General features: G+C 45.2%; 3 long non-coding RNA genes across 3 annotated transcripts; all 3 read right to left on the bottom strand.

Moving 5' to 3' along the window:
• Positions 1–32,423: 32,423 nt before the first annotated feature.
• Positions 32,424–49,569, bottom strand: LOC142476318 (uncharacterized). The gene is made up of 12 exons (XR_012791531.1): positions 49,195–49,569; positions 47,647–47,750; positions 46,421–46,540; positions 45,305–45,400; positions 43,395–43,498; positions 42,169–42,288; positions 41,053–41,148; positions 39,315–39,418; positions 37,963–38,073; positions 35,444–35,563; positions 34,328–34,423; positions 32,424–32,521 (listed from the first exon to the last, which is right to left on the bottom strand). It is a non-coding gene; the product is annotated as an uncharacterized LOC142476318 (long non-coding RNA).
• A 662-nt stretch (positions 49,570–50,231) lies between these two features.
• On the bottom strand, positions 50,232–54,301 carry LOC142476317 (uncharacterized). Its single transcript, XR_012791530.1, has 3 exons — positions 54,173–54,301; positions 52,820–52,930; positions 50,232–50,430 (listed from the first exon to the last, which is right to left on the bottom strand). It is a non-coding gene; the product is annotated as an uncharacterized LOC142476317 (long non-coding RNA).
• Positions 54,302–56,365: 2,064 nt separating this feature from the next.
• Positions 56,366–58,312, bottom strand: LOC142476316 (uncharacterized). The gene is made up of 3 exons (XR_012791529.1): positions 58,221–58,312; positions 57,718–58,123; positions 56,366–56,546 (listed from the first exon to the last, which is right to left on the bottom strand). It is a non-coding gene; the product is annotated as an uncharacterized LOC142476316 (long non-coding RNA).
• Positions 58,313–72,089: the final 13,777 nt, after the last annotated feature.

The raw sequence follows: 72,089 nt of genomic DNA, 5'->3' as shown, positions 1-72,089 counted from the left end.
TCTCTCTCCCTCTCCCTTCTCTCTCCCTATCCCTTCTCTCTCCCTTTCCTTGTCTCTCCCTCTCCCTTGTCTCTCCATTCTCTATCCCTTCTCCTTCTCTCTCCCTTTTCCTTCTATCTCCCTTTCCTTCTCTCTCCCTTTTCCTTCTCTCTCCCTTTTCCTTCTCTCTCCCTTTTCCTTCTCTCTCCCTTTTCTTTCTCTCTCCCTTCTCTCTCCCTTTTCTCACTCCCTTCTCTATCCCTCTGCCTTCTCTCTCCCTTCTCTCTCCCTATCCATTCTTTCTCCCTCTTCCTTCTCTCTCCCTCTTCCTTCTCTCTCCCTCTTCCTTCTCTCTCCCTTTCCAATCTCTCTCCCTTTTCCTTGTCTCTCCATTCTCTCCCTTTTCCTTTCCCCTCCCCTTTCCTTTGCTCTCCCTCTCCCTTCTCTCTCTCTCCACTCCCTTCTCTCTCTCTCTCCCCCTCCCTTCTCTCTCCCTCTCCCTTATAACTCCCTCGTCATTCCCTCTCCCTTCTCTCTCTCCCTTTCCCTTCTCTCTCACCCTCTTCCTTCTCTCTCCCTCTCCCTCTACCTTCTCTATCCCTCTCCCTTCTCTCTCCCTTTTCCTTGTCACTCCCTCATCACTCTCTCTCTCCCTTCTCTCTCTCTCCCTTCTCCATCTTCCTTCTTTCTCCATCTCCCTTCTCTCTACATCTACCTTCTCTCTCTCCGTATCCCTTCTCTCTGTCCCTATCCCTTCTCTCTCTCCCTATCCCTTCTCTCTCTCCCTCTTCCTTCTCTCTCCCTCTTCCTTCTCTCTCCCTTTCCATTCTCTCTCCCTTTTCCTTTCCCCTCCCTTTTCCTTCTCTCTCCCTCTCCCTTCTCTCTCCCTCCTCTCTCCCTTGTCACCCCCTTCTCTCTCCCTCTCCCTTCTCTCTCCCTATCCCTTCTCTCTCCCTTTCCTTGTCTCTCCCTCTCCCTTGTCTCTCCATTCTCTCTCCCTTTTCCTTCTCTCTCCCTTTCCTTCTCTCTCCCTTTTCCTTCTCTCTCCCTCTTCCTTCTCTCTCCCTTTTCTTTCTCTCTCCCTTTTCTCACTCCCTTCTCTATCCCTCTGCCTTCTCTCTCTCTTCTCTCTCCCTATCCCATCTCTCTCCTGTTTCCATGCTCTCTCCCTTTTCCTTATCTCTCCATTCTCTCCCTTTTCCTTTCCCCTCCCCTTTCCTTCGCTCTCCCTCTCCCTTCTCTCTCTCTCCACTCCCTTCTCTCTCTCTCTCCCCCTCCCTTCTCTCTCCCTCTCCCTTATAACTCCCTCATAATTCCCTCTACCTCTCTCTCTCCCTCTCCCTTCTCTCTCTCTCCCTTTCCCTTCTCTCTCACCCTCTTCCTTCTCTCTGTCTCTCCCTCTCCCTTCTCTCTCTCTCTCTCCTCTCTCCCTCTCCCTTCTCTCTCCCTCTCCCTTCTCTCTCCCTTTTCCTTGTCACTCCCTCATCACTCTCTCTCTCTCTCTCTCCCTTCTCTCTCTCTCTCCCTTTTGTCTCTCTCTCCCTTTTCTCTCTCCCTCTTCCTTCGCTCTCCCTCCTCTCTCCCTTGTCACTCCCATCTCTCTCCCTCTCCCTTCTCTCTCCCTATCCCTTCTCTCTCCCTTTCCTTGTCTCTCCCTCTCCCTTGTCTCTCCATTCTCTCTCCCTCTTCCTTCTCTCTCCCTCTTCCTTCTCTCTCCCTTTTCCTTCTATCTCCCTTTCCTTCTCTCTCCCTTTTCCTTCTCTCTCCCTTTACCTTCTCTCTCATTTTGCCTTCTCTCTCCCTTTTCTCTCCCCTTTCTCTCCCTTTTCTCTCCCTTTTGCTTTTCTCTCCCTTTTGCTTTTCTCTCCCTTTTCCTTTTCTCTTCCTTTTCCTTTTCTCTCCCTTTTCCTTTTCTCTCCCTTTTCCTTTTCTCTCCCTTTTCCTTTTCTCTCCCTTTTCCTTTTCTTTCCCTTTTCCTTTTCTCTCCCTCACCCTTCTCTCTCCCTCTCCCTTCTCTCTCCATCTCCCTTCTCTCTACATCTACCTTCTCTCTCTCCGTATCCCTTCTTCCTCTCCCTATCCCTTCTCTCTCTCCCTATCCCTTCTCTCTCTCCCTATCCCTTCTCTCTCTCCCTCTTCCTTCTCTCTCCCTATCCCTTCTCTCTCCCTTTCCTTGTCTCTCCCTCTCCCTTCTCTCTCCCTTTTCTTTCTCTCTCCATTCTCTCTCCCTTTTCTCACTCCCTTCTCTATCCCTCTGCCTTCTCTCTCCCTTCTCTCTCCCTATCCCATCTCTCTCCCTCTTCCTTCTCTCTCCCTCTTCCTTCTCTCTCACTTTCCATGCTCTCTCCCTTTTCCTTGTCTCTCCATTCTCTCCCTTTTCCTTTCCCCTCTCCTTTCCTTCGCTCTCCCTCTCCCTTCTCTCTCCCTCCTCTCTCCCTTGTCACTTCCATCTCTCTCCCTCTCCCTTCTCTCTCACTATCCCTTCTCTCTCCCTTTCCTTGTCTCTCCCTCTCCCTTGTCTCTCCATTCTCTCTCCCTCTTCCTTCTCTCTCCCTTTTCCTTCTATCTCCATTTCCTTCTCTCTCCCTTTTCATTTTCTCTCCCTTTTCCTTTTCTCTCCCTCTCCCTTCTCTCTCCCTCTCCCTTCTCTGTCCCTCCTCTCACACTTGTCTCTCCCTGCTTTCTCTCTCTCCCTTCTCTCTCCCTCTCTTCTCTCTCCCTCTCCCTTCTCTCTCCCTCTCCCTTCTCTCTCCCTCTCCCTTCTCTCAATTTTTTTCTCTCTTACTCCCACTCTATCTCTTTCACTTCAACCCGTCTCTTGCTCTCACACACATTTCTTTCTTCCACTTCTCTCTCTCTCTTTTTCTTTCTCAAACCCTCTCTTTCTCTCCCTGCTCTCTATTACTCTCCCTGACTAGCATCCCTGCTCCTTCTAAATCACCTGTATTTTACTCTCACAAATGTCCTTTCTTTCTCTCTCTCTTTCAAGGACTACCACTCTCCCCTCTCTCTCACAAACCCCTCTCTCACTCAGTCTAAGCATTGTTTATTTAGTTCATCAGTGAAAGAGGGTCCTCAACTGCATTGCTCTAAAGGGGATTGCATTATATTTTTTCACTTATCTTGGGTAAAATTTATTTGCAGTATGAAAATAGGTAAGTTCGTCTATCAAGATGATGTTCACAAAGGACATACTAACAAGGAGGTAAGTAGTTGAGGTAAGTGAGTACACCTACACAATGCATTGCTTTTATCTCTCAGGATATAAAGCTTTGAGTTGATTTCTCTCCCTTTACACGAGTGTGCCCTTTTAGAGTCAGGCAGTGAACTCTTCGCTACTGTCCCATCTGCAGCGCTAGCTCGACTGTAAATTGGGGGAAGAAAGCATACCCCTTTACGGACGATAGACAGTAGTGCTTCTTCACTCCTAGCATACGGCAGAGGAGAAGCTCCGCTCTGTACAAAACGGATCTAGTCCTCAATGTCCAAGTACTTAGTAGTGAGGTAAAAGCTAGCTCTTTACCTCTAAGGGTGCCTCTCGCTAACATGCAACGAATGCAAGAGTTTTCAAATTTTTGAATGACTAACTGCATATAAATGCAACATGTCAATTGGATAGGGAATAGAATATATACAACAAAATAGAAAGGGCAGGCTCACAGACTGATTCCATGCCCTCCCTCACCCGCTCTTGACCCATGTTCACTATCACCCACCACCTCATCCACCTTCACCCTCACACTCATCCACCTTCACCCACCCACCATTGCCCCCTCACCAACACCTTCACTCACCCACACCTTCACTCATCCCCCTACCTCACCTACATTCACCAACCTTTAACCCCACTTAAACACACCCTCCCTCTTCCACCTTAATCCTCACCCTCCCTCACCCACGTTCACTCTACCTTACTGGCCTCAACCTTACCTACAAAGCCTCCTATACCCATATTAACCATCCCTCACCCACCTTCAACATCACCTTCCCACACCCTCCTTCACCCAACCTCCCTCACCCACCTTCTACCCTCATCATCCATATTAAAATTCACCTTCACCACCCTTACCTGCACACCAATACCCAGCCTCACCCTTGCCCACTCACCCATACCTGAACTGACCCACACTTTTTTCACCCACCTTCATCCTCACCCTCCCAGACACATTTACTCACCCTCCCTAATCCACCTTCAACACCACCTACCCACTCTCTTCATCATCCACCTTCCCTCAAAAACCTTCAACCTCCTTACCCACACCCACCATACATCCCTAAACCTCCCTCACCCACCTACCCACAACCTCCCTCACGTGCTTACCCACTTACACTTTTTCTTACCACACTTTCAACCCCAAACCACACCCTCCCTAAATTGTTCAGAACTTAACTCTCATTGGCCAAGTACCTAAATGAGTCACATAACTAAAAATGTTCTATTCTTTTTTAACCAAACACAAATACAAAAATAATCGTAAGGGTCAACCCTAACCCTAACTTTCAACGCTAACCCTAACTCTTCTCTGATTGGTTAGTACCCAAATGAGTCACATACCTAAATTTTCGTATTCCCCTATAACCCTGGGCCAAACAAAAATAGAAAAATAATCCTAACTGTCAACCCTAACTTTCAACCCTAACTTTCAACCCTAACTCTTCTCTGATTGGTTAGTACCCAAATGAGTCACATACCTAAATTTTCGTATTCCCCTATAACCCTGGGCCAAACAAAAATAGAAAAATAATCCTAAGTGTCAACCCTAACTTTCAACCCTAACTTTCAACCCTAACTTTCAACCCTAACTCTTCTCTGATTGGTTAGTACCCAAATGAGTCACATACCTAAATGTTCGTATTCCCCTATAACCCTGGGCCAAACAAAAATAGAAAAATAATCCTAAGTGTCAACCCTAACTTTCAACCCTAACTTTCAACCCTAACTTTCAACCCTAACTCTTCTCTGATTGGTTAGTACCCAAATGAGTCACATACCTAAATTTTCGTATTCCCCTATAACCCTGGGCCAAACAAAAATAGAAAAATAATCCTAACTTTCAACCCTAACTTTCAACCCTAACTTTCAACCCTAACTCTTCTCTGATTGGTTAGTACCCAAATGAGTCACATACCTAAATTTTCGTATTCCCCTATAACCCTGGGCCAAACAAAAATAGAAAAATAATCCTAACTTTCAACCCTAACTTTCAACCCTAACTTTCAACCCTAACTTTCAACCCTAACTTTCAACCCTAACTCTTCTCTGATTGGTTAGTTCCCAAATGAGTCACATACCTAAATTTTCGTATTCCCCTATAACCCTAACCCTAACCCTAACCCTAACGTTTATCTCTATGGCAATGAACAGACCCGCTTATTGCCCCCCGGTCCGACCCCCCAGAGATGGACTCCAACTGGACAAGCACAGTCTCACCAAGTATGTGGAGGGCACTGATCGGATTGACATGTTTCTAAGGAACTTTGAAACGCAGTGCCGGCGGTACGGGGTGCTTCCCCAGCATAGGGTTGCACGCCTGGACCCGCTACTCTCCGGCTTGGCTAAACAGACTTTGATGGCGCTTACAGAGGAGTTTGCTGATGACTATGACCACCTGAAAGAACTTTTGCTGTTTCAGCATGGTTTTACCCCTGAAGCTTACCGGGGTAAGTTCCGGCTGGAGGAGAGGCACCCTCAGGAGACCTATGTCACTTATGTGACCCGCATGGCTTTGTATGGGTTACACTGGGTGGAGGGCTCTGAGGCCAAGACTTACCAACGCCTGCTGGACCTCATCTTTCAGGAGCAGCTCATGCAGCAGTGCCCGCCGGCGGTGAGGGCTTTTGTGTATGATAAAAAGCCCAAGACCTACACCGAGGCGGCGAGGATGGCAGATGACTATGTGGTCAGCCGGTCCCAGATGACCGCCAAGGTACCAGCCAAAGCGGTAACCCCACCGGCGCCGGCCAAGAAAGCTGTGAGTACCCCCCAGTGGACCCAAAAGTCGCCTGCGGGCAGCGGGTCACAGAAGGCGGGAGAGCTCCGGCATGAGCGCCGGTGCTACAATTGCAACAGCACTGGTCACATCAGACCAGATTGCCCGGAACCCCTGCGTTCCAACGGACCCTATCGAGGGCAACGCACCCCAGCTGCAAAGCCGGTAGCCCGTGTGCGGGTGGCTTCCACCAAAGAACCAGGACCGGTCATGGAAACAACTCCCAGCGAGACGTCCCATGTCACCCCTACCCCGGTTTCTTCAGTGCCTACAGCCAGGAGCGGAGGACATCACAGCGCAGACCTGCAGCAGACGGACGGCAGGAGCAAGCATCTCACCCCGGTCACAGTCGGTGACCGGCAAGCAGTTGGCTTACTTGATTCAGGAGCTTCAGTGACCCTGGTCCGACCTGATATGGTCCGGCCAGAGGAATTGATCCCAGGCCCTGGGATACAGATCACTGTGGCTGACGGAGAGCCACGTTTCCTGCAGGTGGCCCGCATTTTTTTGGATTGGGGGGTGGGCAAGGGTGTGCGGGAGGTGGGGGTTTTACCAGGTTTGGATGCAGAAATTCTTTTGGGCAATGACCTGGGACCGATGACCTGCACCTACGACCGTGTGCCCCAGCCCGCTGCAGTGGCGGCGGTTACCCGGAGCCAGACCGCGGCAATGTCGGCGGTGGCCACCCCAGTCCCCCAGCCTTTGGGACCAACGTTAGCGGAGGGCACAGAGGAGCCCAGGGAGGTAAGCCAGGATCAGTTGCAACCACAGGCTGACTTACTGTTCCCCCTTACCGTGTCCCCTTCCCCTGACAATGACATGACTGGGGGGGGGGCAGATTTAGGAGCCCAGTTTAGGGAGGCAGTGAAGGCAGACCCTACCCTGGCCGGCGTGAGACTTCGGGCGTCCGAATCTCAGGCAGGGGAGGGCACTGAGCGCTGCCTATGGCATAAGGGACTCCTATACAGAGAAGAAGGGAACCCGAGAATAGAGAAGGGATTGACCGGTAAGCGACAGCTAGTAGTACCCCAGGGGTACCGACAGCAATTGTTACGGGTAGCTCACTCTATTCCGTTAGCGGGACATCAGGGGGTCACCAGAACGCGAGCCCGGTTATTGCAGCGTTATTTCTGGCCGGGGGCATCCAGGGATGCGGCTGATTTCTGCCGCTCCTGTGATGCCTGCCAGCGAGTAGGTAAGGCGGGCGACCGTGTGAAGGCACCCCTGAGACCCCTACCGATAATAGGGGAACCCTTCCAGAAGGTAGCGATGGACCTGATAGGACCCCTCATGATTCCTAGCAGGTCAGGGAAGTGCTACATCCTCACGGTGGTGGATTTTGCCACCCGGTACCCTGAGGCGGTAGCGCTGGGCACCATAAGTGCCAAGACAGTGGCAGCAGCTTTGCTGAACATTTTTGCTAGGGTAGGTTTCCCTAGTGAGATCCTAACTGATCAGGGGTCGCAGTTCATGAGTGAACTGTTACATTGTCTCTGGGATGCCTGCGGTGTACAGCACCAGCGCACTACCCCTTACCATCCCCAAACAAACGGATTATGTGAGAGGTTTAATGGTACCCTGAAGCAGATGCTTCGGACCTTTATAGAGGTGGAGGGGAAAGACTGGGAGATTCACCTGCAGCACTTGCTGTTTGCATACCGAGAGGTACCGCAAGAATCTACAGGCTTCTCCCCCTTCGAGCTACTATATGGCCGCAGGGTACGTGGACCTCTGGACCTCTTCCGTGAGGGATGGGAGGGGGAGACTACTGCTACTGATGCTTCAGTGATCCAGTATGTAGTAGATCTCAGAGACCGGTTAGAGATGCTTATGGGGGTGGCCCAGGACCACCTCAGGGCTGCTCAGACCAAGCAGAAGCAATGGTATGACCAGCAGGCCGTAGCAGAGAATTCATCCCAGGACAGCAGGTGCTTGTTCTCAAACCCACTCGGGAGAACAAGCTGATGGCTGCCTGGTCGGGACCGTACCCGGTTATCCGAAAGGTGAATGAGTGCAACTATGTTGTACAGGTAGCGCCTGAGAGGCACAAGACATATCACATTAATATGTTAAAGGAATACAGAGCACTGAGTATGGGAGCAGTAATGGCCATTTGTAGCCCACTGCTGGAGGATCCGGCGAGCAATGCTCTGCCTGATCTCCTAGGGGAGGCAAAGCAAGGAAACACTGTTGAGCAGGTAGAGATCGGGGCACAGTTGAGTGCTAGGCAGAAGGGAGAAGCCAGGGACATGCTAGCTCAGTATAGCGCCCTCTTCACTGACATGCCAGGGACCACACATCTCACCAAACACCCAGTACACACAGGGGACCTGCAGCCTCTGCATAAGCACGCTTATAGAGTGTCAGCAGAGGTCAAGACAAGTATGGAGAGAGAGATTGAGGAGATGCTGACCCTAGGGGTAATTACTCCGTCCCAGAGCCCTTGGGCAAGTCCAGTAGTCCTAGTGCCTAAGAAGGACAAAACCACCCGGTTTTGTGTGGACTACCGGTTGCTCAACGCTGGGACGGTGTCAGATGCTTACCCCATGCCCCGCATGGATGAGTTACTAGATGAACTCGCGGGGGCAAAGTATCTGACCACCATGGATCTGAGCAAAGGCTACTGGCAGATTCCCCTGACCCTGGAGGCTAGGGAGAAGTCAGCATTCTTCACTCCAAGTGGCCTCTATGAGTTTTTGGTGATGCCATTTGGGATGAAGAATGCCCCGGCTACCTTCCAACGCCTGGTCAATAGGTTACTGGAAGGGATGCAGAGCTATGCCAGGGCTTACTTAGATGACATTGCTGTCTTTAGTAATTCCTGGGAATCCCACATAGGACATGTAGCTGCGGTGCTGGATAGAATCAGGGAGGCTGGGCTTACCTTAAAACCCACTAAGTGTATGGTAGGTATGGCAGAAGTCCTGTACTTAGGGCACAGGGTGGGTGGAGGGCATTTCAAGCAAGAGCCAGCCAAGGTAGAAGCCATAGTTCAGTGGCCTGTTCCAAAAACCAAGAAACAGGTCATGGCCTTTTTGGGCACCGCAGGGTACTACAGGAAATTTGTCCCACAGTACAGCGCCGTGGCCAAACCCCTGACTGATCTGACTAAGAAGCAACTGCCTGTGCTTATTACCTGGTCTCCTGCTGTGAAACTGCTTTCCAGGCACTGAAAGCTGCGCTTGCTGAGGCCCCCATCCTGGCTGCCCCAGATTATACCAAGCATTTTCTTATTCAGACTGATGCCTCAGACTTTGGTGTGGGGGCTGTGTTGAGCCAGGTGGGGGACGACGGCAAAGAGCACCCTGTGGTGTATCTCAGTCGCAAACTGCTCCCCAGGGAGGTGGCATATGCCACCATTGAAAAGGAGTGCTTGGCCATTGTGTGGGCACTCAAAAAGCTCCAGCCCTATGTCTATGGGAGCGCTTTCACGGTCATTACCGACCACAATCCCCTGAGCTGGCTACAGAGGGTATCAGGGGAAAATGCCAAACTGCTGAGATGGAGCTTGGCTTTGCAAGAATTTGAATTCACCATTCAGCACAAAAAGGGTAGTGAAAACAGCAATGCTGATGGACTTTCACGCCAGGACTATCCCTCTGAGACTGAATTCATTAATGGTGCCAGCAGTGCCCCACTCCCCGTCAGGGCCAGTGGGCCACAGGACACGCATTAAGAAGGGGAGGTGTAGAGGGAGAGAGGGGGTGGCCCGGTATTAAAGGGGTTGCACCCCATTTGGCCACCCCTGACCGCACCAGGGAGACAAGGGGTTAACTGGGCTGAGGTCCAGAAATGTGATGTAACCCTTGTTATGACATGTAAATGTATTTTCCCCTGTTCCATTGTAATGTCTGGTTACTCAGTGTTTGCATCACACACACACTAGAATCCATCCGGGAGCACAAGGGTTAATAATTCTTTAATGATTATAGCTCTTTGTGTAAGTTTCCCGCCTTTTCGGGCACCATTTTGCAGGTCCCCATTGGCCGCCATTAGGGCTCAATGCATTTCAATAGGAATTTGTGCTGTTTTCGTCCTGTTTCCTGTAGTGACCAGCAGGTGGCGTCCGAGAGGGAGAGCGGCGGTTTCCCATTGAAAGTCAATGGGCTCATTGACTTCAATGGAGATGCCTCGAGGTAACCTAGTTGGCTGCCGTCCAGACCGCAAACCGCAAAGCGGATACAATGTCCTTCAAAAGAGCTAAAATCACTGGGTCAAGTTCAACGTCAATTAGCGGGGAAATAAACTGTTTTAGGGCACCTAGGGATAAAATTATTTTTGCCCCTAGTTCCTAAGCGTCCCCCCACTCGACCACCACCGGGTCCCCGAATCCTGGACCCCCGATAAGGGTCGAACCAGATAGAGCGGGTCGCGCCATAGGCTTTGCCGGCGGCGGCAGAAACGGCTCAGAAAAATGACTAAGTGAGAAATGCTGAATTTTAGGAATCCATATCTCCGGTTCCGGAGGGTTCAGCGGATCAGGGTTTGGGGTATCTGTAGCCACTGCTCCGGCATCGCTGCAGAACCATCCTTGACCCGCTTGGACCAACCCGACGGAGTATGGACCCCCTTGAAGTTCGGGACTTTTCCCATAAACTTCAATGGCAGAAAACCCCCATTGACTTCAATGGCGGCGATTTACCATTGAAAGTCTATGGCGGAGCTGCCCGTTGTTTTCAATGGGGATTTAGTGAAAAGCTGAGATTTCTTTTTCAATGGAGATTTTTGTATTAAAATGATTTAATGTGCATTGGTGTAACTTCGGTTTCTTAGGTCGTAGCAAGTCGCTTTTTGGACCATATGGTGTCCCAGTTCTGGCAATGCGAACTGGGAAGTTTGGACCTGCTAAACCTAACGGAACCGGATATTTTAATACGTTTATGTTTTATGCTTAATAGTGTATCTTAAGGTATGGACAAAGACCCAGAAGAGATTCTTTTGGGCCATAAGGTAGCAGATGGCCCTGGGGACGCCGCTATGTCTAGGATTTAAGTGCTGTTCAAAGAGTTTTATCACCCTCACTGTTTATCCGAAGCCCAAACCAGGGCAGGTCTTAAGTGTTCCAGTTAACACCTTTCAACAAAGGTTTTCCTGCCAGAACTCCAAATGGTAGACTGTCTGGCATTCCTGACGTAAATGTGGGGCTTCAGAAATGAGACCCCCAGAGTTCTACTGCGCATGTGCCAACTAGCAGGGGGGCATGGGTCAGAATGCTTTCCCACGTTAGTGAGTGGCTGGAGGTAATTGTAAACCAATCCCCTGTGCTTAAGGTTAAGAATAGAAGGAGAATGGTTTATAAACTGCTGTCCACCCATATATCCTTTGTCTTCGTTTGCTGATATGGTTACCTGATATCACCTGAATGATTTCCTCACTGCTGAAAGAAATGCTACATCATACTTCTCATTCCCCAACCCTTAAGTAAGTGTACTTCTTGTTCGTTACTGTATTATCTGTTGTGTTCACCTATATTCTAAGGAATAAATACAATTTATTATATCTTAAGCCTCGTTCAGTTCAAACCCAATTATTTTTGTGTAATATTAATAAGCCTGTGGAAGCTATCGTCACAAGGAGGTATTATAGTGTGTATTGTGGGGAGAATTAGTGTGTGTGTTGTTTGGGAGTGATATTCGGGAGGATTGTGTGTGCAGAAGGAAGAATGAGTGAGGGGGGAGTAAGGGAGCAGGATTGAATGAGAGGGGGTCATTGAGTGATAGCGGGGAGGGGAGGGAAGAGTGAGGAGAGTGGGTGTAGGAGGGAGCAGTGCAAGAGACCGTCGGGGGCAGAATACATGGTGAGAAGGGAGGCTGCCTAGAAGCATAAAAATCTACTTCACCACTGTTCTGTACTCTCTTCAATACTCTGTGTTACAGATCTCTCTGGCAAGAAATGGGGTCCAATGGCAAAGACTGCTCTAAATAAGATAGTATAAATGAACACAGAGAGAAATTCCAAAGAGTAACCCAAGAAAATACAAGTGAAATCTAATCGTAAGGTAATTAGTCCCATTAAGTGAAATACATAAAGGAATAGTCCATAAAAAAGCACAAAGGAAAAAAATAGGAGTACTTTATTGTGATGTTACATTTCAGAGAATATAAAATTATAGGAAAACAATTCCACTTTGTTCAGAAAACCAGAAAGTCTTGGTCCCAGGTGGACTGAATTTTTATTGCAAATAAGTTCCTTAATACACAAGTAAAGAATATAGTTACTTATTCTATTCTCTACTGTAAGACGTGCCACATTGCCCAATATTTGGGTACAGTGCCCAGATTGTGACCATGCACTACAGAGGTGAGATTCCCCCAACTCCAATTTGCTACACACTCCAAGAGAGATTATTGTGATCAGAGGTGGAATGAGAGGGGTGAGAAGGGTCGCTGCCCAGGGAGTAGCCTGACAGGGGGTACAGAAATCTCTTTTGGTGCATATATTGCGGAGCTGCATTGATTGACTTGTCAATCAGCTCTGCTGCCTATCCCATTGACATCATGATCCGGCACTGTGATCAGCTGCAGCGCTGACCCAGGTGTGTTAGTGCAGCACTTTACAGGGAGGGAACAGAGGTTGTGGATGACAGATGCTGGGGATAGGCCATGAGTACGGGCCAGAGTAAGGTGGAGACTTTCTGTACTCTGCATACAGGACACTGCATGCATGACAGTGTCTGTGTGTGTGTGTGTGTGTGTGTATTCCAAGTGTCAGTGTGCATAAGTAAGTGTGCTCTGTAAGTATGCCTGTGTGGCAGGTATAGGGGGGTGGTTCAGCTGGAGGAACTTATCCAGGCACAAAAGCACATAGATGCCCCAGATTATACCACCCCAAATGCTGATAATATCCTGCTGCACTTTACAGAAGATGATGCAGATGTCAGTGGGTGGTGGGTTCATTAAATCCATCCATCATATCATAGCCACACTGTGCATATGATGTACTGAATCAATCACAGGAAGACATCTCCATGGTAGGGGTAGAAGTTAACAGAATATGTCCAGCACTGTGGTGTGTAGCCCATAAATAATAATTGTGCACATTACAGAACATACTTGCAACTGCAAGATCATTTTGCTGCTTGTAGTGTTTGCTCTTGTCCTGTGCAGTGTTGTCGTAGATCCGTCTCTTCAGTGTTCACTGCAATAAAAGTAAGACATTGCATTAATATTACAGAAGTTTGGGAGCTGAAATCCCACTATGCTGCAGACATTTTCCCTTTGCATAAGATTCTTGTGATTATATCTCAATGATGATCAATAACAACTACATCATAACACAGCCGCTCAATACAAAATATGTATTTGCTATCAATGGCCAAACGTCACACAATGTACAGATATACTGCTGCGGCCGAGTTTATTCGAGCATTTGCCCGTTCTTGGCCGCAGCAGTAACCTGGCGCGCGCCGGAGGGTGCCGGGCGCACGCCGAAGCAGCGGAGGAGCGCCCTCCGATCGGGGCTTTCTCCCTTCCGCTGCCGGGTCCGTCGGGTCCCCCGGAACCCCCTGCCGCTGTCCCCCACATCGCGGGACACCAGTGCTCCCTCGGGGAGCCCTGGACGCGCGTGCAGGGGGCGCAGGCACCCGATGACGCGTGACCGTGCATCGGTGATGCGCGGCACGCTGAGGGAGTGCGGCTAGCACGCCGGGGCATCCCCCGGCTTGCGGTGCTAGCCGTGCTTCAATAAAACGTGTCGGTAGTGTAGCAAGGATTATTTCTTCCTCTGGTGCATTATGATGGGATGTGTTGTAAGATTCTGCATTATTAGCATCACTGAATCTTTTGGAAACTGAGTAATATTCTATGTTTTAATGCAATATTATGGATGATCAGCCGGTAAAATAAAGCTTACTGTATCTGTAGCCATGCTCTACCCATGATGTGCTGAATCAATGACTGCAGAGTGATTCAGAGTGGTAAACATGACTGGAACTCATCTCTGAATAGAGGACAGAACAGCAGTGCAGAGTAGGAGGTGAATGTATCTCAAATGGAAGACTTAGTAGCTGTGTGGGGAGTAGACAGTACAGACTGATCAAATAAATAGTTAAAGGAGTATCTTCAACATTACTTGGCTTTGTTATCAACATTGAAGTTTCTCTTGTTTTTTCTGTTCTTTAAATCACTACTACTGATGCCATGTGTAACCTGTACTGAGAGATATACTCTACTGGCCTAGATGAAACCATATGATGCAAACAGGATTCATCCCACTCCAGATTCATATGATTGCACCACTTCAACCTTTAATAAAACACATAGAACTACAGCAGTGCGCTACTGCACATGTTCTTGTTATGAATGGTAGTAGATGTGGTCCTTGGGTCAATACTTCATACAGCAGCCACACTCTACTCATGATGTATTGAATCAACAAAAACCTGCATGGTACAGATCACAGGAAGGGTAGAGTAGAGGGGAATATGTCCAATGCGAAACCCTTAGCAGCTGGATTGTGTGGAGTCAACAAAACGACAAATACTAAATGAGAAATATACACATTGCTTATCTGTCTCTGTGTAGTCATTTTCCTCCTCTTCAACTGTCTTTCAAAATTTCTCTTCTGACAGAAAAGAAACACATGGCTTCAATATTCACTGTTCTTCCCTCCTGAAATAAAAGTTAAGCATTGCATGGTTATGATCATACATACAATGAACCTTGCGCCAAACCATGTGATCCAAAGTAAATCCACCTCCCTCCCATAGCTGTGTTCCTTCTAGAGCTTCTACCACACAAGTCATTAATGTTCGTGACACTGTACTGCAGTCACAGTCTGCACACAAAGTACTGAATCAATTACATCACACTGAAAAGGCAGTCTACATGATGCAATAGTTAACCATAATAACTCTGTCATGCAAATGACAGGAAAACCTATATGTATATCATTAGGGGAGAGGGGAAAAATAATTAAAAAATAAGTGCGACAAATAAAAACAGATTATAGGAAAGTAAATCCTTGCCCTGGGAACTTTACAATCTAATAGAAATGTTAGAAGACTTAAAGAGAGGCAGCAGTTGGGGGAAGAAGTGCAGTAGATGACAATGCTTGTCCTTAATGGTGGGTACAATTAGTAGAAAGCACATCTTGGGAACAATAGTTGTTAGCAGTGACTGTGGGTGTGGGACAGTAGCCACGAGTCAAAGTTTTTTAAATGCTTGATTTAAGTCGTGAATTTTAAGATTGGTCTTACATGTGGGTGGAAGAGGTTATGTTGGCATATACTGAGTGTGAGGAAGTTTCACATGTACGGTGCAGTGATGGAAAATGGTTTCAGGCAAGTGAGAGAACAGTAGAGGTGAAAGAAGTTTACAGGAGACAGTTATGGTTATAGTGCAAGAGACAAGCAAGGGCATAACGAGAGATCAAAGATGATATGCAAGAAGGAGCAGATTAATGGAGAGCCTTAACAAAAAGGTAAGGAGGAGAACTTTGTAGGTGATACAAAAACTTGATGGGATGCCAGGACAGGGATTTAAGGAGATGAGCAGAGACTGTTGTGGGAGAAAGTGAGATAATTCAAGCAGCAGAGTTTTGCATAGGAGAAAGTTGTGAAGCATGGAGGCCTGTTAGTAGTATGTTAAAATAACCTATAGGATAACAGTATACATTGGAGTTTTAGCAGTAGGTTGAGAGGGGAAAGGGAAGATCTTGGCAATATTACAGAGAAAGAGGCAACACATTTTACCCATAGCCGTGCATGTGAATGGAGATGGAATTGAAGAGCCAAATGTTACTCCTATGCAACATGTTTGATGACAAGATAGATGGTAGTACTGTTTACTGTGATGGAGAAAGGGGATAATATGAGCCCAGTGTTAGACATTAAGTTTAAGGCAGTGGAGTGCCATCCATGAGCATATAGCCAGGAGACAACCCAAGAGTAGGGACTGGATTGCAGGAGTGAGAACAGGGGTGGATAGATTTGTGTGTGTATCATCCGCATAGAGATTATATCTAAGGCCAAAAGCATTGATGAAGTCACCAAATGATAGTATGTAGAGAGAAAGAGAGATCTCAGAACAGAGCCCTGATGTATACCCACAGACAGATCAATAGAAGACGAAGACATGTTAGCAACAGAGATGGAGAATGTGTGACAGGAAAGTTATGATGAAAACCAGGATAGAACTTTGTTACTGATACCAAGAGAGAGTTTAGAATATGAAGGAGGAGAGTGATTGAGAGCATCAAACGCAGCCGATAGATCAAGTAGGATTAGTAGGGAAAAACCTTGGGAATTAGCTTTAAGCACAGTCTGTAGAACGTGCTGTACGAAAGGCAGGTTGTAAAGGATCCAGGAGGGCATGTGATTTAAGAATGTTGACACTAGCAATTAGAAGGCAAACAGCATGAGGGATACAGAGCGGTAGTTAGTAAGGCACATAGGGTGTAGTTTGTTTCTGACAAAAGGGTGACCGCTACAGGCTTAAAGTAAGAGGGCAAAAATCCAGAGAATAGGGAGAAATTGAAGATGTGGGTGAGAGTGGGGACTAAGAGATGCAGTAAGGTGTGAGGGGATACGATCTAGAGGGCATGTGGTAGAGGGAGAATAGAAGATGATTAGCTTCCAGCTCTGTAAGAGAAGAAAAGGAGTCAAGTGCAGAAGGAGATTTGGGAAGAAGGAGAGAAGGGGGAAGGGACAGAAGGAATCTCCTTTTGGGTGGCATCCACCTTGCCTCTGAAGTAGTCAAATGCTTGAGGAGAAGTGAAGGAAGGATGGCAAGTGGGAGGAGAAGGTCAGTGGAGGGAGTCAAATACAGAGAAAAAAAACAGCGTAAATTAAATTTGAGTGTTGATGAGTGTGGAAAAAAGTAGTGTATTTAGCCCTAGAGAGCAGCTTTATACAGGACAGGAGACATTTTTACTGTAGAAAAATCAAACAAAGTGTGAGATTTCCTCCGTAGGTATTAAGAACAGCGAGTGGAAGTGTGATGAGTGTGTTTGGGAATTTAGCCAAAGGTGTGGGTTAGAGGGATGAGTGTGTCAGAGCCTATAGGGGGCATATAGATAGGAGGATAGCATTGTAAGAGTTAATAAGATTGTTAGTTTAAGCAGAAAGAAAGAGAGAGAAGAGAGAAGAGAGGTTAGAGTAGATGTCAGAGGAGAGTTTAATTAAGCAGAGGCAAATCAGTGGGACAGGTAAGATGCGGTGAGGGGAATGACTGATTGTGACTGATGAGAGCAGAAGAGGTTATGTACAACTAGAGCCTTGTTAGTAAGAGTGGACATTCCAGAGGGCACAGGAGAAGGGAAGAGAAAAGTAAGGAAAGGAATGTGGATTACATTAGATAGGTTAACACTCTTAGTAGGGAGGCCTGATGTGTATATGAGCCGGTCCAAGATTATAAGAGATATCCCCCAACATCAGCGAGCATAGAAGGAGACACAGAGATAGGTGTAGAGAGAGACAGAGATAGGGATATGTAGAGAGAGAAGGGCGTCAAGAGAATGAGACAGATAGGCGTAGAGAGAGGAGACATAGAGAGAGGGGGCTTTGAGAGGGGGGCGTAGAGAATGAGGGAAGGTGGAAGAGAATAGGATGTGCAGGAGTGCATTTCATTGAGCAGTGCAGAAATAGCTGCAATAGAGGTCTGTACAAATGGTGCTTTGTGTAGACACATGCAAAGGTAGGGGAAGGAAAGTGTATAGAACATGTGGATAAAAGCAGGAGTGTGGAAGTTAGAGAAATTAGAAAAGTTTTACAGAGGAGTGAGGAAACAGTAAACAGAAAGAACAAGAGAGAGGTTACATTGGGATGACGTGCTGTGGTAGAGAGAAATGCTAGGAGAGAGCCTCCAGATATTAGAGGACATGAATTGAGAGAGCAAATGTATAAATCAAAACCGGAGGGGGAGGTATAGCACGAAAGCTTGCACAGCAGTTGATGAAGATTATAGTCTTAAAGTTGCGTGTACCTGTCAGGGCACTCAAGAAGGTCAATGCTCACAAGTGCAGAGTTCATGAAGAAATGCTGAATCCAGTTCCCCTCCAATTTAATTTTTTTTTTTTTTTGTAAACTTATTCTTTATTTGTTTTTTTTTTTGTTTTCTTAAGAAAAGTGGGAGTGGGGTACAAAACACAAAAAGGGGAACATGTTACTTGCGAGTCACATACAGTTGTATCATATGGATAACACATTCAATGGGGAGACAATAATGACATCACTGTTATTACAGTGTTTAAAGTAATGAATACAGAAAATTAACTCAAAAGACTTAAAAGGGGAAAAAGAAAAAGAAGGAATTGTCATTGCTTTTATAATATTCATTTCTTTTGTTGTCATACCAGCTTAACCTCCATGCATTTGTAGAGCATCCGACACTGGATACTGGATACTGGATACCCTCCAGGCCCACCACTGCAATCCACACCATTACGACTCCCATCACACCAAGGTTGTCTCAGTAGCGAAGCTCTTGATTCTTTTTTTTTTGTTTATATATTTTTTTTTTTTTTATATAATTTCCCTAGCTAGTGTGTTTTTGCCTCACCCATTTCTTGATTTTCAGGACTGGAGAGTAGCCCTTGAAAGATATCTATTTCCTATATAGGTTCTCCACGGTTCCCAGACATCTATGTATTTCTGTACTGTGTCGTTTTGTATCCCCGTCAGTTTTTCCATAAGACAGATCCTCCATAATCTTGCTTTTACAGCGTGTATGGCCGGCTGCTGTTCCTGTTTCCAGGCTTTGGCTATTTCGCATCTGGCAGCTGTGTATATGTGTGTCAGGAGTTTGTCATCAGTTTTTTCTATGTTTTCAATTGGCCTGCATAGCAGTACCTTCCAGGGGTCCAGGGGGAAGTCATACCCAAGAATTGTCTGCGCCATATCATGTGTGGCCCTCCATAGCTTTGTTACCTTTGGGCACGTCCACCACATATGTATAAACGATCCCTGCTGGCCACACCCCCTTGTACACACTGGGGACATGTTTCTGAAAAATTTGGACAATCGTAGTGGGGTGTAGTACCATTGGTGGAGCATTTTATATGCATTTTCTTTTATTGATACACATGTGGAGCTCTTTGCTATTCCTTCAAATATGTTATCCCACTGCTCTTGATCTAGTTCTCCCAGCTCTTCTTCCCACCTCGTCCTCCATTTGGTCTGTATCCCCAATTCCTGTTTGCCTTCTGCAAGTATGCTGTATACTTTAGAGATTAGGCCCTTTTTGTCCTCCCCCATGAGGCACAAATCCTCAAATGTTGTGAAGTCGCTATACGGACCTGACCTCTGTATGTGATCTCTCAATTGGAGATACCTAAAAAAGGCCGAGTCAGGGAGGCCATAGTCTCTCTTTACTACCTCAAACGTCTTTATAGCGTTGTTTGCCCATAGATCTTTTACCCTTATGATATCTGCCTTGCTCCAGTCTTTAAACGCTGTTGGTTCCGTGCCCGGGGTAAAGCTAATATTTTCAAATAGTGGTGCCATCTGAGATTTGTAGGTGGTTAGCCCGTGTTTAAGTTTCAATGAATCCCACATGGTTAGCGAGTGCGTGATCGATTCCAGGGGCACCCTCAGAGCTGGTCTTTCTTTTTTTGTTAACCACAGTATCATTTCTATGGATGACCCAGATATCACATCGGACTCAATTTCCACCCACTTTTTCCTCTGTTTGTGTGCATGCCAGTGAACCAGTTGGCCTACATGCGCCGCTTGGTAATATTGCCACAAGTGTGGCAAAGCTAGCCCTCCTGACTGTTTGGATCTATATAATGTGGGCAGCTGTATTCTCGCTTTTTTGTTATTCCATATAAATTTTGTGATAGCTTTCTGCAGCTCATGCATGTCCCTGGCTCTGACCTGTACTGGAAGTGTGTGGAAAAGGTACAATATTCTTGGCAGTAAGTTCATTTTTATGGCATTTATTCTACCCAACCATGATATATGATATCTGGACCATTCTTCTAATTCTTTTTTCAGCGTTTTTATTAGTGATGGGTAGTTGGTCTCGTATATAGTGTCGGGTGAGTTAGTCAACCATATTCCCAAGTACTTTATGGCCTGTGTCTTCCAAGCGAAATCAAAGTTTATTTTTATTAGCTTTAGTTGTTCCTGAGGGAGGTTTATATTTAGGGCTTCGGATTTTTCGTTGTTTATTTTAAATCCCGATAGTTTCTGGAACTCTGACAAGTTACTAAATAAGTTTGGGAGTGAGGTGAAGGGTTTTGAAATGGTTAACAATATGTCATCGGCAAACAATGCCAGTTTGTATTCTTTTTGTTTGACCTTAATCCCCCCGATATCTGGGTTTTCCCTGATTTGGGCTGCTAGCGGTTCTATCGCCAATGCGAACAATAGGGGCGACAGCGGGCATCCTTGTCTTGTGCCATTCCTTATGTGGATTGTCTCAGACTGCATATTAATATAGGATACTTTAGCTGTGGGTGTGCCGTATAGTGATGTAACAGCATTCATAAATTTGCCTTTTACCCCAAATGCTCGAAGTGTCTCAAACATATATCCCCAGTCAACACGATCAAAAGCCTTCTCCGCGTCTAAAGATAGTAGCATCGAAGGCGTTTTATTGTGTTTGGCTATCTGGATTAAGTCAATTGTTCTTCGTGTGTTATCCACTGCCTGACGACCTCGTATGAATCCTGCCTGGTCTGCGTCTATCAGTTGCGGAAGATACGTATTCAATCTTGTGGCTAATATTTTGGAAAATATTTTGAGATCGTTATTGATCAAGGATATCGGTCTGTAGCTTTTGCATTGGGTGGGGTCTTTTCCCTCTTTATGTATTAATATTATTTTTGATTCCAGCATCGTTTGAGGAAACTGCTCTCCCTCAAGAGCTTTGTTAAATATCTTTAGTAGTTGGGGAACTAATATGTGGGCTAATTTTTTATAGTAAATGTTGGATAGGCCATCTGGTCCCGGGGCCTTGGAGTTCTTCAACCCCTTTATTGTATCTAATACCTCTGTCGACGTAATTGGCTGGGATAGTTTTGTTATATCCTGTTCTGTGAGTTTAGGCAAATTTATTTTTCTGAGAAATGCTCTCTGTTTTTTCATGGTGGAGTTCCCTTTTTCTACTTTGTCTCCATTGTATAGCTCTTTGTAATATGTGGTGAATTCATTAGCTATTGTCTGTGGGTTTGTTGTGCACACTCCGTCTTTTCTTCTGATGCTATGTATTCTAGATTGAATTCTATCCTTCCTTAATCTTGTGGCCAGCATTGTGTCGGCCTTATTGGCCTTCTCGTAGAATTTTTGTTTTGTCCATGCTATGGCCTTCTCAGCTTTATCCGTAAGTAGTAAATTTAGTTTCCCTCTGAGGTCCCGCAATTCAGTCTCCCTGGCTATACTATGGTCTACTTTATGAGCCTCCTCTAGGGTCTTTATCTTTTCTTGCAGGCTTGTTGTTTGTTTCTGTCTCTCCCTCTTTCTATGCGAGGCGACACTGATAAGCTTTCCTCTCACCACCGCCTTATGGGCCTCCCAAAGGATATAGGGTGAGTTCACGCTACCTTCGTTTATTTGGAAGTAGTTGGAGGCCTCGTCACTGATCTCAGCTATGACTTCTGGCATCCTTAATAGAGACTCGTTTAGTCTCCATGTCCCTTTACTTGTTTGTTTGTGTATGTCGACAATGTGCACTTCAACAGGACCATGATCTGACCAAGTAATAGGGTGTATTGTAGCCTTTGTAATTTTTGGGATCAGTAAGGAATCTACAAATATGTAGTCTATCCTTGTGTATACTTTGTGGGGGGCTGAATAGAAAGAGAAGTCCCTTTTCTGCGGATTCATCTCCTTCCATGCATCCCTTAAATCAAACTCTTTAAGTCCCTCTCTGAGGGTTTTTCTCTCCCCCTTTCGGGCAGCCATTGTCTTAGCTAGGGCAGGTTTAGATCTGTCTTGTTTTTCATTTAAGGCTATATTAAAGTCTCCCGCCATGACCAGGCGGCCCCGGGAGGTTGTGCCCAGCAATCGAAACAATTTTGTGAAAAATATTCTCTTATTTTCATTTGGTGCGTAGACATTAACTAGGGTTATTTGTGTATCTTCTATGCTCCCCGTGATTATTAGGTATCGTCCTTCTGGATCCCTTTTTACCCTGTCTACCTTGAATGGAGAGTTCCTTGTTAGGAGTATGGCCACCCCTCTTTTCTTTTCGTCCTTTGCCGAAGCTGTGTATATCTGGGGGTATAATTTGTCCCAATACGTGGGGGTGGAGCCAGCAGTGAAGTGCTTTTCTTGTAGGAATATTATGTCCCCTGAAAGTCTCTTATATTCTGTCATGGCTAGCTTCCTTTTTACCACATTGTTCAATCCCTTGGTGTTATGTGATATTAGTGTTAGTGTCATTTGTATTTACCTGGGTGTGAGGTCTTCTCCTCTAGTGGATTCGTTTTCTGGTGTCCCTTGAGGGTCGGCCCGGAGGGTATCCTTGCACCTCGTACAGTAATGACAACATTCAAACATGTAAACATCAAAAATAAAACAACATATATAGGGTAATCCAGGTGACTAACATAGCCTGGATTTGTGTGTTCACTGGACGTGAACGAACTTTCTCTGCGATTGCGCAGTAGCGCTAATCCAACACCCATAACCTTGGGTGTGTACGGACCGTACTGCGGTCCCAGGCGGCGGGCCCGCTCAACAAATCAACTTTTTTTTTTTTTTTTTAACAGTTAACATTTCTATCCCTTTTTGTTTATTTTTTATTTAATATAGTAGACCTTTCTTACCAAATGTGTACCTCTATACCATTGTGACCAGCTTTATATAGAGCAAGCATGACTCAGCAGTCGGGATCATATATTTACCCTATCTTGTCTACAACTCCCCCCTCCTACATTTTTTCTGTTTCATTTATTTATTTTTGCCTAGCTACATGTATTCTGCGTACTGTACCAGTACTTCTACTTCTACCTTACGGGTTACCCGCTCAACCATGGGGGAGGGAATGACGCTGGCCCCTTCTTATTTCTTATCTGGATTTATATAACACATCTCAGTCTATCATTTGGGCATAGTTCCTTATGTCGGGATTTACGGGTCTTCTTCACTTTAGCAGGTTTTGCATAGACCTAAGATTTAAGATTTCTGGGGTTCCTTTGGATTTCTTCTGTGTGGAGTGGCTCCTCTGCCCACTTCTTTCCATACGGGTCTGACGGGAGGCGGTCTGTGTTCTTCGCTGGACATGGAGTCTGGGGGTTGCAATCCCAGTCTTTCTAGGAAGTCCACTCCCTCCTCAGGAACCCTCATGTAGGCTTGCGTTCCATTCCTGGTGGCGATGAGGCGGAATGGGAACCCCCACTTGTATCGGATTTCGTTGTCTCTCAGGACTTTTGTGATATGTCTCAGGGCCATCCTCTTCAACAGCGTTGATGGAGCTAGGTCGTTGTACACGTCTATCTTCACATCTCCCCATTTCAGCCCTCCTTTTTCCCATGCCAGTTTAGAAATCGCTTCTTTAGTTTTAAAGTAGTGCATCCTCACCACTACATCTCGAGCTCTATCTCCGGCTTGTGGTCGCGGTCTGAGCGCTCTATGCACCCTGTCCAGGATCAGTAATGCTGGGGGCGTTTCCGGGAGAAGGGTCTGTAGCCATTCAGTTGTTGCTCTCTCCAGATCTGTGACCGTCTCTGGAATGTTTTTGAACCTGAGGTTGTTTCTTCTTGCCCTATTTTCTTGATCTTCCTGTTTTTCCTCCACGGCGGCCATTCTGGCTCTTAGGGCCAGGATCTCCGTATCCATAGTGGTCTGGTTGTTAATGGTTTCATCCACTTTATGTTCCAGCGTATCTGTGCGTTCTCCTATAGAGCTGACCTCTGTTCTGAGGTCTTTGAGAGCGCTTTGGAGCTCTTGGTGGAGTAAGGTTTTTAGGCTTGCATATAAGTTCTCAATGTCTTTTTTGGTTGATGTTTGTTCACATACCTCAGGTTCATGTTCAGTGTCTGACTGGGTGGGAGATGGCGCTCTGCTGTCTGACCTGCCCGCTTTACTTTTCTCTTTTGTCTTGAAGAAGTCTTGCGGCGTTGGTTTTTTCGGAGCCATTCTAGGGTGTTGTATATCCAACGCCTCCAATCTATGCGTTTCCTACTTCTTTTGTTTTGTTAGATGCTTTGGTATGCCCGCCGCCTCATGGAACCCGCTTTAGGCGGTCATTGTGGACTGCGCCACGAGCGCATCTCCGAGAAACATATTAGTGTTATGTACTCTTGTTTTGGTAATTTTCACTTGCGTAGGGTGCTCAGGGACGGGCCCCACCAGCTGTAGTAGTGCAGATGAGATTTAATTATTATCTTTAATTTGTTTGTCACAGATGAGATTTAATTATTATCTTTAATTTGTTTGTCTGTCTCTTTTCTTGCTAATGGTGGGTAGCCCCAGTCAATCCACAGTCCTTTGGCTTGGTGAGGCTGTTTTTTTTATTAAATTTTCTGTTTATTTTTTTTTTTTTTTTATTCTGTGGGGATCTGCACCTTTAATTCAAATCTGCGGCGGCCATCTTGGATTTTGCTGACACGCAGTCTGGAACGCATGGAGCAGGCGGCTCCGCTCCCCGCAGCAGCTCCGTCCTCACCTCAGAGGTACAGGCAGGCGGGGGGGGGCGCGGGGGGGGCGCAGGTAAGCAGGGGGTAGGTTGGTACAGCTCACCCCGAGCGGCCGCCTGCCAGGAGAAGTTTCTTTTGATAGTGGAGTCAGCCTCGGCCGGCCGCCATTTTAGGCTGCTCTGAGACCGGAGCCCCACGCTCAGTGCTCTGAAAATGTTCCCGCTTGTTGAGCACCGGAGCCCTCTATTGCCCACCGCCTGTGGGGAGGCAGGATCGTGTGTCCCAGCGGGGGGGGGGGGGGGTACTGGCAGGTCGGATGTCAGCTCCTTTCTTTTCCTCTCCCTACACATTAGCGGCCATCTTGTTAGCCGTCCAGCACCTTGCGAGGCCGCCACAGTTCGGAGTCAATGTGGGGGGTGGGGGGGGGGGGAGGCCGTGGGACAGCGCCTGGACCGGCGATACAGACCTCCCGGGAGCGCACTGGCAGCCCTTTTCTAAGGGGTAAATAGCTGCTGCGACCCCTCTCTAAGCTTGCCTGTCTGCAGGGGATGAGGGATGGGTCTCTCTATGTCTAGCTCTGGAGAGTGCTGTGTGTGGCACAGGACTCAGAGCCGCAGTGAGTTGCAGGTCCAGATATAAGTTTCTGCAGCCCCTTCTCCTCGTTCGCCTCACTCTCCCACTCACCTCTGTAGCAGTTGATGTCGGGCAGGACAGGTTGCTCTTCTATGGTGGAGCTCGATAGGCCCCTGGAGCCACTGTTTATTTTTCTTTACTTTTGTTTATCTTTGTAATGTCCATGTATTACATTTTTAGGCTCAAAATAATCTGTATGGTGTGAGCTGACCAAATTCGTGGGAATTTAGTTTATTTGGCTGGCGATAAGCAAGGATTGCTGTGGATTGCGAGTGATTTAAGAATGTTGACATTCTAGCAATTAGGAGACAAACAGCAGGAGGGATACAGGGCGGTAGTTAGTAAGGCACATAGGGTGTAGGTTGTTTCTGAGAAAAGGGTGACCACTACAGGCTTAAAGTAAGAGGGTAAAGAGCCAGAGAATAGGGAGGAATTGAAGATGTGGGTGAGAGTGGGGACTAAGAGATGCAGTAAGGTGTGAGGGGATACGATCTAGAGGGCATGTGGTAGAGGGAGAAGAGAAGATGATTTGCTTCCAGCTCTGTAAGAGAAGAAAAAGAGTCAAATGCAGAAGGAGAATTAGGTAGAAGGAGAGAAGGGGGAAGGGACAGAAGGAATCTCCTTGTGGGTGGCATCCACCTTGCCTCTGAAGTAGTCAAATGCTTGAGGAGAAGTGAAGGAAGGATGGCAAGTGTGAGGAGAAGGTTAGTGGAGGGAGTCAAATACAGGGAAAAAAAGACAGCGTAAATTAAATTTGAGTGTTGATGAATGTGAAAAAAAAGTAGTGTGGTTTGGCCCCAGAGAGCAGCTTTATACAGGACTGGAGACATTTTTACTGTAGAAAAATCAAATATCAATTGTGTGATTTCCTTCATAGGCATTAAGAACAGCGAGTGGAAGTGTGATGAACATGTTTGGGAATTTAGCCAAGGGTGTGGGCTAGAGGGACAAGTGTGTCAGAGCCTAGAGGGGGCATATAGATAGGAGGATAGCATTGTAAGAGTTAATAAGATTGTTAGTTTAAGCGGAAAGAGAGAGAGAGCAGAGAGGTTAGAGTAGATGTCAGAGGAGAGTTTAATTAAGCAGAGGCAAATCAGTGGGACAGGTAAGATGGGGTGAGGGGAATGACTGATTGTGAATGATGAGAGCAGAAGAGGTCATGTACAACTAGAGCCTTGTTAGTCAGAGAACGGACATTCCAGATGGCATAGGAGAAGGGAAGAGAAAAGTAAGGAAAGGAATGTGGATTACATTAGATAGGTTAACACTCTTAGCAGGGAGGCAGAGGCAGGGAGGCCCGATGTGTATATGAGCAGGTTCAAGATTATAAGAGATATCCCACACATCAGCAAACATAGAAGGAGACACAGAGATAGGTGTAGAGAGAGACAGAGATAGCTCTATGTAGAGAGAGAGGGACGTAGAGAGAATGAGACAGATAGGCGCAGAGAGAGGGGGCGCAGAGAGAGGAGGCGCCAAAAGAGGGGGCGCAGAGAGAGGGGGCACAGAGAATAGGATATTAAAGAGTGCTTTTCATTGAGCAGTGCAGAAATAGCTGCAATAGAGGTCTGTACAAATGGTGCAGTGTGTAGACACATGCAAAGGTAGGGGAAGGAAAGAGGAGAACATGTGGATAAAAGCAGGAGTGTGGAAGTTAGAGAAATTAGAAAAGTTTAACAGAGGAGTGAGGAAAAAGAACAAGAGAGAGGTTACATTGGGATGACGTTCTGTGGTAAAGAGAAAATGCTAGGAGAGAGCTTTCAAATATTAGAGGACATGAATTGAGGGAGCAAATGTATAAATCAAAACCTGAGGGGGAGGTATAGCACGAAAGCTTGCACAGCAGATTATAGTCTTAATGTTGCGTGTACCTGTCAGGGTATTCAAGAAGTTAAATTCTCACAAGTGCAGAGTTCATGATGAAATGCTGAATCTAGTCCCCCTCCAATTTAATTTTAATATAACTTTTCCATTCTTCATTACTGCAAAAAGCAAACAAAACAAAACCACATTGCATTACTATTTTCAAAATGGATTGAATGGCATATTCAACAGTGACTGTGTGATGCCAATATTCCCCACTCACTCGTAGTGAAGCACATATTGTACTAGTGTTGAAAGTAGGCCGGTAGAGTCAGGTACGCAGTACTGATAAAACAATAAGTGCCCGTCGTAAGTACCAGCTCCGCAACAGTGCGGGCATCACATTAGTGACGTGGATGAACATATATGGATAAGCCCATATTAAGGCATCACGTGACCAGAGCCGTCACTGACTGGGTATACGTAAAGACGCAGGGAGATGCAAGGAAAGGGAGGGAGAGAGACAGGGAGAAGATGTGAAACGGAGGAAGGCACGGATGGAGGGAGTTCTTCCGAGCTTCTGCGGGCCTCTCTCTTTCACTGGTGCATGCCGGGAGCTGGTCCCAACATCCACAAAGTGTGTGTGTATTATTGGTTGTATTTTATGGGGGTAGGAGGGTAGTGTGTATATTGTGTGTGTGGGAGTATTATATTGTGTGTAGAGGTGCAGAGGAGAGTACTAGATTGTGTATCTTGTGTAAGGGTGTTGTGTATATTGTGTTTGGAGCTATAATATTATTGGGGAGATTAGTATTGAGGAGGTATTATAGTGTGTATTGTGGGGAGTATTAGTGTGTGTATTGTTTGTGGGTGACAGATGCTGGGGGTATGCAGCAATCCCTGCACTGAGGTCCGAGGCGGCTCTGCATCGCTCGCACGCACTGTGGATGACCAAGCATGTGCCCATGATAATCATGGCCTTACAGGGATGAGTGTGTCAGAGCCTAGAAGGGGCATATATATGATGGAGGAGGGAGGAGGAGGAGGGAGGAGGAGGAGATGATAGCATTGTAAAAGTTAACAAGATAGTTAGTTTAAGCAGAAAGTGAGGAGAGGTTAGAGATAAGGGTAGATGTCAGAGGAGAGAGTTCAATTAAGCTGAGGTATCGAGTAGGACAGGGGTGAGGGGAATGAGAGGTGGTGGATGATGAGAGCAGAAGAGGTCATGTACAAATAGACCTTGTTAGTCAGAGAGCAGTCATTCCAGAGGGCACGTGAGAAGTGAAGAGTAAAGTGAGACATGGAATGTGGATTACATTAGATGGGTTAATACGCTTAGCAGGGAGGTGGAGAGAGAGAGGCAAGAGGCAGAGAGTGGTGCAGGGGTTGAGGAAGAGATGTTGCATGTACCTTATCAGAACATTAAAGAACATCAATTCACACTGGTGCAGAGTTGATGATGAATCCAGTTCACCTCCAATTCAATTTTAACAGAAATGTTTCATTCTTCATTACTGAAAAAAAAGAAAAGTAAAAAACATTTTATTACTATTTTCAAAATGGATTGAATTCCCCCAACAATGACTATGTGTTACCAATATATCCCTCTCAGTCCCACTGCAGCATATACTGTACCAGTGTGAAAGTAGGAAGGTACACAGTACCGGTAAAACAATACGTGCCGGTACTATGCACCATATGAATTATAAGGGGATGTAAATCTCCCAGTCTCTCTCCATATCCGCAACAGAGCGGGCTCCGGTCAGTGGCATGGATGCCCATATATGGGTATGCTCATATTTGGGCATCCCATGTCACTGACCGGAGCCGGCTCTGAGTATAGGGATATATGCGGAGACGCAGAGGTGCAAGGAAATGGGAGGAGGCACGGTGAGAAACAGGGAGAGACCACAGGAAGATAGAGGGCAACAACTTCCACAAGGTACTTGTATGGGTATAATTGTTTGTATTTTGTGCAGAGGGGGTAATTTCAGATAAAATACAATTCTCCACCCTCTACGAAACAATTCCACTTTGTTCAGTAAGCCAGAAAGTCTTGGTCCCATGTGGACTGAATTTAATGCAAATAAGGTCCTTAATACACAAGTAAAGAATAAAGTTACTTATTCTCTACTGTAAGAAGTGCCACATTGCCCACTATTTGGGTCCTGTGCCCAGATTGTGACCATGCATGGCAGAGGTGAGATTCCCCCAACTCCAATTTGCTACACTCTCCAAGAGAGATAATTGTGATCAGAGGTGGAACTAGGGGAGGGTGTGAGCAGGGTCACTGCCCAGGGAGTAACCTGACTGGGGGCACGGAAATCTCATTTAGTGCATACACTACCGACACACTTTATTGAAGTGTGGTCGGTACCGCAAGCCGGGAAATCTCCCGGCTTGCTAGTGGCCGCCCCTCGGCGTGCCGCGCGTCATAGACGCGCGGTCACGCGTCATCGGGAGCGTGCGCCCGCTGCACGCATGTCCAGGGGCTCCCCGAGGGAGCCCTGGTGTCCCGCGATCGCGGGACAGCGGCAGGGGGTTCCGGGGGACCCGGCGGACCCGGCAGCGGTAGGGAGAGCGCCCCGATCGGAGGGCGCTCTTCCGCTGCTTCGGCGTGCGCCCGTCACACTCGGGCGCGCGCCAGGCTACTGCTGCGGCACAGAACGGGCAAATGCTCGAATAAACTGTGCCGCAGCAGTATGTTGCGGCACTGCATTGATTGACCGGTCAATCTGCACTGCTGCCTGTCACAGTGACATCCTGATCGGGCACTGTGATCAGCTATAGCACTGACCCAGGTGAGATAGTTCAGCACTTTACAAGGAGGGAACAGATGTTGTGGGTGACAGATGCTGGAGGTAGGCCAAGACTGTTGGCCAGAGTAACGTGGAGACTTACTGCACTCTGCATGCCCAAATGCTGATAATATCATGCTGTAGCTGCACTTTACAGAAGATGATGCAGATGTCATCATTGGTTGGTGGGTTCATTAAATCAATCCATCATATCATAACCACACTGTGCATATGATGTACTGAATCAGTAACACCAGGAAGACATCTCCATGTTAGGAGTAGAGTTGAAGTTAACAGAATATGTCCAGCACTGTGGTGTGTAGCCCATAAATAATAATTGTGCACATTACCAGAGCAACATACTGTCAACTGCAAGATCATTTTGCTGCTTGTAGCGTATGCTCATCCTGTACAGTGTTGTAGTAGATCCGTCTCTTCAGTGTTCACTGCAACAAAAGTAAGACATTGCATTAATATTACAGACGTTTGGGGGCTGAAATCTCACTTCGCTGCGGACAATTTCCCTTTGCATAAGCTTCTTGTGATTATGTCAATGATGATCAATAACTGCATCATAACACAGCCGCTCTATACAGAAGATGTACTTGCTCTCATTGGTGATTGAGGTAATACGTCACACAATGTACAGATATAGCAAGGATTATTTCTCCCACTTGTGCATTATGGCATTATGATGGGAAATGTTGTGAGATTCTGCATTATCAGCATCACTGAATCTTTTGGAAATTAAGTGATATTCTATGTTTTAATGCAATATTATGGGTGATCAGCCGGTAAAATAATAATAGCTTGCTGTATCTGTAGCCATGCTCTACCCATGATGTGCTGAACCAATGACTGCAGAGAGATTCAGAGTGCTAAACATGACTGGAACGCATCTCTGAATAATGGGCAGCAAAGCAGTGCAGAATAGGAGGTGAAAGTATTTAAAATGGAAGATCCTTAGCAGCTGTGTGGAGAGTAGACAGTACAGACTGACCAAGTAAATGGTAAAAGGAGTAACTTCAACATTACTTGGCTTTGTTCTCCACATTGAAGCTTTCCTCCTCTTTAAATCACTAATACTGATGCCATGTGTAACCTGTACTGAGAGTTATATAATCTACTGGCCTAGATGAAACCATATGATGCAAACAGGATCCATCCCACTCCAGATTCATAGAATTGAACCACCTCAACCTTTCATAACAATCACATAGAACTGCAGCTGTGCGCTACTGCACATGTTCTTGTTATGAATGGTAGTAGATGTGGTCCTTGGGTCTTTACTTCATACTGTAGCCACCCTCTACTCATGATGTATTGAATCAACGAAAACCTGCATGGTTCAGATCACAGGAAGGGGTAGAGTAGAGATGAAAATATTCAATGTGAAACCCGTAGCAGCCGGATTGTGTGGAGTCAATAAAACGACAAATACTAAATGGTAAATGAGAAATATACACATTGCTTATCTGTCTCTGTGTAGTAATTTTCCTTCTCTTCAACTGTCCTTCAAATTTTCTCTTTTGCAAGAAAAGGAACACATGGCTTCAATATTCACTTCTGTTCTGCAGTCATCCCTCCTGAAATAAAAGTTAAGCATTGCATTGTTATTATGATAATACATACAATAAACCTTGCTCCAAACCATTTGATGCAAAGCAAATCCACCTCCCACCCACAGCTGTGCTCCTTCTAGAGCATGCATGTCAAACTCCAGTCCTCGAGGGTCCCAAACAGGCCAGGTTTTCAGTAGGGATATCCTGAAAACCTGGCCTGTTTGCGGCCCTCGAGGACTGGAGTTTGACATCCTTGTTCTTGAGCTTCTACCACGCAAGTCATCCATGTGAGTGACACTGTACTGCAGTCCTGGTCTGCACACAATCTACTGAATCAATGACATCACACTGTAAAGGCAATCTACAAGATGTATTAGTTGTCCACACTTCCGAAATGTTACTTTTATGTCCAAATCACTTATTCCCATGACCTGATATTTGTATTTGTTATTTATAGGATTGTCACAAAGAGTTGATGAGGTCACCAAATGATAGTATGTAGAGAGAAAGAGAGATCTCAGAACAGAGCCCTGATGTATACCCACAGACAGATCAATAGAAGACGAAGACATGTTAGCAACAGAGATGGAGAATGTGTGACAGGAAAGTTATGATGAAAACCAGGATAGAACTGTGTTACGGATACCAAGAGAGAGTTTAGAATATGAAGGAGGAGAGTGATTGAGAGCATCAAACGCAGCAGATAGATCAAGTAGGATTAGTAGGGAAAAGTGACCTTGGGAATTTACTTTAAGCACAGTCTGTAGAACGAGCTGTACGAAAGGCAGGTTGTAAAGGATCCAGGAGGGAATGTGATTTAAGAATGTTGACATTCTAGCAATTAGGAGACAAACAGCAGGAGGGATACAGGGCGGTAGTTAGTAAGGCACATAGGGTGTAGGTTGTTTCTGAGAAAAGGGTGACCACTACAGGCTTAAAGTAAGAGGGTAAAGAGCCAGAGAATAGGGAGGAATTGAAGATGTGGGTGAGAGTGGGGACTAAGAGATGCAGTAAGGTGTGAGGGGATACGATCTAGAGGGCATGGGTTAATACGCTTAGCAGGGAGGTGGAGAGAGAGAGGCAAGAGGCAGAGAGTGGTGCAGGGGTTGAGGAAGAGATGTTGCATGTACCTTATCAGAACATTAAAGAACATCAATTCACACTGGTGCAGAGTTGATGATGAATCCAGTTCACCTCCAATTCAATTTTAACAGAAATGTTTCATTCTTCATTACTGAAAAAAAAGAAAAGTAAAAAACATTTCATTACTATTTTCAAAATGGATTGAATTCCCCCAACAATGACTATGTGTTACCAATATATCCCTCTCAGTCCCACTGCAGCATATACTGTACCAGTGTGGAAGTAGGAAGGTACACAGTACCGGTAAAACAATACGTGCCGGTACTATGCACCATATGAATTATAAGGGGATGTAAATCTCCCAGTCTCTCTCCATATCCGCAACAGAGCGGGCTCCGGTCAGTGGCATGGATGCCCATATATGGGTATGCTCATATTTGGGCATCCCATGTCACTGACCGGAGCCGGCTCTGAGTATAGGGATATATGCGGAGACGCAGAGGTGCAAGGAAATGGGAGGAGGCACGGTGAGAAACAGGGAGAGACCACAGGAAGATAGAGGGCAACAACTTCCACAAGGTACTTGTATGGGTATAATTGTTTGTATTTTGTGCAGAGGGGGTAATTTCAGATAAAATACAATTCTCCACCCTCTACGAAACAATTCCACTTTGTTCAGTAAGCCAGAAAGTCTTGGTCCCATGTGGACTGAATTTAATGCAAATAAGGTCCTTAATACACAAGTAAAGAATAAAGTTACTTATTCTCTACTGTAAGAAGTGCCACATTGCCCACTATTTGGGTCCTGTGCCCAGATTGTGACCATGCATGGCAGAGGTGAGATTCCCCCAACTCCAATTTGCTACACTCTCCAAGAGAGATAATTGTGATCAGAGGTGGAACTAGGGGAGGGTGTGAGCAGGGTCACTGCCCAGGGAGTAACCTGACTGGGGGCACGGAAATCTCATTTAGTGCATACACTACCGACACACTTTATTGAAGTGTGGTCGGTACCGCAAGCCGGGAAATCTCCCGGCTTGCTAGTGGCCGCCCCTCGGCGTGCCGCGCGTCATAGACGCGCGGTCACGCGTCATCGGGAGCGTGCGCCCGCTGCACGCATGTCCAGGGGCTCCCCGAGGGAGCCCTGGTGTCCCGCGATCGCGGGACAGCGGCAGGGGGTTCCGGGGGACCCGGCGGACCCGGCAGCGGTAGGGAGAGCGCCCCGATCGGAGGGCGCTCTTCCGCTGCTTCGGCGTGCGCCCGTCACACTCGGGCGCGCGCCAGGCTACTGCTGCGGCACAGAACGGGCAAATGCTCGAATAAACTGTGCCGCAGCAGTATGTTGCGGCACTGCATTGATTGACCGGTCAATCTGCACTGCTGCCTGTCACAGTGACATCCTGATCGGGCACTGTGATCAGCTATAGCACTGACCCAGGTGAGATAGTTCAGCACTTTACAAGGAGGGAACAGATGTTGTGGGTGACAGATGCTGGAGGTAGGCCAAGACTGTTGGCCAGAGTAACGTGGAGACTTACTGCACTCTGCATGCCCATCCTCTCCCTGACATCAGGGGAAGGAAGTGGCCCTGGGGTGTGTGTAGGTATGCCAGATGTCAGTGTATGCATAAGTAAGTATGCCTGTGTAGTGGGAGGTGTAGGGGCGTTAAGCTGGAGGACTTAAAACAGGCACAAAAGCACATAGATACCTCTGATTATACCGCACCAAATGCTGATAATATCATGCTGTAGCTGCACTTTACAGAAGATGATGCAGATGTCATCATTGGTTGGTGGGTTCATTAAATCAATCCATCATATCATAACCACACTGTGCATATGATGTACTGAATCAGTAACACCAGGAAGACATCTCCATGTTAGGAGTAGAGTTGAAGTTAACAGAATATGTCCAGCACTGTGGTGTGTAGCCCATAAATAATAATTGTGCACATTACCAGAACAACATACTGTCAACTGCAAGATCATTTTGCTGCTTGTAGCGTATGCTCATCCTGTACAGTGTTGTAGTAGATCCGTCTCTTCAGTGTTCACTGCAACAAAAGTAAGACATTGCATTAATATTACAGACGTTTGGGGGCTGAAATCTCACTTCGCTGCGGACAATTTCCCTTTGCATAAGATTCTTGTGATTATGTCAATGATGATCAATAACTGCATCATAACACAGCCGCTCTATACAGAAGATGTACTTGCTCTCATTGGTCATTGAGGTAATACGTCACACAATGTACAGATATAGCAAGGATTATTTCTCCCACTTGTGCATTATGGCATTATGATGGGAAATGTTGTGAGATTCTGCATTATCAGCATCACTGAATCTTTTGGAAATTAAGTGATATTCTATGTTTTAATGCAATATTATGGGTGATCAGCCGGTAAAATAATAATAGCTTGCTGTATCTGTAGCCATGCTCTACCCATGATGTGCTGAACCAATGACTGCAGAGAGATTCAGAGTGCTAAACATGACTGGAACGCATCTCTGAATAATGGGCAGCAAAGCAGTGCAGAATAGGAGGTGAAAGTATTTAAAATGGAAGATCCTTAGCAGCTGTGTGGAGAGTAGACAGTACAGACTGACCAAGTAAATGGTAAAAGGAGTAACTTCAACATTACTTGGCTTTGTTCTCCACATTGAAGCTTTCCTCCTCTTTAAATCACTAATACTGATGCCATGTGTAACCTGTACTGAGAGTTATATAATCTACTGGCCTAGATGAAACCATATGATGCAAACAGGATCCATCCCACTCCAGATTCATAGAATTGAACCACCTCAACCTTTCATAACAATCACATAGAACTGCAGCTGTGCGCTACTGCACATGTTCTTGTTATGAATGGTAGTAGATGTGGTCCTTGGGTCTTTACTTCATACTGTAGCCACACTCTACTCATGATGTATTGAATCAACGAAAACTTGCATGGTTCAGATCACAGGAAGGGGTAGAGTAGAGATGAAAATATTCAATGTGAAACCCGTAGCAGCCGGATTGTGTGGAGTCAATAAAACGACAAATACTAAATGGTAAATGAGAAATATACACATTGCTTATCTGTCTCTGTGTAGTAATTTTCCTTCTCTTCAACTGTCCTTCAAATTTTCTCTTTTGCAAGAAAAGGAACACATGGCTTCAATATTCACTTCTGTTCTGCAGTCATCCCTCCTGAAATAAAAGTTAAGCATTGCATTGTTATTATGATAATACATACAATAAACCTTGCTCCAAACCATTTGATGCAAAGCAAATCCACCTCCCACCCACAGCTGTGCTCCTTCTAGAGCATGCATGTCAAACTCCAGTCCTCGAGGGTCCCAAACAGGCCAGGTTTTCAGTAGGGATATCCTGAAAACCTGGCCTGTTTGCGGCCCTCGAGGACTGGAGTTTGACATCCTTGTTCTTGAGCTTCTACCACGCAAGTCATCCATGTGAGTGACACTGTACTGCAGTCCTGGTCTGCACACAATCTACTGAATCAATGACATCACACTGTAAAGGCAATCTACAAGATGTATTAGTTGTCCACACTTCCGAAATGTTACTTTTATGTCCAAATCACTTATTCCCATGACCTGATATTTGTATTTGTTATTTATAGGATTGTCACAAAGAGTTGATGAGGTCACCAAATGATAGTATGTAGAGAGAAAGAGAGATCTCAGAACAGAGCCCTGATGTATACCCACAGACAGATCAATAGAAGACGAAGACATGTTAGCAACAGAGATGGAGAATGTGTGACAGGAAAGTTATGATGAAAACCAGGATAGAACTGTGTTACGGATACCAAGAGAGAGTTTAGAATATGAAGGAGGAGAGTGATTGAGAGCATCAAACGCAGCAGATAGATCAAGTAGGATTAGTAGGGAAAAGTGACCTTGGGAATTTGCTTTAAGCACAGTCTGTAGAACGAGCTGTACGAAAGGCAGGTTGTAAAGGATCCAGGAGGGAATGTGATTTAAGAATGTTGACATTCTAGCAATTAGGAGACAAACAGCAGGAGGGATACAGGGCGGTAGTTAGTAAGGCACATAGGGTGTAGGTTGTTTCTGAGAAAAGGGTGACCACTACAGGCTTAAAGTAAGAGGGTAAAGAGCCAGAGAATAGGGAGGAATTGAAGATGTGGGTGAGAGTGGGGACTAAGAGATGCAGTAAGGTGTGAGGGGATACGATCTAGAGGGCATGTGGTAGAGGGAGAAGAGAAGATGATTTGCTTCCAGCTCTGTAAGAGAAGAAAAAGAGTCAAATGCAGAAGGAGAATTAGGTAGAAGGAGAGAAGGGGGAAGGGACAGAAGGAATCTCCTTGTGGGTGGCATCCACCTTGCCTCTGAAGTAGTCAAATGCTTGAGGAGAAGTGAAGGAAGGATGGCAAGTGCGAGGAGAAGGTTAGTGGAGGGAGTCAAATACAGGGAAAAAAAGACAGCGTAAATTAAATTTGAGTGTTGATGAATGTGAAAAAAAAAGTAGTGTGGTTTGGCCCCAGAGAGCAGCTTTATACAGGACTGGAGACATTTTTACTGTAGAAAAATCAAATATCAATTGTGTGATTTCCTTCATAGGCATTAAGAACAGCGAGTGGAAGTGTGATGAACATGTTTGGGAATTTAGCCAAGGGTGTGGGCTAGAGGGACAAGTGTGTCAGAGCCTAGAGGGGGCATATAGATAGGAGGATAGCATTGTAAGAGTTAATAAGATTGTTAGTTTAAGCGGAAAGAGAGAGAGAGCAGAGAGGTTAGAGTAGATGTCAGAGGAGAGTTTAATTAAGCAGAGGCAAATCAGTGGGACAGGTAAGATGGGGTGAGGGGAATGACTGATTGTGAATGATGAGAGCAGAAGAGGTCATGTACAACTAGAGCCTTGTTAGTCAGAGAACGGACATTCCAGATGGCATAGGAGAAGGGAAGAGAAAAGTAAGGAAAGGAATGTGGATTACATTAGATAGGTTAACACTCTTAGCAGGGAGGCAGAGGCAGGGAGGCCCGATGTGTATATGAGCAGGTTCAAGATTATAAGAGATATCCCACACATCAGCAAACATAGAAGGAGACACAGAGATAGGTGTAGAGAGAGACAGAGATAGCTCTATGTAGAGAGAGAGGGACGTAGAGAGAATGAGACAGATAGGCGCAGAGAGAGGGGGCGCAGAGAGAGGAGGCGCCAAAAGAGGGGGCGCAGAGAGAGGGGGCACAGAGAATAGGATATTAAAGAGTGCTTTTCATTGAGCAGTGCAGAAATAGCTGCAATAGAGGTCTGTACAAATGGTGCAGTGTGTAGACACATGCAAAGGTAGGGGAAGGAAAGAGGAGAACATGTGGATAAAAGCAGGAGTGTGGAAGTTAGAGAAATTAGAAAAGTTTAACAGAGGAGTGAGGAAACAGCCAGCAGAAAGAACAAGAGAGAGGTTACATTGGGATGACGTTCTGTGGTAAAGAGAAAATGCTAGGAGAGAGCTTTCAAATATTAGAGGACATGAATTGAGGGAGCAAATGTATAAATCAAAACCTGAGGGGGAGGTATAGCACGAAAGCTTGCACAGCAGATTATAGTCTTAATGTTGCGTGTACCTGTCAGGGTATTCAGGAAGTTAAATTCTCACAAGTGCAGAGTTCATGATGAAATGCTGAATCTAGTCCCCCTCCAATTTAATTTTAATATAACTTTTCCATTCTTCATTACTGCAAAAAGCAAACAAAACAAAACCACATTGCATTACTATTTTCAAAATGGATTGAATGGCATATTCAACAGTGACTGTGTGATGCCAATATTCCCCACTCACTCGTAGTGAAGCACATATTGTACTAGTGTTGAAAGTAGGCCGGTAGAGTCAGGTACGCAGTACTGATAAAACAATAAGTGCCCGTCGTAAGTACCAGCTCCGCAACAGTGCGGGCATCACATTAGTGACGTGGATGAACATATATGGATAAGCCCATATTAAGGCATCACGTGACCAGAGCCGTCACTGACTGGGTATACGTAAAGACGCAGGGAGATGCAAGGAAAGGGAGGGAGAGAGACAGGGAGAAGATGTGAAACGGAGGAAGGCACGGATGGAGGGAGTTCTTCCGAGCTTCTGCGGGCCTCTCTCTTTCACTGGTGCATGCCGGGAGCTGGTCCCAACATCCACAAAGTGTGTGTGTATTATTGGTTGTATTTTATGGGGGTAGGAGGGTAGTGTGTATATTGTGTGTGTGGGAGTATTATATTGTGTGTAGAGGTGCAGAGGAGAGTACTAGATTGTGTATCTTGTGTAAGGGTGTTGTGTATATTGTGTTTGGAGCTATAATATTATTGGGGAGATTAGTATTGAGGAGGTATTATAGTGTGTATTGTGGGGAGTATTAGTGTGTGTATTGTTTGTGGGTGACAGATGCTGGGGGTATGCAGCAATCCCTGCACTGAGGTCCGAGGCGGCTCTGCATCGCTCGCACGCACTGTGGATGACCAAGCATGTGCCCATGATAATCATGGCCTTACAGGGATGAGTGTGTCAGAGCCTAGAAGGGGCATATATATGATGGAGGAGGGAGGAGGAGGGAGGAAGAGGAGGGAGGAGGAGGAGATGATAGCATTGTAAAAGTTAACAAGATAGTTAGTTTAAGCAGAAAGTGAGGAGAGGTTAGAGATAAGGGTAGATGTCAGAGGAGAGAGTTCAATTAAGCTGAGGTATCGAGTAGGACAGGGGTGAGGGGAATGAGAGGTGGTGGATGATGAGAGCAGAAGAGGTCATGTACAAATAGACCTTGTTAGTCAGAGAGCAGTCATTCCAGAGGGCACGTGAGAAGTGAAGAGTAAAGTGAGACATGGAATGTGGATTACATTAGATGGGTTAATACGCTTAGCAGGGAGGTGGAGAGAGAGAGGCAAGAGGCAGAGAGTGGTGCAGGGGTTGAGGAAGAGATGTTGCATGTACCTTATCAGAACATTAAAGAACATCAATTCACACTGGTGCAGAGTTGATGATGAATCCAGTTCACCTCCAATTCAATTTTAACAGAAATGTTTCATTCTTCATTACTGAAAAAAAAGAAAAGTAAAAAACATTTCATTACTATTTTCAAAATGGATTGAATTCCCCCAACAATGACTATGTGTTACCAATATATCCCTCTCAGTCCCACTGCAGCATATACTGTACCAGTGTGAAAGTAGGAAGGTACACAGTACCGGTAAAACAATACGTGCCGGTACTATGCACCATATGAATTATAAGGGGATGTAAATCTCCCAGTCTCTCTCCATATCCGCAACAGAGCGGGCTCCGGTCAGTGGCATGGATGCCCATATATGGGTATGCTCATATTTGGGCATCCCATGTCACTGACCGGAGCCGGCTCTGAGTATAGGGATATATGCGGAGACGCAGAGGTGCAAGGAAATGGGAGGAGGCACGGTGAGAAACAGGGAGAGACCACAGGAAGATAGAGGGCAACAACTTCCACAAGGTACTTGTATGGGTATAATTGTTTGTATTTTGTGCAGAGGGGGTAATTTCAGATAAAATACAATTCTCCACCCTCTACGAAACAATTCCACTTTGTTCAGTAAGCCAGAAAGTCTTGGTCCCATGTGGACTGAATTTAATGCAAATAAGGTCCTTAATACACAAGTAAAGAATAAAGTTACTTATTCTCTACTGTAAGAAGTGCCACATTGCCCACTATTTGGGTCCTGTGCCCAGATTGTGACCATGCATGGCAGAGGTGAGATTCCCCCAACTCCAATTTGCTACACTCTCCAAGAGAGATAATTGTGATCAGAGGTGGAACTAGGGGAGGGTGTGAGCAGGGTCACTGCCCAGGGAGTAACCTGACTGGGGGCACGGAAATCTCATTTAGTGCATACACTACCGACACACTTTATTGAAGTGTGGTCGGTACCGCAAGCCGGGAAATCTCCCGGCTTGCTAGTGGCCGCCCCTCGGCGTGCCGCGCGTCATAGACGCGCGGTCACGCGTCATCGGGAGCGTGCGCCCGCTGCACGCATGTCCAGGGGCTCCCCGAGGGAGCCCTGGTGTCCCGCGATCGCGGGACAGCGGCAGGGGGTTCCGGGGGACCCGGCGGACCCGGCAGCGGTAGGGAGAGCGCCCCGATCGGAGGGCGCTCTTCCGCTGCTTCGGCGTGCGCCCGTCACACTCGGGCGCGCGCCAGGCTACTGCTGCGGCACAGAACGGGCAAATGCTCGAATAAACTGTGCCGCAGCAGTATGTTGCGGCACTGCATTGATTGACCGGTCAATCTGCACTGCTGCCTGTCACAGTGACATCCTGATCGGGCACTGTGATCAGCTATAGCACTGACCCAGGTGAGATAGTTCAGCACTTTACAAGGAGGGAACAGATGTTGTGGGTGACAGATGCTGGAGGTAGGCCAAGACTGTTGGCCAGAGTAACGTGGAGACTTACTGCACTCTGCATGCCCAAATGCTGATAATATCATGCTGTAGCTGCACTTTACAGAAGATGATGCAGATGTCATCATTGGTTGGTGGGTTCATTAAATCAATCCATCATATCATAACCACACTGTGCATATGATGTACTGAATCAGTAACACCAGGAAGACATCTCCATGTTAGGAGTAGAGTTGAAGTTAACAGAATATGTCCAGCACTGTGGTGTGTAGCCCATAAATAATAATTGTGCACATTACCAGAGCAACATACTGTCAACTGCAAGATCATTTTGCTGCTTGTAGCGTATGCTCATCCTGTACAGTGTTGTAGTAGATCCGTCTCTTCAGTGTTCACTGCAACAAAAGTAAGACATTGCATTAATATTACAGACGTTTGGGGGCTGAAATCTCACTTCGCTGCGGACAATTTCCCTTTGCATAAGCTTCTTGTGATTATGTCAATGATGATCAATAACTGCATCATAACACAGCCGCTCTATAGAGAAGATGTACTTGCTCTCATTGGTGATTGAGGTAATACGTCACACAATGTACAGATATAGCAAGGATTATTTCTCCCACTTGTGCATTATGGCATTATGATGGGAAATGTTGTGAGATTCTGCATTATCAGCATCACTGAATCTTTTGGAAATTAAGTGATATTCTATGTTTTAATGCAATATTATGGGTGATCAGCCGGTAAAATAATAATAGCTTGCTGTATCTGTAGCCATGCTCTACCCATGATGTGCTGAACCAATGACTGCAGAGAGATTCAGAGTGCTAAACATGACTGGAACGCATCTCTGAATAATGGGCAGCAAAGCAGTGCAGAATAGGAGGTGAAAGTATTTAAAATGGAAGATCCTTAGCAGCTGTGTGGAGAGTAGACAGTACAGACTGACCAAGTAAATGGTAAAAGGAGTAACTTCAACATTACTTGGCTTTGTTCTCCACATTGAAGCTTTCCTCCTCTTTAAATCACTAATACTGATGCCATGTGTAACCTGTACTGAGAGTTATATAATCTACTGGCCTAGATGAAACCATATGATGCAAACAGGATCCATCCCACTCCAGATTCATAGAATTGAACCACCTCAACCTTTCATAACAATCACATAGAACTGCAGCTGTGCGCTACTGCACATGTTCTTGTTATGAATGGTAGTAGATGTGGTCCTTGGGTCTTTACTTCATACTGTAGCCACCCTCTACTCATGATGTATTGAATCAACGAAAACCTGCATGGTTCAGATCACAGGAAGGGGTAGAGTAGAGATGAAAATATTCAATGTGAAACCCGTAGCAGCCGGATTGTGTGGAGTCAATAAAACGACAAATACTAAATGGTAAATGAGAAATATACACATTGCTTATCTGTCTCTGTGTAGTAATTTTCCTTCTCTTCAACTGTCCTTCAAATTTTCTCTTTTGCAAGAAAAGGAACACATGGCTTCAATATTCACTTCTGTTCTGCAGTCATCCCTCCTGAAATAAAAGTTAAGCATTGCATTGTTATTATGATAATACATACAATAAACCTTGCTCCAAACCATTTGATGCAAAGCAAATCCACCTCCCACCCACAGCTGTGCTCCTTCTAGAGCATGCATGTCAAACTCCAGTCCTCGAGGGTCCCAAACAGGCCAGGTTTTCAGTAGGGATATCCTGAAAACCTGGCCTGTTTGCGGCCCTCGAGGACTGGAGTTTGACATCCTTGTTCTTGAGCTTCTACCACGCAAGTCATCCATGTGAGTGACACTGTACTGCAGTCCTGGTCTGCACACAATCTACTGAATCAATGACATCACACTGTAAAGGCAATCTACAAGATGTATTAGTTGTCCACACTTCCGAAATGTTACTTTTATGTCCAAATCACTTATTCCCATGACCTGATATTTGTATTTGTTATTTATAGGATTGTCACAAAGAGTTGATGAGGTCACCAAATGATAGTATGTAGAGAGAAAGAGAGATCTCAGAACAGAGCCCTGATGTATACCCACAGACAGATCAATAGAAGACGAAGACATGTTAGCAACAGAGATGGAGAATGTGTGACAGGAAAGTTATGATGAAAACCAGGATAGAACTGTGTTACGGATACCAAGAGAGAGTTTAGAATATGAAGGAGGAGAGTGATTGAGAGCATCAAACGCAGCAGATAGATCAAGTAGGATTAGTAGGGAAAAGTGACCTTGGGAATTTACTTTAAGCACAGTCTGTAGAACGAGCTGTACGAAAGGCAGGTTGTAAAGGATCCAGGAGGGAATGTGATTTAAGAATGTTGACATTCTAGCAATTAGGAGACAAACAGCAGGAGGGATACAGGGCGGTAGTTAGTAAGGCACATAGGGTGTAGGTTGTTTCTGAGAAAAGGGTGACCACTACAGGCTTAAAGTAAGAGGGTAAAGAGCCAGAGAATAGGGAGGAATTGAAGATGTGGGTGAGAGTGGGGACTAAGAGATGCAGTAAGGTGTGAGGGGATACGATCTAGAGGGCATGGGTTAATACGCTTAGCAGGGAGGTGGAGAGAGAGAGGCAAGAGGCAGAGAGTGGTGCAGGGGTTGAGGAAGAGATGTTGCATGTACCTTATCAGAACATTAAAGAACATCAATTCACACTGGTGCAGAGTTGATGATGAATCCAGTTCACCTCCAATTCAATTTTAACAGAAATGTTTCATTCTTCATTACTGAAAAAAAAGAAAAGTAAAAAACATTTCATTACTATTTTCAAAATGGATTGAATTCCCCCAACAATGACTATGTGTTACCAATATATCCCTCTCAGTCCCACTGCAGCATATACTGTACCAGTGTGGAAGTAGGAAGGTACACAGTACCGGTAAAACAATACGTGCCGGTACTATGCACCATATGAATTATAAGGGGATGTAAATCTCCCAGTCTCTCTCCATATCCGCAACAGAGCGGGCTCCGGTCAGTGGCATGGATGCCCATATATGGGTATGCTCATATTTGGGCATCCCATGTCACTGACCGGAGCCGGCTCTGAGTATAGGGATATATGCGGAGACGCAGAGGTGCAAGGAAATGGGAGGAGGCACGGTGAGAAACAGGGAGAGACCACAGGAAGATAGAGGGCAACAACTTCCACAAGGTACTTGTATGGGTATAATTGTTTGTATTTTGTGCAGAGGGGGTAATTTCAGATAAAATACAATTCTCCACCCTCTACGAAACAATTCCACTTTGTTCAGTAAGCCAGAAAGTCTTGGTCCCATGTGGACTGAATTTAATGCAAATAAGGTCCTTAATACACAAGTAAAGAATAAAGTTACTTATTCTCTACTGTAAGAAGTGCCACATTGCCCACTATTTGGGTCCTGTGCCCAGATTGTGACCATGCATGGCAGAGGTGAGATTCCCCCAACTCCAATTTGCTACACTCTCCAAGAGAGATAATTGTGATCAGAGGTGGAACTAGGGGAGGGTGTGAGCAGGGTCACTGCCCAGGGAGTAACCTGACTGGGGGCACGGAAATCTCATTTAGTGCATACACTACCGACACACTTTATTGAAGTGTGGTCGGTACCGCAAGCCGGGAAATCTCCCGGCTTGCTAGTGGCCGCCCCTCGGCGTGCCGCGCGTCATAGACGCGCGGTCACGCGTCATCGGGAGCGTGCGCCCGCTGCACGCATGTCCAGGGGCTCCCCGAGGGAGCCCTGGTGTCCCGCGATCGCGGGACAGCGGCAGGGGGTTCCGGGGGACCCGGCGGACCCGGCAGCGGTAGGGAGAGCGCCCCGATCGGAGGGCGCTCTTCCGCTGCTTCGGCGTGCGCCCGTCACACTCGGGCGCGCGCCAGGCTACTGCTGCGGCACAGAACGGGCAAATGCTCGAATAAACTGTGCCGCAGCAGTATGTTGCGGCACTGCATTGATTGACCGGTCAATCTGCACTGCTGCCTGTCACAGTGACATCCTGATCGGGCACTGTGATCAGCTATAGCACTGACCCAGGTGAGATAGTTCAGCACTTTACAAGGAGGGAACAGATGTTGTGGGTGACAGATGCTGGAGGTAGGCCAAGACTGTTGGCCAGAGTAACGTGGAGACTTACTGCACTCTGCATGCCCATCCTCTCCCTGACATCAGGGGAAGGAAGTGGCCCTGGGGTGTGTGTAGGTATGCCAGATGTCAATGTATGCATAAGTAAGTATGCCTGTGTAGTGGGAGGTGTAGGGGCGTTAAGCTGGAGGACTTAAAACAGGCACAAAAGCACATAGATACCTCTGATTATACCGCACCAAATGCTGATAATATCATGCTGTAGCTGCACTTTACAGAAGATGATGCAGATGTCATCATTGGTTGGTGGGTTCATTAAATCAATCCATCATATCATAACCACACTGTGCATATGATGTACTGAATCAGTAACACCAGGAAGACATCTCCATGTTAGGAGTAGAGTTGAAGTTAACAGAATATGTCCAGCACTGTGGTGTGTAGCCCATAAATAATAATTGTGCACATTACCAGAACAACATACTGTCAACTGCAAGATCATTTTGCTGCTTGTAGCGTATGCTCATCCTGTACAGTGTTGTAGTAGATCCGTCTCTTCAGTGTTCACTGCAACAAAAGTAAGACATTGCATTAATATTACAGACGTTTGGGGGCTGAAATCTCACTTCGCTGCGGACAATTTCCCTTTGCATAAGATTCTTGTGATTATGTCAATGATGATCAATAACTGCATCATAACACAGCCGCTCTATACAGAAGATGTACTTGCTCTCATTGGTCATTGAGGTAATACGTCACACAATGTACAGATATAGCAAGGATTATTTCTCCCACTTGTGCATTATGGCATTATGATGGGAAATGTTGTGAGATTCTGCATTATCAGCATCACTGAATCTTTTGGAAATTAAGTGATATTCTATGTTTTAATGCAATATTATGGGTGATCAGCCGGTAAAATAATAATAGCTTGCTGTATCTGTAGCCATGCTCTACCCATGATGTGCTGAACCAATGACTGCAGAGAGATTCAGAGTGCTAAACATGACTGGAACGCATCTCTGAATAATGGGCAGCAAAGCAGTGCAGAATAGGAGGTGAAAGTATTTAAAATGGAAGATCCTTAGCAGCTGTGTGGAGAGTAGACAGTACAGACTGACCAAGTAAATGGTAAAAGGAGTAACTTCAACATTACTTGGCTTTGTTCTCCACATTGAAGCTTTCCTCCTCTTTAAATCACTAATACTGATGCCATGTGTAACCTGTACTGAGAGTTATATAATCTACTGGCCTAGATGAAACCATATGATGCAAACAGGATCCATCCCACTCCAGATTCATAGAATTGAACCACCTCAACCTTTCATAACAATCACATAGAACTGCAGCTGTGCGCTACTGCACATGTTCTTGTTATGAATGGTAGTAGATGTGGTCCTTGGGTCTTTACTTCATACTGTAGCCACCCTCTACTCATGATGTATTGAATCAACGAAAACCTGCATGGTTCAGATCACAGGAAGGGGTAGAGTAGAGATGAAAATATTCAATGTGAAACCCGTAGCAGCCGGATTGTGTGGAGTCAATAAAACGACAAATACTAAATGGTAAATGAGAAATATACACATTGCTTATCTGTCTTTGTGTAGTAATTTTCCTTCTCTTCAACTGTCCTTCAAATTTTCTCTTTTGCAAGAAAAGGAACACATGGCTTCAATATTCACTTCTGTTCTGCAGTCATCCCTCCTGAAATAAAAGTTAAGCATTGCATTGTTATTATGATAATACATACAATAAACCTTGCTCCAAACCATTTGATGCAAAGCAAATCCACCTCCCACCCACAGCTGTGCTCCTTCTAGAGCATGCATGTCAAACTCCAGTCCTCGAGGGTCCCAAACAGGCCAGGTTTTCAGTAGGGATATCCTGAAAACCTGGCCTGTTTGCGGCCCTCGAGGACTGGAGTTTGACATCCTTGTTCTTGAGCTTCTACCACGCAAGTCATCCATGTGAGTGACACTGTACTGCAGTCCTGGTCTGCACACAATCTACTGAATCAATGACATCACACTGTAAAGGCAATCTACAAGATGTATTAGTTGTCCACACTTCCGAAATGTTACTTTTATGTCCAAATCACTTATTCCCATGACCTGATATTTGTATTTGTTATTTATAGGATTGTCACAAAGAGTTGATGAGGTCACCAAATGATAGGAGGTAGAGAGAAAGAGAGATCTCAGAACAGAGCCCTGATGTATACCCACAGACAGATCAATAGAAGACGAAGACATGTTAGCAACAGAGATGGAGAATGTGTGACAGGAAAGTTATGATGAAAACCAGGATAGAACTGTGTTACGGATACCAAGAGAGAGTTTAGAATATGAAGGAGGAGAGTGATTGAGAGCATCAAACGCAGCAGATAGATCAAGTAGGATTAGTAGGGAAAAGTGACCTTGGGAATTTGCTTTAAGCACAGTCTGTAGAACGAGCTGTACGAAAGGCAGGTTGTAAAGGATCCAGGAGGGAATGTGATTTAAGAATGTTGACATTCTAGCAATTAGGAGACAAACAGCAGGAGGGATACAGGGCGGTAGTTAGTAAGGCACATAGGGTGTAGGTTGTTTCTGAGAAAAGGGTGACCACTACAGGCTTAAAGTAAGAGGGTAAAGAGCCAGAGAATAGGGAGGAATTGAAGATGTGGGTGAGAGTGGGGACTAAGAGATGCAGTAAGGTGTGAGGGGATACGATCTAGAGGGCATGGGTTAATACGCTTAGCAGGGAGGTGGAGAGAGAGAGGCAAGAGGCAGAGAGTGGTGCAGGGGTTGAGGAAGAGATGTTGCATGTACCTTATCAGAACATTAAAGAACATCAATTCACACTGGTGCAGAGTTGATGATGAATCCAGTTCACCTCCAATTCAATTTTAACAGAAATGTTTCATTCTTCATTACTGAAAAAAAAGAAAAGTAAAAAACATTTCATTACTATTTTCAAAATGGATTGAATTCCCCCAACAATGACTATGTGTTACCAATATATCCCTCTCAGTCCCACTGCAGCATATACTGTACCAGTGTGAAAGTAGGAAGGTACACAGTACCGGTAAAACAATACGTGCCGGTACTATGCACCATATGAATTATAAGGGGATGTAAATCTCCCAGTCTCTCTCCATATCCGCAACAGAGCGGGCTCCGGTCAGTGGCATGGATGCCCATATATGGGTATGCTCATATTTGGGCATCCCATGTCACTGACCGGAGCCGGCTCTGAGTATAGGGATATATGCGGAGACGCAGAGGTGCAAGGAAATGGGAGGAGGGACGGTGAGAAACAGGGAGAGACCACAGGAAGATAGAGGGCAACAACTTCCACAAGGTACTTGTATGGGTATAATTGTTTGTATTTTGTGCAGAGGGGGTAATTTCAGATAAAATACAATTCTCCACCCTCTACGAAACAATTCCACTTTGTTCAGTAAGCCAGAAAGTCTTGGTCCCATGTGGACTGAATTTAATGCAAATAAGGTCCTTAATACACAAGTAAAGAATAAAGTTACTTATTCTCTACTGTAAGAAGTGCCACATTGCCCACTATTTGGGTCCTGTGCCCAGATTGTGACCATGCATGGCAGAGGTGAGATTCCCCCAACTCCAATTTGCTACACTCTCCAAGAGAGATAATTGTGATCAGAGGTGGAACTAGGGGAGGGTGTGAGCAGGGTCACTGCCCAGGGAGTAACCTGACTGGGGGCACGGAAATCTCATTTAGTGCATATGTTGCGGCACTGCATTGATTGACCGGTCAATCTGCACTGCTGCCTGTCACAGTGACATCCTGATCGGGCACTGTGACCAGCTATAGCACTGACCCAGGTGAGATAGTTCAGCACTTTACAAGGAGGGAACAGATGTTGTGGGTGACAGATGCTGGAGGTAGGCCAAGACTGTTGGCCAGAGTAACGTGGAGACTTACTGCACTCTGCATGCCCATCCTCTCCCTGACATCAGGGGAAGGAAGTGGCCCTGGGGTGTGTGTAGGTATGCCAGATGTCAGTGTATGCATAAGTAAGTATGCCTGTGTAGTGGGAGGTGTAGGGGCGTTAAGCTGGAGGACTTAAAACAGGCACAAAAGCACATAGATACCTCTGATTATACCGCACCAAATGCTGATAATATCATGCTGTAGCTGCACTTTACAGAAGATGATGCAGATGTCATCATTGGTTGGTGGGTTCATTAAATCAATCCATCATATCATAACCACACTGTGCATATGATGTACTGAATCAGTAACACCAGGAAGACATCTCCATGTTAGGAGTAGAGTTGAAGTTAACAGAATATGTCCAGCACTGTGGTGTGTAGCCCATAAATAATAATTGTGCACATTACCAGAACAACATACTGTCAACTGCAAGATCATTTTGCTGCTTGTAGCGTATGCTCATCCTGTACAGTGTTGTAGTAGATCCGTCTCTTCAGTGTTCACTGCAACAAAAGTAAGACATTGCATTAATATTACAGACGTTTGGGGGCTGAAATCTCACTTCGCTGCGGACAATTTCCCTTTGCATAAGATTCTTGTGATTATGTCAATGATGATCAATAACTGCATCATAACACAGCCGCTCTATACAGAAGATGTACTTGCTCTCATTGGTCATTGAGGTAATACGTCACACAATGTACAGATATAGCAAGGATTATTTCTCCCACTTGTGCATTATGGCATTATGATGGGAAATGTTGTGAGATTCTGCATTATCAGCATCACTGAATCTTTTGGAAATTAAGTGATATTCTATGTTTTAATGCAATATTATGGGTGATCAGCCGGTAAAATAATAATAGCTTGCTGTATCTGTAGCCATGCTCTACCCATGATGTGCTGAACCAATGACTGCAGAGAGATTCAGAGTGCTAAACATGACTGGAACGCATCTCTGAATAATGGGCAGCAAAGCAGTGCAGAATAGGAGGTGAAAGTATTTAAAATGGAAGATCCTTAGCAGCTGTGTGGAGAGTAGACAGTACAGACTGACCAAGTAAATGGTAAAAGGAGTAACTTCAACATTACTTGGCTTTGTTCTCCACATTGAAGCTTTCCTCCTCTTTAAATCACTAATACTGATGCCATGTGTAACCTGTACTGAGAGTTATATAATCTACTGGCCTAGATGAAACCATATGATGCAAACAGGATCCATCCCACTCCAGATTCATAGAATTGAACCACCTCAACCTTTCATAACAATCACATAGAACTGCAGCTGTGCGCTACTGCACATGTTCTTGTTATGAATGGTAGTAGATGTGGTCCTTGGGTCTTTACTTCATACTGTAGCCACACTCTACTCATGATGTATTGAATCAACGAAAACTTGCATGGTTCAGATCACAGGAAGGGGTAGAGTAGAGATGAAAATATTCAATGTGAAACCCGTAGCAGCCGGATTGTGTGGAGTCAATAAAACGACAAATACTAAATGGTAAATGAGAAATATACACATTGCTTATCTGTCTCTGTGTAGTAATTTTCCTTCTCTTCAACTGTCCTTCAAATTTTCTCTTTTGCAAGAAAAGGAACACATGGCTTCAATATTCACTTCTGTTCTGCAGTCATCCCTCCTGAAATAAAAGTTAAGCATTGCATTGTTATTATGATAATACATACAATAAACCTTGCTCCAAACCATTTGATGCAAAGCAAATCCACCTCCCACCCACAGCTGTGCTCCTTCTAGAGCATGCATGTCAAACTCCAGTCCTCGAGGGTCCCAAACAGGCCAGGTTTTCAGTAGGGATATCCTGAAAACCTGGCCTGTTTGCTGCCCTCGAGGACTGGAGTTTGACATCCTTGTTCTTGAGCTTCTACCACGCAAGTCATCCATGTGAGTGACACTGTACTGCAGTCCTGGTCTGCACACAATCTACTGAATCAATGACATCACACTGTAAAGGCAATCTACAAGATGTATTAGTTGTCCACACTTCCGAAATGTTACTTTTATGTCCAAATCACTTATTCCCATGACCTGATATTTGTATTTGTTATTTATAGGATTGTCACAAAGAGTTGATGAGGTCACCAAATGATAGTATGTAGAGAGAAAGAGAGATCTCAGAACAGAGCCCTGATGTATACCCACAGACAGATCAATAGAAGACGAAGACATGTTAGCAACAGAGATGGAGAATGTGTGACAGGAAAGTTATGATGAAAACCAGGATAGAACTGTGTTACGGATACCAAGAGAGAGTTTAGAATATGAAGGAGGAGAGTGATTGAGAGCATCAAACGCAGCAGATAGATCAAGTAGGATTAGTAGGGAAAAGTGACCTTGGGAATTTGCTTTAAGCACAGTCTGTAGAACGAGCTGTACGAAAGGCAGGTTGTAAAGGATCCAGGAGGGAATGTGATTTAAGAATGTTGACATTCTAGCAATTAGGAGACAAACAGCAGGAGGGATACAGGGCGGTAGTTAGTAAGGCACATAGGGTGTAGGTTGTTTCTGAGAAAAGGGTGACCACTACAGGCTTAAAGTAAGAGGGTAAAGAGCCAGAGAATAGGGAGGAATTGAAGATGTGGGTGAGAGTGGGGACTAAGAGATGCAGTAAGGTGTGAGGGGATACGATCTAGAGGGCATGTGGTAGAGGGAGAAGAGAAGATGATTAGCTTCCAGCTCTGTAAGAGAAGAAAAGGAGTCAAATGCAGAAGGAGAATTAGGTAGAAGGAGAGAAGGGGGAAGGGACAGAAGGAATCTCCTTGTGGGTGGCATCCACCTTGCCTCTGAAGTAGTCAAATGCTTGAGGAGAAGTGAAGGAAGGATGGCAAGTGTGAGAAGAAGGTTAGTGGAGGGAGTCAAATACAGGGGAAAAAAGACAGCGTAAATTAAATTTGTGTGTTGATGAATATGGAAAAAAAGTAGTGTGGTTTGGCCCCAGAGAGCAGCTTTATACAGGACTGGAGACATTTTTACTGTAGAAAAATCAAACATCAAGTGTGAGATTTCCTTCATAGGCATTAAGAACAGCGAGTGGAAGTGTGATGAACATGTTTGGGAATTTAGCCAAGGGTGTGGTTTAGAGGGACGAGTGTGTCAGAGCTTGAAGGGGCATATAGAGGATAGCATTGTAAGAGTTAATAAGATTGTCAGTTTAAGCAGAAAGAGAGAGAGAGAGCAGAGAGGTTAGAGTAGATGTCAGAGGAGAGTTTAATTAAGCAGAGGAAAATCAGTGGGACAGGTAAGATGGGGTGAGGGGAATGACTGATTGTGAATGATGAGAGCAGAAGAGGTCATGTACAACTAGACCCTTGTTAGTAAGAGTGGACATTCCAGAGGGCACAGGAGAAGGGAAGAGAAAAGTAAGGAAAGGAATGTGGATTACATTAGATAGGTTAACACTCTTAGCAGGGAGGCAGAGGCAGGGAGGCCCGATGTGTATATGAGCAGGTTCAAGATTATAAGAGATATCCCACACATCAGCAAACATAGAAGGAGACACAGAGATAGGTGTAGAGAGAGACAGAGATAGCTCTATGTAGAGAGAGAGGGACGTAGAGAGAATGAGACAGATAGGCGCAGAGAGAGGGGGCGCAGAGAGAGGAGGCGCCAAAAGAGGGGGCGCAGAGAGAGGGGGCACAGAGAATAGGATATTAAAGAGTGCTTTTCATTGAGCAGTGCAGAAATAGCTGCAATAGAGGTCTGTACAAATGGTGCAGTGTGTAGACACATGCAAAGGTAGGGGAAGGAAAGAGAACATGTGGATAAAAGCAGGAGTGTGGAAGTTAGAGAAATTAGAAAAGTTTAACAGAGGAGTGAGGAAACAGCAAGCAGAGAGAACAAGAGAGAGGTTACATTGGGATGACGTTCTGTGGTAGAGAGAAAATGCTAGGAGAGAGCTTTCAAATATTAGAGGACATGACTTGAGGGAGCAAATGTATAAATCAAAACCTGAGGGGGAGGTATAGCACGAAAGCTTGCACAGCAGATTATAGTCTTAAAGTTGCGTGTACCTGTCAGGGCATTCAAGAAGGTAAATTCTCACAAGTGCAGAGTTCATGATGAAATGCTGAATCCAGTTCCCCTCCAATTTAATTTTAATATAACTTATCCATTCTTCATTACTGCAAAAAGCAAACAAAACAAAACCACATTGCATTACTATTTTCAAAATGGATTGAATGGCATATTCAACAGTGACTGTGTGATGCCAATATTCCCCACTCACTCGTAGTGAAGCACTTATTGTACTAGTGTTGAAAGTAGGCCGGTAGAGTCAGGTACGCAGTACTGATAAAACAATAAGTGCGCGTCGTAAGTACCAGCTCCGCAACAGTGCGGGCATCACATTAGTGACGTGGATGAACATATATGGATAAGCCCATATTAAGGCATCACGTGACCAGAGCCGTCACTGACTGGGTATACGTAAAGACGCAGGGAGATGCAAGGAAAGGGAGGGAGAGAGACAGGGAGAAGATGGGAAACGGAGGGAGGCACGGATGGAGAGAGGGAGTTCTTCCGAGCTTCTGCTGGCCTCTCTCTTTCACTGGTGCATGCCGGGAGCTGGTCCCAACATCCACAAAGTGTGTGTGTATTATTGGTTGTATTTTATGGGGGTAGGAGGGTAGTGTGTATATTGTGTGTGTGGGAGTATTATATTGTGTGTAGAGGTGCAGAGGAGAGTACTAGATTGTGTATCTTGTGTAAGGGTGTTGTGTATATTGTGTTTGGAGCTATAATATTATTGGAGAGATTAGTATTGAGGAGGTATTATAGTGTGTATTGTGGGGAGTATTAGTGTGTGTATTGTTTGTGGGTGACAGATGCTGGGGTATGCAGCAATCCCTGCACTGAGGTCCGAGGCGGCTCTGCATCGCTCGCACGCACTGTGGATGACCAAGCATGTGCCCATGATAATCATGGCCTTAGAGGGATGAGTGTGTCAGAGCCTAGAAGGGGCATATAAATATATAATGGAGGAGGGAGGAGGGAGGAGGAGGGAGGAGGAGGAGATGATAGCATTGTAAAAGTTAACAAGATAGTTAGTTTAAGCAGAAAGTGAGGAGAGGTTAGAGATAAGGGTAGATGTCAGAGGAGAGAGTTCAATTAAGCTGAGGTATCTAGTAGGACAGGGGTGAGGGGAATGAGAAGTGGTGGATGATGAGAGCAGAAGAGGTCATGTACAAATAGACCTTGTTAGTCAGAGAGCAGACATTCCAGAGGGCACGTGAGAAGTGAAGAGTAAAGTGAGACATGGAATGTGGATTACATTAGATGGGTTAATACGCTTAGCAGGGAGGTGGAGAGAGAGAGGCAAGAGGCAGAGAGTGGTGTAGGGGTTGAGGAAGAGATGTTGCATGTACCTTATCAGAACATTAAAGAACATCAATTCACACTGGTGCAGAGTTGATGATGATTCCAGTTCACCTCCAATTCAATTTTAACAGAACTTTTTCATTCTTCATTACTGCAAAAAAAAAAAAGTATAAAACATTGCATTACTATTTTCAAAATGGATTGAATTCCCCCAACAATAACTATGTGTTACCAATATATCCCTCTCAGTCCCACTGCAGCACATACTGTACCAGTGTGAAAGTAGGAAGGTACACAGTAACGGTAAAACAATACGTGCCGGTACTATGCACCATATGAATTATAAGGGGATGTAAATCTCCCAGTCTCTCTCCATATCCGCAACAGAGTGGGCTCCGGTCAGTGGCATGGATGCCCATGTATGGATATGCTCATATTTGGGCATCCCATGTCACTGACCGGAGCCGGCTCTGAGTATAGGGATATATGCGGAGACGCAGAGGTGCAAGGAAATGGGAGGAGGCACGGTGAGAAACAGGGAGAGACCACAGGAAGATAGAGGGCAACAACTTCCACAAGGTACATGTATGTGTATAATTGTTTGTATTTTGTGCAGAGGGGGTAATTTCAGATAAAATACAATTCTCCACCCTCTACGAAATAATTCCACTTTGTTCAGTAAGCCAGAAAGTCTTGGTCCCATGGGGACTGAATTTTAATGCAAATAAGGTCCTTAATACACAAGTAAAGAATATAGTTACTTATTCTCTACTGTAAAAAGTGCCACATTGCCCACTATTTGGGTCCTGTGCCCAGATTGTGACCATGCATGGCAGAGGTGAGATTCCACCAACACCAATTTGCTACACTCTCCAAGAGAGATAATTGTGGTCAGAGGTGGAACTAGGGGAGGGGGTGAGCAGGGTCACTGCCCAGGGAGTAACCTGACAGGGGGCACGGAAATCTCATTTAGTGCATATGGTGCGGCACTGCATTGATTGACCGGTCAATCTGCACTGCTGCCTGTCACAGTGACATCATGATCGGGCACTGTGATCAGCTATAGCACTGACCCAGGTGAGATAGTTCAGCACTTTACAAGGAGGGAACAGATGTTGTGGGTGACAGATGCTGGGGGTAGGCCAAGACTGTTGGCCAGAGTAACGTGGAGACTTACTGCACTCTGCATGCCCATCCTCTCCCTGACATCAGGGGAAGGAAGTGGCCCTGGGGTGTGTGTAGGTATGCCAGATGTCAGTGTATGCATAAGTAAGTATGTCTGTGTAGTGGGAGGTGTAGGGGCGTTAAGCTGGAGGACTTAAAACAGGCACACATCTCACTTCGCTGCGGACAATTTCCCTTTGCATAAGATTCTTGTGATTATGTCAATGATGATCAATAACTGCATCATAACACAGCCGCTCTATACAGAAGATGTACTTGCTATCAATGGTCATGGAGGTAATACGTCACACAATGTACAGATATAGCAAGGATTATTTCTTCCTCTGGTGCATTATGGCATTATGATGGGAAATGTTGTGAGATTCTGCATTATCAGCATCACTGAATCTTTTGGAAATTAAGTGATATTCTATGTTTTAATGCAATATTATGGGTGATCAGCCGGTAAAATAATAATAGCTTGCTGTATCTGTAGCCATGCTCTACCCATGATGTGCTGAATCAATGACTGCAGAGAGATTCAGAGTGGTAAACATGACTGGAACGCATTTCTAAATAATGGGCAGCAAAGCAGTGCAGAATAGGAGGTGAAAGTATTTAAAATGGAAGACCCTTAGCAGCTGTGTGGGGAGTAGACAGTACAGACTGACCAAGTAAATGGTAAAAGGAGTAACTTCAACATTACTTGGCTTTGTACTCCACATTGAAGCTTTCCTCCTCTTTACATCACTAATACTGATGCCATGTGTAACCTGTACTGAGAGTTATATAATCTACTGGCCTAGATGAAACCATGTGATGCAAACAGGATCCATCCCACTCCAGATTCATAGAATTGAACCACCTCAACCTTTCATAACAATCACATAGAACTGCAGCTGTGCGCTACTGCACATGTTCTTGTTATGAATGGTAGTAGATGTGGTCCTTGGGTCTTTACTTCATACTGTAGCCACACTCTACTCATGATGTATTGAATCAATGAAAACTTGCATGGTTCAGATCACAGGAAGGGGTAGAGTAGAGATGAAAATGTTCAATGTGAAACCCGTAGCAGCTGGATTGTGTGGAGTCAATAAAACGACAAATACTAAATGGTAAATGAGAAATATACACATTGCTTATCTGTCTCTGTGTAGTAATTTTCATTCTGTTCAACTGTCCTTCAAATTTTCTCTTTTGCAAGAAAAGGAACACATGGCTTCAATATTCACTTCTGTTCTGCAGTCATCCCTCCTGAAATAAAAGTTAAGCATTGCATTGTTATTATGATAATACATACAATAAACCTTGCTCCAAACCATTTGATGCAAAGCAAATCCACCTCCCACCCACAGCTGTGCTCCGTCTAGAGCATGCATGTCAAACTCCAGTCCTCGAGGGTCCCAAACAGGCCAGGTTTTCAGTAGGGATATCCTGAAAACCTGGCCTGTTTGCTGCCCTCGAGGACTGGAGTTTGACATCCTTGTTCTTGAGCTTCTACCACGCAAGTCATCCATGTGAGTGACACTGTACTGCAGTCCTGGTCTGCACACAATCTACTGAATCAATGACATCACACTGTAAAGGCAATCTACAAGATGTATTAGTTGTCCACACTTCCGAAATGTTACTTTTATGTCCAAATCACTTATTCCCATGACCTGATATTTGTATTTGTTATTTATAGGATTTTCACATGTATTACTACTGTGAAATGCTATATACATTAATAGTGCTATATAAATAAATACATACACATTTATATATAATAATAATAACAGCATGTTCTTTTAAAGCGCTGCTAGTTTTACGTAGCGCTATACAGAGACATTTTGCAGACACAAGTCCCTGCCCCATAGAGCTTACAATCTATGACATTGGTGCCTGAGGCACAGAGGATATGAAGTGACTTGCCCAAGGTCACACACACACAAATATATATACATATATACACACACACACACACACACACACACACATATATATGAAAACTAACACAGAAAAAAAGAATCCCCTGAATAGCACTCTAACATACACAAATTGTATCAATAAAGGTTTATTAATCACATACACATAAATGGTTAAAATGAGGAGCAGTGGTGACCTACAAAGCTGTTATAAACTGAACCTTAAGGTGTGGGGAAAAATGCTACACTGCAGTAATAAGTCAAAGTGTGTAAATAAAGTGTAGAGGCAAGAAATATATGGAAATGAGAACACTCAGACCGGCCGGTCAAGTACTACCTAAGTTGAAGCCCCCTGTGTGAAGTGCTTGTATGAAACTAGTGTATAACTAACAAGCAAGGAAATGAATAAGTTAATTATATAAGTTAGTAATATGATCCAAGCCTATAGATATGAAACACACAGATGAGCAAAAAATTGGCAGATATAACTAACAAGCCAAAATAGGTAGCAAAAGTACTTAGACCAGTCCTGAGTGTACAGCAAAGTGTCCAGCAGAGTGATAGCAGAGTGATAGCAAATATCCACAGCTTAACTGCTCGTAGGTTCAGGGAGAGTGAGCACTGCACATGCTCCCAGGGTTGCTTGGAGCACAGACTGTAAGATTCAATAGAGAGAAGGAGAAACAGCTGAGATCACCACCACATCCTAGATGAGACAGACAAGTCCTGACATGCATGTTTCACCACTTGCTTGTCCGGGGGCTTAACATATAGACAGTTGATAGATGTATTTGAAGTTGCATATTCTGTGCCGTGGATTAATCAGTATACTGAAAGCAACTGAAGATGGTACAGTAGCTGTGATAGGTTGGCCTCATAGCTCCTCCTTCAATGGAGGAATCGTCTCACAGAGCACTTAAATCTCTAAATGCCCAAAGAAAAAAATAAGCATGCAGTACTTAAAGTGAAAGTAAAATGAGAAATGAAATAAAATAAACACACACATTGAAAAATCACTCACCCGACTGAGAGCGCCTTCTACAGAGCGCTGTACCACTGCTCAGCTAGCAGCTAAAACTGTCTCATTTTCCCACCATTGAAGTTTACACATGTCCACGCCCCACTCTAACAAGACGCTGTGTACGGAAGCTCGCAGGAGACAAACTAGTGAGAGAAGGTGTAGCTGCTAGCCACACTCCACGAGGTGCATTGTGGGAAATGTAGTTCTTTGCCTGCTAGCTTCTCTGACTGGTTACTGATCAGGTGATGTCACTAGGGGCGGGATTAGTGTGTTGCAATGTAACGGCCCGGCTGTATGATTGTCACAGAAGGGGGGAGCCTGAGAATGTCACGGATTTAATTACACATGTAATGATGTAATAACACAGCCATGAACTAAGTCAGTATACATATGGTCATGTGATATTTATAATGCATTTATTAACATTATTGTGTGGATTTGGGCTGAATTAAACTTGTATGGGATTGTCACTTTAATATCACAGTACCACTACTGTTTTAACACTTATAATGACCTCCTGATTACAGATTATTAGGGACAGACTTAAAAAGGCCTGTGTAAATATTTATTATAGAGTGGCCTCTTTACTTTATAATATCAGGGAGTATCAGACAGGCCTGTGTTTATTTTTAATATACATTAGGGTGACCTGACTCCAGATTATTGGCCTTTCCCTCTGACAAATGCATATTTTCCTATACTGTGTTAATTTTGTTAGAACAAAATAAATATTCATGCGCTAAATGACAGTACCAGTGTGAGTCCCAATAAGAAGTAGTGAGGTAAAAAACCATGGTACCAGCAACATATGTAACTGATGGGGAGGGTGCTAAAATATATGGAGTGTGGCGTCCTGATTGCTAAATGAGGTGTATTATATCATAAGTGCATATAACAATATCCCTCATAGCAATCTATTAAGAACCAACAAGAACTAGGTAGCACAATAATCAGTGCTGCAGTTATAGCCTAATAATAAGTATATATATATATATATATATATATATATACTGCTGCGGCCAAGTTTATTCGAGCATTTGCCCGTTCTTGGCCGCAGCAGTAGCCTGGCGCGCGCCCGAGAGTGACGGGCGCGCGCCGAAGCAGCGGAAGAGCGCCCTCCGATCGGGGCGCTCTCCCTACCGCTGCCGGGTCCGCCGGGTCCCCCGGAACCCCCTGCCGCTGTCCCGCGATCGCGGGACACCAGGGCTCCCTCAGGGAGCCCCTGGACGCGCGTGCAGGGGGCGCACGCTCCCGAAGACGCGTGACCGCGCGTCTATGACACGCGGCACGCCGAGGGGCGGCCACTAGCAAGCCGGGAAATCTCCCGGCTTGCGGTACCGGCCACACTCGAATAAAGTGTGTCGGTACTATATATATATAATATATATATGTAACCCATATTCCCCCACCCAATCGCAGATAGGGTGCATGTGAGGGGAGCTATATGTATTACCAGTGTGGTGCTTTACCTGTGAGGCTCACAGGAGGCCTGAGCCTCCGCCAATGAGAGCCTGGGGTGTATCCTCCTGAACAATACTATATGGTGCAGCGCCTCCACCTGTGATGGCTCCAAGCAGAGCGGGAGTTGTTCCTCACAGGACAATAATATAATATCACGCACACAGCATATAAAAGAACAGTGACTTTTCTAACAGTAACATAACTATGCATGTCATACATTAAGTGTCTCTCTTCTAGGAGACACAGTAACTCACGTGTCTCGCAGGATGCAACCCCTCACCGTGTACCCACACCATGTCCAACTCCCCACACCACAACCCCACCCCCAAAATAAGGTATGTGTGTGTGTGACTGCACAGCCACTATGTACTGATTTATAGTTGGTGCACTTATGGATGTTACCTGCCGAGCGCTCCAGCGCTAGGACCTGCAAACAGACTTCGCAAAGGATCCGACGGTGAAGATACGTCAGGGTTACCTTCCAGGGCGATCCCACCCGGTTGGTTGCTGCTGTGCTTGAAGAGGTCTGATCCTAAACCTCTGTAATGGTGCTGCGACAGTCTCTGCTTCCTTCACTTCTCTCTCTCTCTAAAGTGACAGGTTCCTGTACTAGGGCCTGTCCCTGTGACCACCCACCCTCACTAGTGGGAAGTCAGGGCCTCAACTCTAGCCTGGGGATTTCTGGCCTAGGGCAGAATCTCGCAGCTCTCTGCCCACCTTCTTTCCCCCTTTGTCCCCTAAGTCTCACTCACTCACGTGCTTCCCAGTCTGCTTCCTGACTGCACAAAACAATGTATCAAATTCCCTGCTGCAGAGAATCTGCAAGTCTCAGTGGCTGGTTGGTTGCAGGTGACAGGGAACATAGGGCATTCACCAGAGGCTGCTGGGGGATGTAGTCCACTCAGAACCTCTTTCCTATGGGGACTGTGTGCGCGGTCTCTACTGCACCTGTGCAAAGCTGTAGTGGCCACCGCTACACATAACTGCACCTGCGCAACCTACCAGATCTCCTGTACACTTGTAATGGCCACCACTACCCTTGCCAACCTCTGCGTATTGCGCGAACCTCGCACCAAACACAACATGGCCGCTGTGGCTATCTGCGCATGCTCGAGCATCAGGGCCCCCGACGGCGCCGGCACAGATAGCAGCGCCAACTGGGAAAAGTCGCCATCCCCTTCCCCCACTGCCACAGGGGTAAGGCAAGGGGCAAAGGAACATCAGGGAAGCCGGGAGTGGCCCCCTTACATATATATATATATATATTGTGGTTGACAAATCACCCAAAAATCTACTCGCTGAACAAAAAAATCTACTCATCACCTAGCCCCGCCCCAGGCCCGCTTTAAAAAAAATTGAATAAATTCCTAGTAAGAACAACATTCGTTTTTGACATGTTTATTTATTGTATTACATTATACTACAATTAGTCCTTGTTAAGAGTGTGTGTGTGACACAGAGAGAGTGTGCGTGTGTGTGTGACACAGAGAGTGTGTGAGACACAGAGAGTGTGTGAGACACAGAGAGTGTGTGAGACACAGAGAGTGTGTGAGATAGGGTGAGGCAGAGGGTGACAGGGTGAGGCAGAGGGTGACAGGGTGAGACAGAGAATGACAGGGTGATACCGAGAGATACAGAGGTTGACAGGGAGAAAATGGGTGACATGGTGTGACACAGGGTGACAGGGTGAGACAGAGGGTGACAGGGTGAGACAGAGGGTGACAGGGGGAAACAGAGGGTGACAGAAAGTGAGACAGAGGGTGACAGAAAGTGAGACAGAGGGCGACAGAAAGTGAGACAGAGGGAAACAGGGTGGGTGACACACACACACACACACACACACACACACACACACACACACACACTCTCCCTCTTACACACACACTCTCTCTCTCCCTCTCACACACACACACACACAGACAGACAGACATCAAACCCCTCCCCTCTGCGAGAGCGAGGGTCTGCCCTCACAAATTCCTCTATGCCTCTTATCAGCGGTGCAGACAGGAGATGAAATACAGCAGTGACCGCACGACCCTTCTTTTGGCGATGTTACATATATATACTGATAATAGTAAAAAGCAGAACAAATAATATAAAAAGGCAATTGCTTGCTTGGGAAGTAGCTTCTGCTGGGCCCAATTTGAGGAATCCCTTGTCAGTAGGGCCGCCAGCAGAAATCTTGGGGCCCAGGACAAATGCAAGGATCAGGCCCCCCTCCCTACCCCATAGCACACCTACCATGACATTTTTTTTAGGGCACAACTTTTACTCAAATGGTAGTGTTGCAAGGCCTACTGCACCGACACACTTTATTCGAGCAAATGCCCAGTTTGTACCTGGCAGATACCTGGAATGCGCCGCTCCTCACCTCTGACAAGCCCCGTTGTGTTTGCCTTCCCAGCCTGGGTTCATGCCTGGCTGACGGGCGGCTGATCTGTTAAATGATAATGATTAGGATTTAATAGGCTGCAATGCTTCGCGTGTCTACCAGATGGCATAAATTCATGAATTGTAATGCAGTATATATATATATACTGTGCAGTATTGCAGCCAGTGGGAATAAAATGCTTCAATCCCTGCCTAGAAAATACCTCAATGCACTCGGGCAGAAAACAGTCACAAACCTCAATACACCCGGGTATACCCGAATTCGTGGGACTAGCCGAGCTCGAATAAAGTGTGTCGCCAGTGTATTTCACACCTCGCAAACCCCCCCATTTTACACTTTTTTATATTTTTATATATATATAAAAAGAGAGAGAGAGAGAGAGAGACAATCAAGTGGTTTCTTCTTCTCTTAGCCAAAGACGTACTACTCTATGTTCCTTTTCTCATTCTCCTATTTTTGTACCTTGGTATAATTGTATATACATACTTCACAGCATATGTTCCACCAAAGTAACTACGTCAGCGATGACAGCGACCAACAGTGGCACTACTGTGTTTAGGGTTCTACAGTGCACAGCCACCCTACACTACCCATCTGGTATTTCCACAGCCCAGATAGTTGAACAAACTGGCTGCGGTCCATATTACCTCTGACTCCAGCAATGCTTGGACAGTTTCCCCTATCTCTTTCTGCTCAATTTATTGGATACATAGCTTTGGATATATTTCAGCATTCTATGACACTCAGGATAGCGCTCATGATGTCATCAACAACCAGGGGACTCCCAATAGTTGCTATTATGTGATCAATTTTTACTGCACGCAGTCCTGAGTATACTATCAGCTTTGCCACAGTTGAGAGTCTGGCACATTTCTCTGCTGTACAAATGTGTCAGAGAACACATCCAGGCATTCAGTATACATCCCAGTTAGGCAGCGCTTATAGTAAGTGCGACGCGACGGGAGTAACGCTGGCGACTCAAAATTTGGAGCTGGGGAAATCAGATTTTTCAGAGGCTGTCGCCACATGTGACAGCCTCTGAACCAATCAATGCCCATGTCGCCAGCGACATCCCCGAAAGTTAAATTATAACTTTCGCAGGTGACGTCACCCGTCACTTCGCCAGTCGCGTTGCTGGCACTATAAGCATGACCTAGGGGAGGGCCCAGGAGACTCCCATACAACTCTGGAGAGTTTCTCTTAATTAAGGTAACTTTCCACTATGTGTCCTGTTCACAGCAATGCAGTACTAACTACATTTAAGCATGTCTGTAAGATACAAAAGTTAACCCATCATGCACCTTGGCCTAGGGAGGATTTGTTCCTATAAAGTACACCCAGTTTGGCAATGATTTTGGATGTCAGATTATCAATATGCAACTCAAATTTTAAATGGGAGTGAAACCAAATGCCAAGATATTTAAAATTAGTGACACTTTAGTTGGCTTCAATTAATTACTGCATTTATAAAATTCTGCAGAGCATCTAGTAACCTTGTAATATTAAAAGATGGCAGCCTTGGTATGTTATGCCTCTTTTTTCCTGTACACCGCAAAGGATTTTGTGGCCTATTCTAGTAACTCTGAAGTGAGGCAAACCACTTCTAAATAGCTCTCTTTATGTGAATTGGCCTACTTTGCTATGCTGTAAGCCAGGCCTGCACAGTTCCAGTCCTCGAGAGCCGCAAACAGGCCAGGTTTTCAGGATACCCTAACCCTAACTTCTTTCACTGCAGCCATTGTAATCAGACACTGCTAATGGAGGGTATGATACATTCTCTACCACTGAAAGAATATACATCTCAGTGGTAGACGGCTGATAAGAAGCTGTTTCAGTCTGGTTCTGCCAATTCGATCGGTTTAAAAAATCCTCCATTTTCAGGTCTATGTATGTTGATCTGATTTCTTAGGCTTTCAAGACGTTATAGCAGTCCTGTTTTTAGTGCTCATTCTCTCCCCCTTTATCTCTCAACTTTTCTCTCTCCCTTTATCACTCACTCCCCCTTTATCTCCTTCTATATGACCCTTGCCTCACTTCCCCTGACTCAAACTAATCAATCTTTAATCACCTCTCTCTACCTCTTCTCCCTCTCCCACTCCCTTCTCGCTCCCTTCTCTCTCACTCTCCCTTCTCTCCATTTTTTCACTCGGACTCCCACTGGTATTAGTATCTCAGATTTATTTTGATTTTTGGTGTGCAACATTTTTCCACATTACATAGCACTTGTGAGCAAGACATCCAGTCCAGCCACGGCTGATGGGACACTGTTCTTTCACTGATCGCTATATCTGAGCTATTGGGAAACAATTTTAAACACTATTACATTCTCTGCTCTTTCTCTCAGCTGCTATCTCGGTCATTGTGCCCAGCATATGGCGTCATCAGGCATATTAATGCTTCCAACATCCCAGGAGAAAATGGTTATATTGTTTTGAACAAGGGGCCTATTTCTGATGACTTATTCCTGCATTAGTAATATGTGTCATATATCTTGGCTCAATCAGAGGCTTGGTTGAAAACTGAGCCCCTGATGGAACCACATGTGCTTAAGGTGGGATATCCTGAAAACCTGACCTGTTGGACAGGCTTGAGTACTGGAGTTGAGAACCCCTGTTCAAACATTTATCTTCCTACCAGTACATAGGTAATTTCAAGAAATTAAACAAAAAAAGGTAGAAAAACTTTAAACAGCAAAATAACCATACAGTAACTTGTAAACCTTGAGAAATGCATCTTAATAGGGTCATGTCACACTGAAAATATAGTATTCCCAGGTTTAACCCTTGCATTCATCAGCCAGATATGTTGAGTCTTTAAGTTGCATTCATTGTTTTGAAATAGACTTGGTATTTTATGTCTCTTTTTTCCTGTACACCGTAAAGGATTTTGCGGCCTAGTCTAGAAACTCTGAAGTGAGACAAATCACTTCGAAAGAGCACTCTACAGTAGATGCGAATTGGCATGGTTTGCTATGCTGCAAGCCCTTCTCGCATGTCCAATCTGTATCTAAAAAGGCTTTGTACGAAGCTGTTTCAGTCTGGTTCTGCCAATTCGATCGGTTTTAAAAAATCCTTCATTTTCAGTGTATGTTGATCTGATTTCTTAGGCTTTAAAAACATTAAAGCAGTCCTGTTTTAAGAGCTCATTCTCTCCCCCTTTCTCTCTCCCTTTATCACTCACTCCCCCTTTATCTCTCTCGATATGACCCTTGCCTTACTTCCCCGACTAAAACTGCCCCCGCTTTAAACACCACTCTTTACCTCTGCTCTCTCTCCCTCTCCCTTCTCTCTCCCTCTCCCTTCTCTCTCATTTTCCCTTCTATCTCACATTCCCTTCTCTCTCACTTTCCCTTCTCTCCATTTTTTCACCCTGACTCCCACTCTATTTCTTTCACTCAACCCGTCTCTTGCTCTCACACATACTCCCAAAGAGTAACCCTAGAAAATACAAGAGATATCTAGAAATCTAATTGCAAGGTAATAAGTCACATTAAGTGAAATGCACAATGGAATAGTCCCCCCCTTTTTTAAAAAAAACGGTAGATTCCTTACATTTTAGCTATTTGCACTTCTATATTTGTAACACTGGTAATTGCTATAATAACACTGTTACTTTTTTTTAGTTTGTACATGCACACACACACAATTAAATGACCTACTGTATCTCAGTACCTCAGATAGACACAGACACACACACACGCCTATGCAGTAAGCGTTCATAAGCCACTTATCAAGCACTTAATGCCTACTGCTATTCAGTAAGCAGTGATAGTGGGTGATAAGGCGGGAAGGTTGGAAGAGATCACGTGCCACTACATGGGTATTCTGAAGTATACACAGCGTGAAGTGTTCGAATAAAGGCCGCTGCTGCTGCAGCTGTACATTCATATGTGCAATAATGAAAGAAAAATCAATGGCGTCTATCCTCATACAATGAGTTTTGGATTCAAATAAGGCATTTCATAGCACAAGGAGAAAAACATATTAGTTAGTAATTTTGCATTTAAAATGGGAAATGCTCAATAATATAATAATATAATTTATAATAATATAATATAGGTCCCTGCCCCATGGAGCTTACAATCTATGTTTTTGGTGCCTGAGGCACAGGGAGATAAAGTGACTTGCCCAAGGTCACAAGGATCTGACACCAGGAATTGAACCAGGCCCCAGGCTTCAAACTCTCAGTGCCACTCAGTGTCTTTTACTCACTGAGCCACTCCCTCTCCGCAAGAGTGCAAGAGTGCAAGAGTGCAAGAGTGCAAGAGTGCAAGAGTGCAAGAGAGCAAGAAAGCAAGAAAGAAAGAAAGCAACTGTCTATACTTCCTAATGTGTGGATTCAGAACCACAAACATGAAAAAATATATAATTAAGCAATAATTAAGAGCGGAGAGAAAAATACTAAAATAATTCAGTCAATTCATAGTGAATTAAAAGAAATTAGAGAATTAGTACATGTAAAATATTTTTATTTGTTAAGAATAGATTGATTTAAGATGACACACACACATACACACACACACACACACACACAATTAAATGACATATCCCTGGACCTCAGACACACACACTGACATTACAATAAGCAGAATAGATACATTTAGTTTTTGTTACAATTTGTCTCACTCCCAGTTGTAAGACATCAATCATTGTAAACTCTTGAACTCCAGGATGAGTTTGCAGCAAAGCTTCATGGGCACTGTAGTTTTTTTGTCTGCTACAAATTCTCTAATTGGTCACTGATCATGTGATGTCAGATGGGCCTGGGCTTTAATTCAAAGTGTTTAACCGAGTGGTGTGTGTCTCAAATACAGTAAGTTGCTTTATTTTTTTATCTCTGGGAATCTTCTGTGATTAAAGAGGGTCTGTTACTGAAAAAGCACAAAGCTGCTGATTACTTTCTGTTTAATAGAGAAATATTCATAAGGTATCAGTGTTTATTTGAGATGTGTCTGTACCTGAAAGGCTCAACCACCCCTGTTTGTGGGGCTCTTGTGTATGAAATAGCCCAGAGCAACTACCCCTAGAGATAATATACACACATACACACCCACATACTGTAATGTGTGTGTGTGTGTGTGTGTGTGTGTGTGTGTGTGTGTGTGTGTGTGTGTGTGTGTGTGTGTGTGTGTGTATATATATCCACTTTTTATTGTCTCTATAAGAGTTCTGATAAAGATTGTAAATACTGTAAATGTTTATCAGTTGATCAAAAAAGATTTGATCAGAAGAGTTGCCCTGTAAATTATCTATTCAGAGCAGCAATACCAGTATATATGTTAGACAGTGATTGTGGTTTGAATGGTGAATTTTGCAAGTATCTATCTGCGAGTTAATAACATACAAAACATTTACAGACCTGCTGTTATTACTCTGTGAGTTATGATATGATCTCAAACTGTGATTTTTGCCAACATTTGTTTGCTAGCTAGCCACATACAAATCAATTACAGACCTGCTGTTATTACTCTGAGAGTCATGATATGATGATATATGGCAAGAGATCCAAATAATCCTCATCCTATTTACATATCAGCCACAAAAAGGGATTTTTAATAATGTATATGTGTTTTTAATTATCTATGTAGAATTAATAAAATGTTATTATTTTCTTATATCCGCAGTGATTCTGGCCAACCTGACAGATCTGCAGTAATATACTGCAAGACCAATTTGTTTGCTAGCTAGCCACATGCAAATCAATTACAGACCTGCTGTTATTACTCTGAGAGTCATGATATGATGATATATGGCAATAGATTCAAATAATCCTCATCCTATTTACATATCAGCCACAAAAAGGGATTTTTAATAATGTATATGTGTTTTTAATTATCTATGTAGAATTAATAAAATTTTATTATTTTCTGATATCCGCAGTGATTCTGGCCAACCTGACAGATCTGCAGTAATATACTGCAAGACCAATTTGTTTGCTAGCTAGCCACATACAAATCAATTACAGACCTGCTGTTATTACTCTGAGAGTCATGATATGATGATATATGGCAATAGATCCAAATAATCCTCATCCTATTTACATATCAGCCACAAAAAGGGATTTTTAATCATGTATATGTGTTTTTAATTATCTATGTAGAATTAATAACATTTTATTATTTTCTGATATCCGCAGTGATTCTGGCCAACCTGACAGATCTGCAGTAATATACTGCAAGACCAATTTGTTTGCTAGCTAGCCACATACAAATCAATTACAGACCTGCTGTTATTACTCTGAGAGTCATGATATGATGATATATGGCAATAGATCCAAATAATCCTCATCCTATTTACATATCAACCACAAAAAGGGATTTTTAATCATGTATATGTGTTTTTAATTATCTATGTAGAATTAATAAAATGTTATTATTTTCTGATATCCGCAGTGATTCTGGCCAACCTGACAGATCTGCAGTAATATACTGCAAGACCAATTTGTTTGCTAGCTAGCCACATACAAATCAATTACAGACCTGCTGTTATTACTCTGAGAGTCATGATATGATGATATATGGCAATAGATCCAAATAATCCTCATCCTATTTACATATCAGCCACAAAAAGGGATTTTTAATCATGTATATGTGTTTTTAATTATCTATGTAGAATTAATAAAAATTTATTATTTTCTGATATCCGCAGTGATTCTGGCCAACCTGACAGATCTGCAGTAATATACTGCAAGACCAATTTGTTTGCTAGCTAGCCACATACAGTAGCGACATTGCTTATTGAAGCAAAAGCCGCCGGCTCCATGCGGCTGGGAAGCGGGTAGCCGCGGCGCGTGGCGGCGCACTGTGACGTCACAGTAACATGCGCGCCCGGCTTCCCCGTCTTCCCCGGCTTCCCCAGGCTTCCCCGACACCCCTGGAGATCAAATGAAGGTAAGCGGGGGTGCGGGGAAGCAGAGGGGCAGAGCAGGAGCCGGGTACGGTGTCGGGAAGGGAGGTAAATTGCGCGCGAAGTGGAGGGGGGGTGCGTGGGGGAAACGCGGCGGCGCGCGGTTGTTACTGGCGGCAGCTGGGGTAGATCTCGGCGTGCCGTCGTGATTTAGTGCAATAAACAATGTCGGTGCTGTACAAATCAATTACAGACCTGCTGTTATTACTCTGAGAGTCATGATATGATGATATATGGCAATAGATCCAAATAATCCTCATCCTATTTACATATCAGCCACAAAAAGGGATTTTTAATCATGTATATGTGTTTTTAATTATCTATGTAGAATTAATAAAATTTTATTATTTTCTGATATCCGCAGTGATTCTGGCCAACCTGACAGATCTGCAGTAATATACTGCAAGACCAATTGTTGTCTACCTTTACCATACGAATGACAATAGAGTGCTGTATATAAGGGGAACTCTTCTGATCAAATCTTTTTTGATCAACACTGATAAACATTATATCTATACCCCTTGAGCACCTGTCGTTTGATCCTATATACCTATTCATAACGGTGATTGCGGTCACATTCACGTACTTTAAATACTGTACATGTTAATTTTTCTTTGGTTTGAAATATGGTATTCATTGGTTTATCATCATCCAGCCCTGTTTGTGGGTGGCTCTTTGCATAGTTCTGTGTATTCTCTGTGTTTTTCTGTTAAGTTTGCTGAGTAACCTTGTGATATAAAGAGATGGCAGCCTTAGTTTGTTATGCCTCTTTTTTTCCCTGTAAATCTCAATGGCTTTTGTGGCCTATCCTAGCCACTCTGAAGTGAGACAAACCGCTTCTAAAGAGTACTCTAGATGCAAATGTAAATAAAAAGTATAATAGAATTTGAACACATGGCTGCTCAACTCAAGTCCTTAAGCCACGAAACATGTCTGAATTTCAGGATTTTCCAGCTTCAGCACAAGTGGCTCAAACAGAGGCTTGTTTGAAGACAGAGACCCTGATTGAGCCACCTGTGCTGAAGCAGGGACTGATTAAAGCATCTGTGTTGAAGCTTGGATATCCTGAACACCTGACCTCCCTTCTCTCTCTCCCTTTCCCTTCTCTCTCTTTCCATTCTCAACCTCTCCCTTCTCTCTCCTCTCTCCCTCTCCCTTCTCTCTCCTCTCTCCCTCTCCCTTCTCTCTCCTCTCGCCCTTCTCTCTCCTCTCTCTCTCTCTCGCCCTTCTCTCTCCTCTCTCTCTCTCGCCCTTCTCTCTCCTCTCTCTCTCTCGCCCTTCTCTCTCCTCTCTCTCTCTCGCGCTTCTCTCTCCTCTCTCTCTCTCGCCCTTCTCTCTCCTCTCTCTCTCTCGCCCTTCTCTCTCCTCTCTCTCTCTCGCCCTTCTCTCTCCTCTCTCTCTCTCGCCCTTCTCTCTCCTCTCTCTCTCTCGCCCTTCTCTCTCCTCTCTCTCTCTCTCTCGCCCTTCTCTCTCCTCTCTCTCTCTCGCCCTTCTCTCTCCTCTCTCTCTCTCGCCCTTCTCTCTCCTCTCTCTCTCTCTCTCTCTCGCCCTTCTCTCTCCTCTCTCTCTCGCCCTTCTCTCTCCTCTCTCTCTCTCTCTCGCCCTTCTCTCTCCTCTCTCTCTCTCTCTCTCTCTCTCTCTCGCCCTTCTCTCTCCTCTCTCTCTCTCTCTCGCCCTTCTCTCTCCTCTCTCTCTCTCTCTCGCCCTTCTCTCTCCTCTCTCTCTCTCGCCCTTCTCTCTCCTCTCTCTCTCTCGCCCTTCTCTCTCCTCTCTCTCTCTCGCCCTTCTCTCTCCTCTCTCTCTCTCGCCCTTCTCTCTCCTCTCTCTCTCTCGCCCTTCTCTCTCCTCTCTCTCTCTCGCCCTTCTCTCTCCTCTCTCTCTCTCGCCCTTCTCTCTCCTCTCTCTCTCTCGCCCTTCTCTCTCCTCTCTCTCTCTCGCCCTTCTCTCTCCTCTCTCTCTCTCGCCCTTCTCTCTCCTCTCTCTCTCTCTCTCGCCCTTCTCTCTCCTCTCTCTCTCTCGCCCTTCTCTCTCCTCTCTCTCTCTCGCCCTTCTCTCTCCTCTCTCTCTCTCGCCCTTCTCTCTCCTCTCTCTCTCTCTCGCCCTTCTCTCTCCTCTCTCTCTCTCTCTCGCCCTTCTCTCTCCTCTCTCTCTCTCTCTCGCCCTTCTCTCTCCTCTCTCTCTCTCTCTCGCCCTTCTCTCTCCTCTCTCTCTCGCCCTTCTCTCTCCTCTCTCTCTCTCTCGCCCTTCTCTCTCCTCTCTCTCTCTCTCTCGCCCTTCTCTCTCCTCTCTCTCTCTCTCTCGCCCTTCTCTCTCCTCTCTCTCTCTCTCGCCCTTCTCTCTCCTCTCTCTCTCTCTCTCTCGCCCTTCTCTCTCCTCTCTCTCTCTCGCCCTTCTCTCTCCTCTCTCTCTCTCTCGCCCTTCTCTCTCCTCTCTCTCTCTCTCGCCCTTCTCTCTCCTCTCTCTCTCTCGCCCTTCTCTCTCCTCTCTCTCTCTCGCCCTTCTCTCTCCTCTCTCTCTCTCGCCCTTCTCTCTCCTCTCTCTCTCTCGCCCTTCTCTCTCCTCTCTCTCTCTCGCCCTTCTCTCTCCTCTCTCTCTCTCGCCCTTCTCTCTCCTCTCTCTCTCTCGCCCTTCTCTCTCCTCTCTCTCTCTCGCCCTTCTCTCTCCCCTCTCTCTCTCGCCCTTCTCTCTCTCCTCTCTCTCTCGCCCTTCTCTCTCTCCTCTCTCTCTCTCGCCCTTCTCTCTCTCCTCTCTCTCTCGCCCTTCTCTCTCCTCTCTCTCTCTCGCCCTTCTCTCTCCTCTCTCTCTCTCGCCCTTCTCTCTCCTCTCTCTCTCTCGCCCTTCTCTCTCCTCTCTCTCTCTCGCCCTTCTCTCTCCTCTCTCTCTCTCGCCCTTCTCTCTCCTCTCTCTCTCTCGCCCTTCTCTCTCCTCTCTCTCTCTCGCCCTTCTCTCTCCTCTCTCTCTCTCGCCCTTCTCTCTCCTCTCTCTCTCTCGCCCTTCTCTCTCCTCTCTCTCTCTCGCCCTTCTCTCTCCTCTCTCTCTCTCGCCCTTCTCTCTCCTCTCTCTCTCTCGCCCTTCTCTCTCCTCTCTCTCTCTCGCCCTTCTCTCTCCTCT

The sequence above is a fragment of the Ascaphus truei genome, unplaced genomic scaffold, assembly GCF_040206685.1.
Source record: "Ascaphus truei isolate aAscTru1 unplaced genomic scaffold, aAscTru1.hap1 HAP1_SCAFFOLD_1565, whole genome shotgun sequence".
NCBI lineage: Eukaryota > Metazoa > Chordata > Amphibia > Anura > Ascaphidae > Ascaphus > Ascaphus truei.
The sequence above is the reverse complement of the archived record's forward strand: the minus strand, read 5'-3'. Positions and strand labels throughout refer to the sequence as shown.